This window comes from Tasmannia lanceolata, unplaced genomic scaffold, assembly GCF_043159265.1.
Source record: "Tasmannia lanceolata isolate RefF3 unplaced genomic scaffold, GAP_Taslan_0.1 ptg000011l, whole genome shotgun sequence".
Classification (NCBI taxonomy): Eukaryota; Viridiplantae; Streptophyta; class Magnoliopsida; order Canellales; family Winteraceae; genus Tasmannia; species Tasmannia lanceolata.
The window spans coordinates 23,375,496-23,438,724 of record NW_027518688.1 but is presented as its reverse complement, the minus strand read 5'-3'; the positions used below and the strand labels follow the sequence as shown (position 1 = coordinate 23,438,724).

General features: G+C 40.1%; 2 protein-coding genes and 2 non-coding genes across 4 annotated transcripts; 1 reads left to right on the top strand and 3 right to left on the bottom strand.

The window, feature by feature from the left end:
* Positions 1 to 7,644: 7,644 nt before the first annotated feature.
* On the bottom strand, positions 7,645 to 7,706 carry LOC143886979 (small nucleolar RNA snoR101). The gene has a single exon (XR_013253966.1). It is a non-coding gene; the product is annotated as a small nucleolar RNA snoR101 (small nucleolar RNA).
* A 31,872-nt stretch (positions 7,707 to 39,578) lies between these two features.
* On the bottom strand, positions 39,579 to 41,248 carry LOC143886060 (uncharacterized). Its single transcript, XM_077390045.1, has 2 exons — positions 40,267 to 41,248; positions 39,579 to 40,023 (listed from the first exon to the last, which is right to left on the bottom strand). The coding sequence occupies exons 1-2, from the start codon at positions 40,371 to 40,373 to the stop codon at positions 39,579 to 39,581; spliced, it is 552 nt and encodes a 183-aa protein (XP_077246160.1). The 5' UTR covers positions 40,374 to 41,248.
* Positions 41,249 to 43,917: 2,669 nt separating this feature from the next.
* LOC143886981 (small nucleolar RNA snoR101) lies at positions 43,918 to 43,978 on the bottom strand. Its single transcript, XR_013253968.1, has one exon. It is a non-coding gene; the product is annotated as a small nucleolar RNA snoR101 (small nucleolar RNA).
* Positions 43,979 to 55,118: 11,140 nt separating this feature from the next.
* On the top strand, positions 55,119 to 62,197 carry LOC143886696 (Ribosomal protein L25/Gln-tRNA synthetase, anti-codon-binding domain-containing protein). Its single transcript, XM_077390771.1, has 3 exons — positions 55,119 to 55,797; positions 61,136 to 61,265; positions 61,517 to 62,197. The coding sequence occupies exons 1-3, from the start codon at positions 55,330 to 55,332 to the stop codon at positions 61,738 to 61,740; spliced, it is 822 nt and encodes a 273-aa protein (XP_077246886.1). The 5' UTR covers positions 55,119 to 55,329; the 3' UTR covers positions 61,741 to 62,197.
* Positions 62,198 to 63,229: the final 1,032 nt, after the last annotated feature.

The window sequence follows — 63,229 nt, the reverse complement described above, 5'->3', positions numbered from 1 at the left end:
TACGGGCCATACCATACTAACCCTCCGATCTGAATGTTAGAAGGTCGATCCTCACCCTGGTTAGGATCAACCTATGGAAATGATTTTTAGGGTACAACCTATTTAAGCTGTGGCCCATCTAATGGACGATTTGGATAATCCTATGGTACGGGCCATACCATACTTTTAATAAAGTGAGGAGTGCCCTCATCAAAATACAGTAGTGCTGATAACATTTCCCTTAAAAAAATTGAAAGAGGCTCTTATCATAGAGTATTCCATATCATGTTGTAGTGGTCTGTATACACTGAATGACTGACTTTCATATCCCTAGTACATCTCTAAACAGTTTAGGTTTGTCTTACATGTGGGAGTGTTAAATTAATGTCCTTTCATTGTTTCCATCTTTGAAATTCAACCTTCTTATTGTTAGATTTGGTTGGAATGTTGTGTGGTTTTTCTCTTCCAACACTCCAACAAGTACGGCAAAACCCACATGGGTTAGTGTCGTCTTTCTTTGGGTATTATATGGTGGTGTCCATATCAATCACAAATACTCCATGTCACATCCCTATCTCGAGTGCCTGCGATCCCAAATATCATATGCTCCATGTGACATCCCTATCTCAAGTGCCTGTGATCCCAAATATCATATCCTCCATGTGACAATTGTTGACTTTTTATGTGAAAAAAGTCCTTTTGTAATTCAAACTTACAATGGGGTGTTTTTAGTCATTATATGTATGCTTTTGGGCTTCTCATTCAAATTACTTGGGCTTCCCTCCAAAAAGACTAAAGTCATGAGAAAACTTTAGTCCTAGATGTGAAGTGTGAGAGGATGATAGTGGCCATATATATACTTTCACTCTCTTACTCTTGTGAATGAGCAAGAGGTCATGGGGTTCCTACGTGCACGGATCGCCCGCTTGGGTTCGGTGGGCTTTTGGTCTTACCACACACGCGCGCCGCCCGGCAGCGTGGGTGGACCTAAGGCTTTTCTTTTTCTATTATTTATTTTTTTTCCTTTTAACGGTCAATAATTTATTTATTTTGTTTTAACTCCTTTTTACCGTTTGAGATTCCTTAATCGTGGTTTAGTGACCGTTTGAAAAACGTCTCTCACGCACTAAAAGAGTGCGACGTTTCACCTTAACATGTCGATTACCTTTCTATAAAATCGGTTTTAGAAAAAACAGAAAGATATCCTTGACGGATTCTTCTTCTGCTCTTTCTCTTTTCTAGTTTTCTGCTCAAGGCTTTTGGCAAATATAAGCGAGTTCTTAGGCATCCGGGTTGCGTGAGTGCACACCCCTGGAGCGAGAGTTGTTGTATCCTGGAGGTATACGCCGAGACGCCCATCTGCACCGTTGATTCGTCATAGTGGGGGCGAGATTTGCCTTAAGGACAGCGAAGATTCTTCGTGCCTCAACTCGATAAGTGATCTAACGATTTCTCTTTTTCTTTACAGATTATTATTGCAGAAAATAGTATTATTGATCTCTGTCTTCAAGTTGTGAGGTTAATTTGTTATAAGGTATTCTCGAATCCTAAATTACAGATTTGCACATCAATTTTTCTAACAACAGCCTCCTCTAGTGTATTTATGACGGCTCTTTTACACTAGAGGAGGCTGTGCCAAGTGAAAAAAGGGGGCGATTGAGTAGTGCTATTATCAAAATATGGTAGTGCTGATATTCATCCTATACATGTGTGTGTAAAATGATATTTCCTACCCCCTTTCTTTGTCTTTTCCTTTCCTGAAAGTGGCTGTTTTCATGAAAAGACAAGCAAAAGAGAGTAAAGATTTTGTTGTCTCTAAAGTGGACACACAAAATAGGGTGGAAATGCTAAAAAAAGGGGGGGTGAAAATGTCATTTCCTTATTAGATACATATCGTGGTGGGTTTTGATTTGCCAGTGAAACCAATTGGTAATAAGTAGGACATTTGAAAGGGCACAAAAAAGTTCAAAACCCATCACCATATTTCCTATTGAATCATAAAAATAAGATTGACAAAGATATAGTCATGAAACCATCTATAAAATATATGGTGGTGGGTTTTGAACTAATTTATTAAGAGCAATGATAGATACAAGGGAGCCCTTGCATAAACAGCCGCGGAAGGGCCCTTCATTGGATCCACCTCATTTTCAGTTACAATTTAAAATTGGTTGAAAAAGTAAAATCAGTTACATTTGATGATGTGGATCCAATCAAGAGCCCTTCTGTGGTTGTTTATGCAAAGGCTCCCTTGTATCTATCATTCCTCATTTATTAATAAAGTTGTGTTTTTGAGGGGTTTGATTGGGCCCCACTTCATTGATTAAGTATCTTCTTGCGCCGACCGGCGACGGTGGGGTCCATCAATCTTTGAATTCAGGGGTGACAACGGAGCCAAAAAATTCATGTTATAATACCTCCTACTCTAGTCCTCCATCTAGGAAGAAACCAAATGAGCATTCTCAAGGCCCATAGGAGTTAAGGAGCCCAATAAACCAAAGGTCGTAGCAGTGCCCTAATGCATAAGGATCATTAATGATAGCTTAATGGACAGATTGGTAGTTGAGGAAGATTCCCTTAATGTTATTAGATGGATGGACGGTAGCGGGAATTTTACGTGGAGATTTGCAGATTTCATCGACGAGATTCGGGATCGTTGTTCAGCTAATAGCGAGGCGGATCGTTTAACTAGGGAAGGGGTGAATCAGGCATCCTTGGAGATATTCGATTTTCTTTACCCATTATTAGATTGTTGTTTTTTATTGTATTATTTCTCTTGCATTGTCTTTTACCTCAAGATCTGCTCGGTCTTGTGGCTTGGTCCTTGCCATTTTTTTAAAAAAAATGCATGTTACAAAGTTCTTGATATATTAAGGAAAATGTTTGAAAATTTTGAGATTCGGACCCATATATTTAAGTGCATAGATTTTAATGGAATCGATATTTTTAGTACCTTTTCCTTCATTGACAACTTCATTTGTTAATGTGTCTTTCCCTAACAAGACAACAAAATGCCGCGCGCGCGGTGGGGGGGGGGGGGGGGGGGTTTATTTCCCATATTATAATTTGACCTAAGTAAATTTTTATAGTACATTGATCAAATAAATTGTTCACTATGATTTTTTTGCGATTATTCATTTTATTCTGAAGTTCTAATTATTTGCAAAAAAAATAAAAAAAATAAAAAATCATGTTATAATAACTACCGTTAAAATGCAATTTTTTTTTTAAAAAAAGAAGACCAATTTGGTAATTATTTACCTTTTTTTTTTATCAATTAGATTCTTTAAAAATAATTACCTGCTTTGCCTGTTCTAAGGGGCAGCAGGACTTTGAGTATACTTCAAAGCTTAGACTATAGAGTTTAAGCGGTTTAGGTAGGAGAAACGACCTTCCTCCTAGCTAATTGAGTGAAGAGAAAGCCTAACAGAGTCAATAGGAATGTAGGAGAGCTACTAAGAAGAAAGTCACTTTCATGGTTGATGGTAACATGCAATATATGGGTCCCACGCGGGAGCATGTATGATCGTAACCGTTAGATCTTGTAGATCATCATTAAGGCACCCACATTATCCATCGTCCCATCCTGAACGAACATGCCATGCACAAGATAAACAATTACAAAAATCAATGGTTTAGATTTTCTCCGCGATACCCTAAACAGAGTTTATTGGATTAGGGGCAGAGGATCGTACGATCGAGAATTGATGATTATTGGACTGTAAATGTAAACCAAATGAGGTCTAAATATGCATAGTCTGTTCAAGCGGATTCAATATAGGGTCCATGATTTAGTGGGCTATAAATCAACTTAATACATGTTCTTTATCGAGTGGGTCTCATTATTCAGCACATAGTGGGTCCATCAGTGCCCCTAGCTCTGCCATTTGCTGATTCTTTCACAGTGATGGCCATGTAGATCAATGGTCTCGATTATGTTCGATACAAATGCGCTTAAGAACCTGTCAACCTGTTAACAGGGGGCTGATGTACTTTACGTGTGAAGTATTCAACGGGCCTGATTGCCACGTACACTGGAGCTGGCTGTCCCATGTAAAGAAAAGGGGCGAATTTATCATTGCCCTTTATAAAAACTCATCTAGGTTCTATGCCCATTTATACACCAAAGGAAACAAAGCCCTAGGGTAGGGGTTCAACTATGATATTTTGGAACCATAGAATTCTCTTTTAATCCCTCTTAAGCTCTCATATAGTATTTTCTTTTAGTCTCCATCATGTATCTCCTATTAATCGGTCATCTAAATCTTCATTTAGCATGAGATAATGCTGTGAGCACTCAATTTTACAAGGATGCGTAGAATATATTAATTTATGCATACTAATAAGGGAAATGATATTTACGCCCCTTTCATAACCAGGGACACCCATTTGCCAGTGTACTTTGCAATCAAAGCCACTGGATTTTTTTGACATATAGTACATCATCTCCCTTTTTGCCATTGATACACTGACGTTGGGTGTCCCTGGTGATCAAAAGGGGCGTAAATATCACTTCCCTACTAATAATTGTGATTATATTTTGTTTAATCTATGAAATACTAGTATTGCCTATTATTGTATGTACTCAATTTTTTATGCTCTTCTGTTCATCTTATGTGTCTGCTTTCTTTGCTAGGAATGAGTTTTCATGTGTTATATCTTTCTCCCTAGGCACGATTTGGATTTAATCTCTAACTAATTTTGCTGAGTTCTTTCTCCATAGGTGCAATTTGGTTTTAAGCTCAAATTAATTTTTCTGGTTTTAATCTTTTAATCATTAAGAAAGAAAAATGCATGCAAGTAACTAATGAGAAAAGTCTTTTCTAAAAAAAAAATTCCACGGAATGTGCTGCGAGTCTGGTTTCATCATATTTGAAAGACCATTTTTAACCACTTGGGAAACAATGACCTACTCAAAGGATTAAGAGGCTTTTAAAATTCAGAATTGCTCACTAATGCTTGGGCTGCAATTTGCTGAAAAATTATTGAGTTTTTTGGAGGCACGCCGGAGTTGTCGAAGTATTCATTGAAGAAATGCATTTGATTAATAGGGGAAATGATTTCTGCACTCCAATGTTTTGATAAACAGGCACTCCATTTTTTATCGTGTAGTATTTAAAGGGCTGTCAGAGGAATATTACGGTTTTCAAAAAGCTCTTAAAGACCTTTAAATACTCAAAAAGCTCTTAAAGACCTTTAAATACTACACGACAAACAAGTGGAGTGCATGTTTATCAAAACAATGGAGTGTTGAAATCCTTTCCCAAATTGTGGTTTTGTTCATTTGTTAGGATATAGATTTTTTAGTGGTATAAAAGAACTTCTACATCAATTAAGCCTCTTAATTTTTCTAGCGTCTAAGTAATTTCTGATATCTATTTTTAAATCACTTGAAGTGTTTATGAATATCTGTTTTTTAACAAGACAACCGGATATATTGTGACCCAATTCTTGCCCATTCCGACATCGGTCCATAGTGACCCAATTCTTGCCCATTCCGGCATTGGTCCATTGCGACCCATTTCTTGCTCATTCTGTCATTGGTCCACAGTGACCCAATTCTTGCCCATTCCGGCTTTGGTCCATAGTGACCAATTTCAACTCGTCCATCAAGGCTTGAGTATCATCTAGTCCTATCAAGGCTATGATCTATTGGCTTTTAAGCCCTCTTCGTGACACATCAACAATTGGCATCTTCTTCGGCGACCATCATCAATGATCATTGGTAGCAACATCAGTCTTCATTAAAGAATCTTCGTCATCGGCTTCTGGAAGTGTGCATCAAATCAGTTGATTTTACATTTGTAATTTGGGGAATTCTATTGCATTGGGGAATTTTTGTTGTCAAACGTATATCAATTTTCAATCCATATACGTTTGAGGGGGCATGTTAGAATATGTGGGATCCGACAGTTAGATTGGGTTAAGATCTCACCGTTGGATCATCTTGGAGGTAGATTGGGTAAGTTGGCTAAATGAAGCAACTAGATAAATTAGGCAAGTAGATTAGAAGAGGCAAGCAAGAGATATTAGAAAGTAGATTTGATTTTATAAATTTGATTAGGATTATTTCCTTCCACAATTATCTTGATTTAACTTCTATGTTTATCATGTAAGTGTTCTTCATAAGCACACCTTGAGATTATTGAAAAGAATCCAAGAATTCAGATATTAGTAAAATCTTAAAATTTGGAAGCCCTCTTAGACAGACCACGGGAAAGGTAGGTAATCCACCATAGTTGTAAGGCTGGAAAGTGCTACCACCACCCACTGCGAAATAAGGATTTGATTCTATCATTCGCTGTCTCTTTGAGCCGGCCTCGTACAAGTCCGAACCCCCCCCCCCCCCCCCCCCCGCCCGGCTTCCCTACATTGCCCTTCAAGTTATTCAGCCCAAGAGAAAAAAACACCCCACACACTCAAACCTGTTAATAAACAGACCCAAACCCATCATTTCCTGGCCTAACTTTTTATCCTGCTAATTTTGAATCCTTTCTCATACTTGAGAAATCCACCCAGTAAAATACCAGGTAAACCCAGAAAAAAAAGGGTAAACTATCTAGAAATGCAAACAAAGATACAACAATGGTAAGAAAGCATCACCCAAAAACAAACTTCGAGAATTAAAAAAAGCAGGCTGAAATAAAGCTACCGACATAAAATCACGACTAATCATAGCAACTGAGGAAACGATATTCGAAAGGGACAGATATTAATGGATTGGTCAGTTGCAGTTGATTGTGAACTCAGTCTAGAGATTAACATATACTGTTAGGCACTTCAATGAGCAGACAAGTTAACAAAATTTTGAAAACATAGTGGTGGAAGGATTGTTAATGTCAACTGACAAAGGTCTGATGAGTATATAATAAACCTTACCAAACCATGAAAGTTCCAGCTCAACCAAGAAAGCAATATTATGTTTGGGGTGCGTGAACGTTTATCAGTCTTGCATTAGAATTGCATCAATCAACTCGCCTGAGTCGACTCCCTTTTACCTTGGCTGAGTTTTTGTCCGACCCCTTTTTTGTCATACCAAGTCAATTAAAAATTGAGAGTCGACTATGATTTGCTTTGGCCGTGATTTAGTATAAATCTATGTTTTGAAACATTTGCTTCATGTACCAAACATTTAATAATAGAAATGCATACGCCATGTCAATCTTCATTTAAAAGCCCCTAGTTCAATCACTTAGAAGTCTGCATGACCACAGGGCAAGGACCATTAAACTCGATTTCCTTATGAGGCATTCTCTAAATCAACAACCAGACACTGCGTCAATAACTTCACTTCCCTTCATATATCCACTCAAATACTCAATAATGAACACCTTGCTGAGTATGGAAGTGTCAACATTGTAGGCCCCACCTTTGGCTTCTTATTGCTCAATAAAATCAAGCTGATAGTGATTGGAAGGCCCAATTATGCCTCAAAAAATAAATGGATTTTAAAAATAAAATAGATGCAATAGCCCACATTCATGGCCAGAAGTACATGGTTACCATGGCCAGATAAGATCGACTTTAGCCTTTAGGTCATGGCTCATCTATGTAGGACCCACCATACATAGTTGGTCAAACAGAACAAGGTGGGTGCCACTTGTACAGTAAGGATCCACAGGGTTATTTTCATCTTTAAATTTGGAAAAAAAAAACAAGAAGTATGGCATCAGCAAGGAACTTGTCAACAGATACTTACCTTAAAGTTCAGAGATCAAGTGTAAGCCATCATATGCACAAACTTTGCAGAAAACCCAGAACCCATGAAGAAAAATACAACATAAATATAGAAAAATTAAGGAAACAAAATCCAAAAGAAAACTCACGAAGAAGAAAAGGAAGGGAAACAAAATCCAAATGAAGCCAAGAAAATCCAAACTCGAAAAAAAAAGGAAGAAGAAAATATAGAATGATAGAACCCAACAAAATTCCACATCCAAAAAATAAAGGAAAAAATTCCAATGTTTACCGAAAGAACACGAGAAAACCCAAAACGATGTGAAAAAAGGAATTCCAAAGAAACCCAAAACAATTAAATCCCAGCTCAAATTTTTTCATATTAATAAAAAAAATTATGGGATAAATGGAACAACGATCAAAACTCTTAGACGAACAAACCCACAAACCTTCCCCAAATTTTACCCAACAGAGAAAGATAAAGTTGTGTGAAACTTTTTTTCTAAGGGAAAAGCCTAGAAGCCATAGGGGACAGAGAGTACCAGATACCCCTTGTTAAACACTTTTCAAATAAGAAATGCACTTAGTCAAGGGCTGTAATACCCTTGGTGGATTTAGGGATGGAGCCTCTTAAGTAGCGAGAGGCATTGTATAGTCTCGGGAGCACTTAAAATTGGAAGTCTCCTATAATGTCAAAAAGTATGTGGTAATTAGAAGTGGTTTTAGCGGACATAAGATCATGGTTTTAAATTTCGGCCGAAATACCAAAATTTTGGATTTCGGGCGGGACCAAAAATTTAAACCGAAACAGAAATTTAAAAATTTCAGCCGAAAATATACGATTTTCACCAAAATTTCCACCTAAGTTTCGTTTTGGGCTGAGACCGAAACCGAAACCAAAATTTCAATCCTTGCATGAGATATCGCATGATGTTGATGAGCAGCTGCCCGTTGATCCGACAATCCTAGCCATTCAATCAATTGACTTTTGCCAACTGAATACCAAGTGCATCATAAGAACTGCAAATATAGGGTTATTTTTCTGTCTCAGTAGTGAAAGCCAGCTTGGTGAACCCTTTGTCCAAGGAAACATTTCATAACACTAGTCCTAAAACGATTTAATTTTCATGTCATTTAGTTAGTAGTAGTATCTGACTAGGAATGAATCCTCCTGAGTTATAGACTCTGATTAATGAAAAATACGCGAACCTAATAAAACTGGTTCGAACCATAGTTAGCAAAACTCCGTTTTAAACGGCTTTTTTTTAAATAAAAAAAACGTGTTTTATTGGTGTGCTGTTTACTACTCTGTTTAAAACTTCAACAACGAAAAAATCCGTTCTTTTGAGGCAACCGTTTTAAACATGCTTAAAATGCGTTTTAAACACGTTTTTGGCCAACTTTCCAATTTTACGCCCACCATATTTTGCAAATGACAAAATTTTAAATTCATTTTCTTTTGTTTCCGTTTTTTTACTACGTTTTTTTTTGAACCAATACTATATTAAACTCGAATTTTTGCTGTCTAGTTTTTCTGCCGAATCACGTTCTGCTCTATGGTTCGAACCAATATGGAAAGAACGGCGACTTGATTATTGAAGCATTGAACATCTACTCTTAGGAGGAATAGGGGGTCCAAATGACTAGCCACGAGATCCCTGATAGCTGAACTATTGGGGATGCCTTGCTTTGCACATGCAAGTAAACCGTGCGTGTACATGGTTTTAAATTTCCGTCGAAATTTCCATCGAAACCAATACGAAACAACTGAAATGTTTCCATTTCCATGCCCACCAAAATGCATTATCAAAATCAAAATGCATGTCCAAAGCAAAATCGTTTGTGCATTAGTGGTATAGTATATCAATGTATAACATAATTATATTTGTATGAATTTCATGTGAAATGTAGTGCATGTATAATGTACGAGTATTGATATAAATTACATTTGAAATGTGGTATATACTGAATTATCAAACATGTGCAACAACACAAGTCACTAGATTTATGTTGTTGTTAAACAATTGTAGGTGATCGTCATGCTTATTTAATGGTTTCTAAGTATGTATGTGTGCTTATTTTAGCATTTCCTTTAGTTTTATATTAAGATTTTATCATTTGCATATGTTTCCATTTGTTTCTATGAATTTACATAATTTTCACAGATATTTTCAACTGAAACTAAAAGATTTCCGTTTCTATGGCGACCGAAACTGACATTTAAAATATTGGATGTATATTCTTAGTACTCATGGCATCCTTGGGAGCCTTAACCCCAAGATTTTATTAATGCTATTCAAGGTTACTTTAATTTCAACAATAGTATCTGAGTGTCGATCCAACATTACATACATGTGTGTTGTTCCCGGACCCCTCGAGGTTGGACTCGGCTTTGCCCTGATGTAGAGTATTGACCCCATATACCACGGTTGAAAGTGGATAACAACTCCACGGACTTTGGAAAGATATTAAGGCACCTAAACGGAAATAAAACAATACAATACTAAGTAGATAACACATAAATGACCTAAGATAGATCCTACGACCTAAAGATACCCTAACAATCAAGATTTACTAATCTAGACTCTAACCAAGGTTTTAAATTTCAGTTTCAGTACCAATTTCGGACCCCACCAAAATCCGAAATTTCGGGCCGGAATTCGATAATAATTAAAAAATATTATTTAATTAATTTCGATATTTCGGCCGAAATTTTGTAATATTTCTTTCTTTCTTTTTTAAATATACATTTTCTCGAAATTTCGGCCGAAATTATCGAAATTCTGAAATTTCGGTTTCAGTCCCGACCGAAATCCGAAATTTCGGATTTCGCCCGAAATTTAAAACCATGACTCTAACCGGAATTAACCGAACACTTGGTGTGAGCTAGACGAGCTACCTGGACTCCTACACTTGATGTGAATCAAATCTAGCTCTAATACCAAATTGATGCACTTCATATGCTCTTGTACCAAATTTATGCAAGCCTAAGCACTGATACCAAATTGGTGCAAACCTAGCTCAAATACCAAGCATCAATTTGGTATCTGATGGGGTGTGAAAACACCAGCCTTTCACAGGCTGCCACCTGTCCCAGGGTAGGTGAGACCCAGCCTCTCATAGGCTGCCACCTGTCCCAGAGTAGGTGAGACCCAGCCTCTCACAGGCTGCCACCTGTCCCAGAGTAGGTGAGACCCAGCCTCTCACAGGCTGCCACCTGTCCCAGAGTAGGTGAGACTCAGCCTCTCACAGGCTGCCACCTGTTCAGAGTAGGTGAGATCCAGCCTCTCACAGGCCGCCACCTGTCCTGGACACCTGTCCAGGACACCTCAACAGATTTTCCTTATAAATAGGGGACTAAAGCTCAGACTAATGGGTAATGCGAAAATCCCTTCTCTCCCTAAACTCTTAGACATCTCCCCTTCACTCCTGCTCATACTGACTTGAGTGTCGAAGGGCCTGTCCGGAGTAAAACCCGGTCTGGTCTTCTGACCTCGCTTGCCTTGTGCAGGACTAAGCACTCACCACAGGACTCATACTCAACCTCCCTCGTCACTCGCTCTCAGTTCTTACGCCACTGCTGTACCTGTTACCGATTTTAGGTCTAACAGATTGGCGCCATCCGTGGGACGTGGAACTAAAAGCTGTTCTACATCTCACTTACAAAATGGCAGGGCGCAAGAGTGCGCGGTTAGCTTCTGCGCAGAACGACCAAGCCGCGCTACCTCGCAGGACCCGGAGCGGTCGAATCGCCTCGATGGTAGTGGCAGCTTCTGCCGACCAAAGCCTTTCTCGCTCGGAGCATCACAATCCCGTGCCCACCTCGGAGCAAGTCCAAGCCCTCTTCCAGCAGATGACGGCCCTTGTTGGTCAGTACCAACAACTACTTCAAGCACCCCCTCCACCTCCTCCAGAGGCCCCGCGATCTGCCCAAGGAGTCCACAGGGGAGAGTCATCACGTCATGGGGAGGGCAGAACTCATCACTCCGCTAGACAAGTTTATCGCCCCATAGTGAGGCACGCCCAGACAGAACCTCATCACCGCGAAAGATCGCGGTCTCGCTCCACGCAGAGGCGCCAGCCTCACGAAGATCGTTTGCCACCGGCAAAATCTCGGCCTCGTCGTAGGAGTCCGGAAAGTCAGTCCGGTTCTGCGGCAAGCCCATTTGTGGGAAGAATCAGGTCCCCAGACCGCAGAACGGATCCGCTGCTACAGAGAATGGAGGAGATGAACCACCGAATAGAGGAATTGGCGAAGGATCAGAGCCGGCCCGCCTCCAGAGCGTTCTCAAGCAGAACGCCGTTCACCAGTGATGTCCTGAGTGCTCCAGCACCCAGAGGATTTAAAATGCCTGCCGTCCCTCAGTACGACGGCACTACCGATCCCGTGGATCATTTGGAGACATTTAGAACAATGATGCTCCTCCACGGCGCCTCCGACGGCTTCATCTGCAGAGCCTTCCCAACGACGCTCACTGGCGCGGCAAGAGACTGGTACTCCAGGATCAAACCAAACTCCATCAACAATTTCGATGATTTTGGAGAGGATCTGGTCCGCCATTTCATGAGTAGCCGTAGGCCGAAGAAAACGACTGCATCCCTGATGGCCTTGCGACAGGATGATAATGAACCCCTGAAGGTGTTCGTCCGCCGCTTCAACAGGGAGGCACTACAGGTGCCCAATTTAGATCCCTCAGCAGCTATGAACGCACTCCTCACCGGTGCAAGATCTGATGATTTTCGTCGAGCGGTGGCTCGGCAAAATCCGCACTCACTGGCGGATCTCATGGCCGGGGCAGAAGAGTACATAACAGTGGAAGAAACACTGGCAGCTCTTAATTCAAACCGGAGGATAACCTCTGAAGAGAAGAATCTGCCTAAACAGCGTAGGGAGGATAAACCTCCCAGGAAAGAGAAGTCTCCACCCCCTCAGAGAAGAGAAGAGAACTTCACACCTCTCAATACCTCTAGAAAGCACATACTGGCGGCGATCAGTGAGGAGGAGTTTGTGAAGTGGCCGCCTAGAATGATCTCCAAGGGAAACAGAAGAGATCCTTCAAAGTACTGTCGGTTTCACAAGGACCACGGCCATGACACAGAGGATTGCTGGCAGCTCAAGGGAGAAATTGAGCAGCTGATCAGCCGGGGTTATTTGAAAAAATACATCCAGAATGACGGCCGCACCCAAGGGCGCAAAGGGAAGAGTCCCCAGGGCCGTAGCCCTCGAAGATCACCGCAGCCCCCTCCTCACGGCCATGACACAGAGGATTGCTGGCAGCTCAAGGGAGAAATTGAGCAGCTGATCAGCCGGGGTTATTTGAAAAAATACATCCAGAATGACGGCCGCACCCAAGGGCGCAAAGGGAAGAGTCCCCAGGGCCGTAGCCCTCGAAGATCACCGCAGCCCCCTCCTCAGGATAAGAATTCTCAGGTCACCGACGCGCAGCCTGAGGCACCCCGATCTCAACCAAGGGGGGTTATCAATACAATCATGGGCGGACCAGCCGCTGGGGGCACCTCCTCTGCTGCTCGAAAAGCATATGCACGGCAAGTTAACGCCGTTCACACAACCAGCAAAAAGTCAAGAATGGAGAATGAGATCTCCTTCTCAGACGCAGATCTGGACAGCCTTATTTTGCCCCACGACGATGCATTGGTGTTAACCATGCTCGTTGCTAACTGGGAGGTAAAGAAAATTCTTGTGGACAACGGGAGCTCAGCGGATATTCTATACTACCATGCCTTCGAAAAAATGATGATAGGCGACGACCGTCCAAGGCCGGCGAACTCAGATTTGTTCGGCTTCTCCGGAGAGGTCGTAAAAGTGGTAGGACAGATCGAGCTCCCTGTTCTTGTCGGAGATTCACCATGTCAAGCGTTCGCCATGGTTAACTTCCTGGTAGTGAAGGCCACCTCGGTCTATAATGCTATCTTGGGACGGCCTGGCCAGAATCTGATCCGAGCAGTCGCCTCAGCCTACCACCAAAAAATGAAATTCATAACCCCTAATGGCGTGGGGGAAGTTCGCGGAGATCAGCCTCAATCAAGGGAGTGCTATGCAATGGCACTGAAAGGAAAAAACGCAGTGGAATCACTGCCAATCGAACTGCTTGATGTAAGGGACGAACTCAGGGGTACTCAACCCGCTGAGGACCTACTCTCCATCCCACTGTGCCCGGAGGACGGTGAGAAAGTCGCTCTGATCGGTTCCTCCCTTAGTAGTAGCATTCAACATCAACTCACCGAGTTTCTCCAGGGCAATGCAGATGTCTTTGCATGGGTTCCTGCCGATATGCCCGGCATCGATCCAGAGATCAGCACTCATAGGCTTGGTGTCGATTCAACCTGCAGACCGGTGAAATAGAAAAGGAGACACTTTGCTTTTGAAAGGCGACAGGCAATAAAAGAAGAAGTGGAGAGGCTTCTGAAGGCTGACTTCATTCGCGAGATTCGATATCCGGACTGGCTAGCAAACGTAGTCCTAGTCAAGAAGACTAATGGAAAGTGGAGAACCTGCGTCGATTTTACTGATCTGAATAAGGCTTGTCCCAAGGACAGTTATCCGCTCCCGAAGATCGATCAGCTCATCGACGCCACAGCGGGTCATGAACTGTTGAGCTTCATGGACGCCTTCTCCGGATATAACCAGATCAGGATGTACGAATCGGATATACCAAAGACCTCATTCGTCACAGATCAAGGGACTTATTGCTACCGAGTCATGCCCTTCGGCCTCAAAAACGCCGGAGCTACTTACCAAAGGCTGGTGAACAGACTTTTTCAGAACCAGATCGGCCGAAATATGGAAGTGTATGTGGATGATATGCTGGTCAAAAGTCGAAGCGCACAGGACCACGTGTCTGATCTCAGAGAAACATTTCAGGTCCTCAAGAAGCACAACATGAAACTCAACCCCACCAAGTGCACCTTTGGTGTCAGTTCGGGGAAGTTCTTGGGATTCATGGTGAGTCAGCGAGGGATAGAAGCAAATCCCGAGAAGATCAGAGCTGTGATAGAGCTTACCGCCCCAAGAACCATCAGAGAAGTTCAGCGGCTCACGGGAATGATAGCGGCGCTGGGTCGCTTCATCTCCAAATCGGCGGAGAGATGCCTGCCTTTTTTCAGTGCGGTTAAGGGCCTCAAAACTGCGCCCTGGACGGAAGAATGCCAGATTGCCTTCGACGAGCTGAAAAGGTATCTGTCCTCCCCGCCATTATTAACAAAGCCGGAGCCAGGTGAGGAGTTATTTCTATATCTCTCCGTTAGCTCCACGGCACTGGCAGCTGTCCTCGTCCGCGAAGAGCACCGCCAGCAAAAACCAATCTATTATGTCAGCAAGGTTCTTCACGACGCAGAAACAAGGTACCAGCGGGTCGAGAAATTGGATTACGCGCTGGTAATGGCTGCAAGAAAATTAAGACCGTACTTTCAAGCTCATACTGTAAAGGTCTTGACTGACCAGCCGCTTCGGCAAGTACTCCATCGACCAGATATCTCCGGGCGACTTGTGAAATGGGCCGTAGAGCTGAGCGAGTTCGACATCCAGTACGCTCCAAGGCCAACCATCAAGGCCCAAGTACTGGCAGATTTCGTAGCAGAGTGCACCATCCCCCAGCAAGTCGCCGACCCTGAAGCGGTACTACTCCCAATTGCAGAGAAAGCGGTTCCTGACGAATGCATAGCAGAAACTCAGACAGAAATCTTGCAACCGCCGGCAGAGCAGGACTCCATGACCAGCACACCAACTTGGGAAGTATATGTCGACGGTTCTTCAAATAAAAACGGCTGTGGAGCAGGCCTCATCCTCACTGGGCATGAGGGGTTCACTGCGGATTATGCTCTGAGATTCGGATTCCGTGCGTCCAACAATGAGGCAGAATATGAAGCCCTCCTTGCCGGAATGAACCTAGCAATTCAGACCGGCGCCCGGAAATTAAAAGCATACTGCGACTCACAGCTGGTAGCAAATCAGATCCAAGGGGTCTACGAAGCACGAGATGAGCGTATGGTTAAGTATCTTGCTAAGGTTCATCAACTCTCCAGCCGGTTTGCCAGTTTCGAGGTCATCAGAATACCACGAACAGAAAATGCCAAAGCAGATGTACTGTCGAAGCTGGCTGCTTCTGGATACACCACTCTTGGAAGCATACATATGGAATTCCTACAAAGATCTAGCATCGAAAGAGAAGCCGTAGATATAATGCAGGTGGAGAACGAGCCGTGCTGGATGGATGAGATCATTCATTACTTACGGGACGCGAAACTTCCCGAAGATAAGAAGGAAGCCCGTAAGGTGATACAGAGAGCCGCCCGATTCTCCCTCAGCGGTGACATTTTGTATAAAAGGTCCTACACTCTCCCGTACCTGAAGTGTCTGGGACCAAGTAACGCCGCGTACGCATTGCAAGAGACTCATGAAGGAATCTGTGGAGAACATCTGGGGGGCAAAGCCCTGGCGATCAAGGTACTCCTCAGAGGATTGTATTGGCCCACCATACGACAAGACGCGCTGAATCTGGTTAAAAAGTGCGAGAGGTGCCAGAAATTCTCCCCCACCATCCACCAGCCTGCTGTGGCGATGGCCCCAATTATCAGTCCACTCCCTTTTGCAGTATGGGGGATGGACATTCTGGGTCCTTTTCCACCGGCTTCCGGAAAGCGCATATTCGTAGTAGTGGCAATCGACTACTTCACCAAGTGGGTGGAGGCAGAACCTCTAGCCCAGATCACTGAGCAGAATATACAGAATTTCTTCTGGAAGGCAGTGGTCTGCAGATTTGGGATTCCCCGTGCCTTAATCACAGATAACGGCAAACAGTTCGACTGCCGGAACTTTCGGAAGTTCTGCTCTGACCTAAAGATTGAACAGAGATTCACTTCGGTTGCTCACCCCCAGACCAATGGGCAAACGGAAGTAACCAATAGGATCTTGCTTCAAGGGATAAAGAAAAGGCTGGATGAAAAAGCTGGCCGATGGGCAGATGAGCTCTACCATGTTCTGTGGGCTTACCGCACCACTCCTCGCACGACGACTGGTGAATCACCATTCAACCTCTCTTTTGGAACCGAAGCCGTGATACCTGTTGATATAGGCACCCCATCTCCCAGAGTCATCAGTTTCCATGAGCAACTGAACAGCGACGGACTCCGCGCCAATCTCGACTTACTAGAAGAAATCCGGGAGGAATCTCGAATCCGGGTCGCCGCTTATAAGCAGAAGGTGTCGAATTATCACGACTCCAAAATCCGCCCCAGAGAATTCAGGACAGGGGATCTGGTCCTGAGAAAGGCAGCCGTCTCCCAGCCGACGAAAGTAGGGAAACTTTCCCCAACTTGGGAGGGACCCTATCAAGTGAAGGAAGTTATCCGGCCAGGAAGCTACAAGCTAGAGACACTGGAGGAGCACCTATTACCTCACGCATGGAACTCCAAAAACCTCAGGAAATATTATCAGTAGTCGAATTATCCGGCGTGAAAAGGTGATCTTGTAAATTTGTATATTTGTTGTTATGAATAAATAATCTTCTTGCAAATTCAGTGTCACTTTTATATCTGGAAACCCAGTTCTTAAACTTGGGTACTCACTGGAAACCCAGTTCACAAAACTTGGGTACTCACTGGAAACCCAGTTCACAAAACTTGGGTACTCATTGGAAACCCAGTTCTTAAACTTGGGTACTCACTGGAAACCCAGTTCTTAAACTTGGGTACGCACTGGAAACCCAGTTCACAAAACTTGGGTACTCATTGGAAACCCAGTTCTTAAACTTGGGTACTCACTGGAAACCCAGTTCTTAAACTTGGGTACGCACTGGAAACCCAGTTCTTAAACTTGGGTACTCACCGGAAACCCAGTTCTTAAAACTTGGGTACTCACTGGAAACCCAGTTCTTAAACTTGGGTACGCACTGGAAACCCAGTTCTTAAACTTGGGTACTCACTGGAAACCCAGTTCACAAAACTTGGGTACTTACTGGAAACCCAGTTCACAAAACTTGGGTACTCACTGGAAACCCAGTTCACAAAACTTGGGTACTTGTTAAAAGACCAGTTCGTCACAATTCGACCATCAACGGCCTCATTCACAGGTTATCAAAATAAAAAGACAAAGTCAAGCAAATCACTCAGTTGAGAAGTATCAGAGACAGACAAATGTGATTTCATTGATCAGAATATGTGGGGCCTCGAGGGCCATTACAAAATTCACTTTAAAAATGCTGGTAAAAGCTGTAGGGTCTCAAGGACCATTACAAAAAGAGGTCAAAACAAAAACAAAAACAAAAAAAAAAAAATCTAAGCATCTGGAAGAGAGGTGATGTCAGCAGGAGTATCAGCAGGAGTATCTGGCTCCTCATCAGTAATCTTCGGCCTGGCAGGGAGAGTCATGTTCTGCATCAATAGATTTGGATTGCAGGCCTGGAGCTCCTGGAGGCAGTCGTAGTATCCAAGACTATAAGCCTCGCTCGACAGGCTGAAAAGTTCAGCCTCCTTTGCCTCTGTGGCCTCTTTCACTGCCTTCTCCTGCCTGTCAGTAGCTCTTCCTCTTTGAGCCTCCATGGCTTCAGCAGCCTTGGCCAGTTTCCTCTTCTCTGCGGCCAGATCTTCTTTTAACAACCTCCTCTCCTCCTCTATTCGCCCGATGCTCGTTTGAAGCTCCTGCACCTCAGCGGCCAACTTTCCGTTCACCTCTTCAGATGCAGTAATGGCTTGGGAGAAGCTCTTACTCTTCTCCTTGAGGTCATTATAGTATAGCAAGATCTGAAGAAAGAACAGAAAGAAACAGGCATCAGTATGGTGAAAGGAAGAAATGGGCAGAAAGTTAGCAAATCGAAGCACTACTTCCTTACCTGGTAAGCTGAGGACAACACAGCCTCCTCTCCTGTAGCTGGCGGCTCGTAAAGGACCTGTTGCTTGTCCTTCTGCAGCAAACACTTGCTCATAAGCTCTGCTGCTACCCGGCTCTCGCCTAGGGCAGTGTCATCCTTCAGAACGGCCCAATTGGGTCGAAAGACGTGCTCACTAATCCCCGTAGGAGGACGAGCCCCAGAACCGGCTCCGGTAGAAGCACCACCGGACTTAGAAGAGCCACCGCCCTGAGCAAAGGGGCCTATTAGCTTCACCTTAGTCTTGGGCCTCTGGGATGGGGGAGGAGTGCCCTGTGACGGGGCCGAACTCCCCAGCACAGTCGCCTTTCTCTTCTGGCGCTCCTGCTGCGCCTGTTGAGCACCTTCTTGTGCCCGCGGTTGAGCTCCCTGCCTGATTTTCTCGACGGTTGATTGTTTCTTCATCTCTGCAAGACAAATGAGCAGCCAACGGTCAGAAGCAAGTATATAAAAAATAAACAGATTGCATAGACAAGTCTAGCTACATACGTTCTGGAGTCGCGGCACTCACGCCCAGCCCGACCAGAATCGCCTCTTCAGAAAACTCCTTACAACGGATGAGGCCCGATTGCTCGATCTCCTTCCGCATCAAGGCGAATGTTATCCTGTCCTCACCTTCGAGGAGCGGCTTTTGACTCAGTTTTGAGGTATCTGGAGTGTCCCACACTAGAGGGACGGACCAGGGCTCACTGGCCTCCTGATCCACAACATAGAAGAATCTATTCTTCCACGAGTGAATCGACGAAGGAATGCCAGTGATTATCTTCCGTTCAGGGCGCTGGCTAATGTAGATCCAGCCCCCTTCTTTATGCTTCTTCAGGTGTGCACAAGCACGGAACAGTGACAAAGTCACACTCCTCTCTAACCGACCGTGGACGAGGTATAAAAACCCAACTAATAATCTCCATGAGTTCGGAGCTACCTGGGCCGGGGCTAGTCCGTAGTATCGTAGCACCGCTGAGAAAAAGGGGTGCAACGGAAATCGGAGTCCTGCCCTCAGTGACTCCTCATAAATACAGAGATCCTGGCTCTCGTTGCAGGCTCTGTCTCCCTCTATAGCTGCCCTCAGTTCAAATCTCGGGGGCACACAGTATTTATCCCTGATATCTCCCAGCATAGACCTGGTGAGGTAGTTCTCCTCGACTAGAGCTCGCAAGTTGTATTTTGGATCGGCATCCATCCGCGCTCTAGCGATCACCTCCACCGCCCGGCCAGGAAGGAATGTTGTGGACGCTTCATTAACGTCGCTCTCAACACTCCCTCCTGCTTGCGGGAGACTGCCAGTCAAGGGTGGAGTGGCATTCAGATCTAAGAACACTTCATCCCTATCCCCTCCGTCGTCACTATCTACAAGGTCTATCCTATCAGACGGACTAGCCACTACAGGCTCCTGAGGCATCCTAAACTCCGAAATACTGCTAGTGGAGGACCCCGTACCGGACTCGGAATTGGAAGTACTACCAGACATAGTAAAAGGAAGGGCTGAGAGGAATACCGGTGAGTGGAGCTCTAAAAGATCTTGGAACGCGACTGCGAGCTACGAGCTGCGAACTGCGATCTGCAATCTGTGGACTGCGAGCTGCGAACTGAGAAGTGGAAACTCCCAGAGCAAGAAGAGAAAAAAAGATGAAAAGTAAAAAGTAAAAAGTGAAGGGGGTAAACCTCCTTATATAGTTTTTCAGAGGCGGTGGGGCAATAAATGCGATGCACGCATCTCGAGGCCATCCGGATTGCGCCACGTGTCCCCTATTTATGACGGACACATTCTCCCACCATCAATACGATCAAGCACGCGCGTAAACATTCACGTCCCAAGGATGGATCTCCGCACTCCACACTCCGCACTCCGCACTCCGCATTCAGTCCGGAAAAAACCGTACTGGATATAACGCGTTCTCACAAGACGACAAAAATCAGTCCGGTCCGCACCGAACTGGCCGCTAGAAGACAAAACTCAGTCCGGAAAAAACCGTACTGGATATAACGCGTTCTCACAAGACGACAAAAATCAGTCCGGTCCGCACCGAACTGGCCGCTAGAAGACAAAATTCAGTCCGGAAAAAACCGTACTGGATATAACGCGTTCTCACAAGACGACAAAAATCAGTCCGGTCCGCACCGAACTGGCCGCTAGAAGACAAAACTCAGTCCGGAAAAAACCGTACTGGATATAACGCGTTCTCACAAGACGACAAAAATCAGTCCGGTCCGCACCGAACTGGCCGCTAGAAGACAAAACTCAGTCCGGAAAAAACCGTACTGGATATAACGCGTTCTATGAAGCATCAGAACCCAGTCCGGTTGAAGCCGTACGCCGGACTCCCAACTCCGGACTCCGAACTGCGAACTCCGGACTGAATATAATGTATTCTGTAAAGCGCCAGGAGCCAGTCCGGTTGAAGCCGTACTCCGGACTGCGAACTCCGAACGCCGGACTGCGAACTGGATATACTGTATTCTGTAATGCGCCAGGAGGCAGTCCGGTTGAAGCCGTACTCCGGACTGCGAACTCTGAACTCCCAACTCCGGACGCCGGACTGCGAACTCCGGACTGGATATAATGTACTCTGTAATGCGCCAGGAGCCAGTCCGGTTGAAGCCGTACGCCGGACTGCGAACTCCGAACTCCGTACTCCGTACTGCGAACTCCGGACTCCGTGCTAAATTCTCCGATTCACCCCCGAACAACGTCTCCCCATCCAGAAAAACGAGTGATCACACTTTACCAAGTCCTTCAATGACTTGGAAAACTGGGGGGCAACTGATGGGGTGTGAAAACACCAGCCTTTCACAGGCTGCCACCTGTCCCAGGGTAGGTGAGACCCAGCCTCTCACAGGCTGCCACCTGTCCCAGAGTAGGTGAGACCCAGCCTCTCACAGGCTGCCACCTGTCCCAGAGTAGGTGAGACCCAGCCTCTCACAGGCTGCCACCTGTCCCAGAGTAGGTGAGACTCAGCCTCTCACAGGCTGCCACCTGTTCAGAGTAGGTGAGATCCAGCCTCTCACAGGCCGCCACCTGTCCTGGACACCTGTCCAGGACACCTCAACAGATTTTCCTTATAAATAGGGGACTAAAGCTCAGACTAATGGGTAATGCGAAAATCCCTTCTCTCCCTAAACTCTTAGACATCTCCCCTTCACTCCTGCTCATACTGACTTGAGTGTCGAAGGGCCTGTCCGGAGTAAAACCCGGTCTGGTCTTCTGACCTCGCTTGCCTTGTGCAGGACTAAGCACTCACCACAGGACTCATACTCAACCTCCCTCGTCACTCGCTCTCAGTTCTTACGCCACTGCTGTACCTGTTACCGATTTTAGGTCTAACAGTATCAGAGCTTAGGTTTGCATAAATTTGGTATTAAACTCTAGCAATTGCATTAAATCTCTTTTGTTAGTCTCCTCAATCCTAATTCATTGTTTGTCTTCTCTCAGCTCTTTTATCTAGTAATTGAACTTAGTCCAATCATTTATTATTATTATTTATTTTTGAATATTTGAAGTTAGTCCAATCATTTGTCTCCAATCTGCATGCTACCTGTTCTTTTTTTTTTAACACTAAAATCTAAGTCAATAAGAGAAAGCATTATTCTAACATAACCACAGGATTCTAGTATGCAAGAACATGATTATCTTTTCGGTCTCATGAAATTCTAACCCATTGTTCTGTTTCTTGACTTGTTACACTGATTCCTGATCTGAATTCTGCCCCCCTTTATTTATTTCATCATCCTGAAATATAGTTTTTTACGTTATGTATTTTATTATAAGTCGTTTCTAGTAACTCCAACCCAATTTCTTTTCTTTGTTTTCTGTTTGCACTTGAGTTTTATTTAATGACTTGAGAGATTCACACCTAAGAGACTTCTTCTATGAGTGTTGGGGTTTTTTTTTTTTGCATTTTCCTACATCAGGAACGATGACTAAAGACTCTAAACACCAAATAACCTAAACCCAACAGTCTAATGTGGGTGAACAAAGCAGAACCAAAACAGAGCAACTTAAAGTAAACCATAGAGTCATAAGGAACCATCTCAAACCCTAAATGCAGACTCTAAATATCTAGTTAATCTACCAAACGGTAAGAGTAAATGAATTTTCTTTGTAATCTTTGTAAAAAAGATTACAAAGAAAATTCTCGTATTATTCCACTAAACTACATTAACGTTTGTATCGATACCCAAACATCATAATAGAAAAGAGAAAACCCTAGAGAATTAGAGATAGCGGATGGGAACTGGAATCAAACATGGAAAAAACATTAAAGAAGAATCAAAGAGAGAGAGAGATATAAGAAGATTTTCACAGAGATTTGCTAGGGACCATGGCAGAAGGCATTTTCGCGGAGTTGCATGGGAAAATAGCCACCTCGGATGAATTGAATGAATAAGACAAAATATGTGGCTGTCTCCCATGCAGAATCCCATATTTTATTACTCTTATCTTAACCCTTGGATCAGTGTAAATTCTGTTTGGCAGCCCAATAAAATATATATGTGATTAATAAAGTTTGGGAGTCCCTAAGTTATATGACATGTCTTTTTAATTCAGCATTTAAGATTACTTATGTTATAAGAGGAACTGGCACTGTTTAAGTGGTTGGTGTTGATGATTAGGTTTTTCCAAACATTGGTGAAAGGTGGGTCTTTGTTTATAGTTCCATGATTTTTTTAGGGCAGTGATAAATCGACTCCCCATGTGTCTATCTCTCTCCTCTTTCTCTCTCTAACCAAGAGGAGAGAGAAAGACACATGGGGAGTCGATTTATCAATTTGGGGAGTCCATTTATCACTCCCCTTTTTTTATTGTCTCTAAGATTGCTGATGAAGAAGGCATGGAGTGGTTTTCAATAATAACACACCTCAATTCCCTTGTGTTTTCTTTGTTTGTTATTGAGAGATGCAGTGACTGAGGGAACTATATGTTATCGGCATGATCCAGACCGTTCATCAGGTAAGATGAGCCAGTATGAAGATCAACCCTTTGACATTCTCAAGTGTAGGTAATGCTTCTTGGCGAATAGATTCTTTGCAAACTTGACGAGGATAGTTGTAATCACCTTTTCATCCATTGTACGGTGACTAGGGATGTTTGAAGCCACATCCTTTGGTGGTTTGGCATGTTGTGGGTGTTGCCCTAATCCCTTCCCTCTTCACTCTGTTGGAGGACTGTAATTGCAAACATCTTGGTGAGAAAGGTACGATTTTATTGAGTATGATCGTAAGGCTGTATTTGCTTCATTTCAATGAACATCTGTTATTAGACGAGGGCAACTCGTCCAATGTTAGCGCTTGGGTCATCAGCTCTTCTTTGAACCCATAGCGGTTTACAAATTTCATCAACAAAATCAGGGTTCTCATTCATCACTGTCAACACTTCTTGGATTTTCGACATTCCCACTGCGGTGCAGATGAGTTGGCTGATTTGTTAGCTAAAAGGGGGTGTATAGTGGATCTGTATATGTGGGGTAATCTCTACCCCCTTTGTAAGTTGTAACTTCTTCTTTTTTTTGGCTATCTCAATAGTTAATTCTATATTTTTCAAAAAAGAAAAGATGGTCTGCACTGTATCAGCAACTCGACACATAACATACCTACTAACCAAAAGGAGCTTATTCTTCTTGAGCATACCACATATGTTTAAATTCTTCACCCACTTGCCCTTATAAGAGGCAACAGTGCAACCTAAACATACTAAAGCAAAGAATGAAGCTGTCTATGATGTAAGTGGAGAGAAAGAAGACTTAATCCTAAACTGACTTTGGAAATCAAAAGACCAATTAAATCATCCTATAATGTTCAAAATGGTGAAATACAAGCACTCTCTAGGATACTAAGGAGTGAAAGCAAACATAATCATCATTCTTAAAGTTCCATTTAGAGACCCATTCCCAGTCCACCCATACCTTGTCACTCTATTGTATAACCCAAAAAAGCTTCCCTCTCCATGGCTTACTAGCTCAGGTACGCTATAAAATGCATGGCATAACAAAGAAGTTGATGATTACAATCATCAAGAAACCCCTTTGCTCCCCTGCTTCCCCCACCCCCACTTCGTACTCCCTCTAAACCACACTCACGTACAGATATCAACACTAGATGAACACGCAGATTGCCATGTGCCTCAGCCTCTACCCATAGCACTAGCAAGGTACCTTTGCAACCCACCCACCCCCATCTATGCCATTTTTGTCCTAGAATTTACCATATCTAAAATCCCTGAAATGCATTTTTTTTTAATGGTAGCCACTTATATTCATAAAAGAAGGACCGAGATGGTCAGTACAAAGAGCAACAAAGGCAAAGCAAGATAAAGAAAAAAATTGCATATTGTTCATTGAAAAGCAATTGCATCTTGGAATTAAGTACAGTGCATTTAAAAAAAAAAAGAGGGTACAACTGAAGTATTTGGAATTACGCACGTAGAAAATGAGCTCGCCTCTATCAAAATTTTCTTCATTACTTGTCGCAATTGAGTTTGCACAATGTTCCTTGATCCTCTCTGAACATATAGGAACAAGAGCATATGAAATTATCAACGTGGGCATATTTCCACAATCATAATCAATCAAATTATAAAGTAAAGATCTTTTATGGTAAAACAAACAAAGCACACTTAGTTGCTAAAAGCATAAATGAGTGAGTGAGAGTTGGAGCAGCCACAAAATGAAAAATTATGTACGATATCTTACTACCCAAAGAATCAAGTTAAGATTCTAATGCAGGAGAAACATCCTAGATAGAAGATGCATACAAATATGGTGCAAAATATTATCTAAAACAGGTTTTTGAAAGACTTAAAATGAAGTAGGATCTAAGATTTGGAAACATTATAAAATTCTTATGCAAGAACTGAAGTCTTGCATAAATTCTACTGTTTTGGTTCTTCTTGACAGTGGGAATCTTGTTTTAAGAGATGGGTCAAATATCACACTTTGGCAGAGCTTTGATCATCCAACTGATACATGGTTGCCTGGGGGCTGGCTTGGGTTTAATAAAATTACAGGACAAAACCAACTTTTAACTTCGTGGAGAAGTTTAGAAGATCCTGCTCCTGGTCCTTTTTCTCTTGAGCTAGACCAAGATGGAACTGCTCAATATATTATACGGTGGAATCGATCTTATCAATACTGGACTAGTGGGGTTTGGAATCCACAATCGCAAATTTTTAGCTTAGTACCTGAAATGAGATCAAACTATATCTACAATTTCAGCTTTGATTCAAATCAAACTGGCAATTTCTTCACCTATACTGTTTATGATAATACCATTATTACAAGATTTGTGATGGACGTCTCGGGGCAAATCAAGCAATTGACATGGTTGGATATTGGCCAAGAATGGAACTTATTTTGGTCTCAACCAAGAGATCAATGTCAAGTCTATTCTCTTTGTGGGGCTTTTGGTAGCTGCAGTCAGAATGGGTTACCCATGTTGATGAAATGTTTCCAAATCTTAGATCCTACTTCATTTGCAAAATTGCCCTCACATGTTTTAGGTCTAATTTCTTTCTCATTTGGAAAATGATATCCGCACTCCTTTTTTTTCTTATTAGCATTCCCGTTTAAAAACATTGGTCAGGACTTAGGATTAGGGGTGGCAACGGTTCGGTTTGACCCCCAAACCGAACCAAAGCGAAATTTGAATTTTCGGTTCGGTTCGGTCAATTTCGCCATCCCTTACTAATAATCATTGGAAATCGGGGGCAACGGTTCGGTTCGGTTCGGTTCGAAATTTGAATCGGTTTGGTTCTACCGAAATGAAACCAAACCGGAATTTGAATTTTCGGTTCGGTTCGGCCAATTTCGCCACCCTTTACTCATAATCATTGGAAATTGGGGGCAACGGTTCGGTTCGGTTTGAAATTTGAATCGGTTTGGTTCTACCAAACCAAACTAAACCGAAACCAAATTTTTAGTTCGGTTTCGGTTGGATTGCCACCCCTACTTAGGATACACTGGGGTCATGTGACTCATGTGTTCAACCCGATTGATCTATTTAGCTCATAGGCAGCCACAAGATCACACTTGAGATATCTCACTCCATGACAAATTTATGATTCCTCTTCTTACACTACAAGGGGGTGGCTTGGGTAAGAAAAGGAGTTGAATACATCATTTCCCTTGTGTTATCATGCATTAGATGTTATTTTTTGGCTATAATATCTTTTCAGCAAACTCTATGGCTCTGTTCACTTGCCTTCTTGAGAAAGGAAAGGAGAAGAAAGTAAGTCAAATTTTCCCGTGATTGGACATGATTTGACATTTTCCGCCGTTCACTTGTTTTCTCGGGAAAGCGGAATTATACAGGTGGAATATATAAATAATGACATGGAAAACCAACTTTCTTGCACTTTCCCTCTAAATTTTCTCACCAAAAGGATGGGAAAATCACTTTTCTGAGAAAACCACTTTGCCTGCATACTTTCTTTTCCTTTCTCGGCCAAGTGAACAATGGAATTTTCTCACAAAAGGAATTTTCTCACAGTTTCTTTTCCAGTTTTTCACGTCAGATTCTCTTCCTTTCTTTTCTTTTCCTGCAGCTAGAAAACAAGTGAACAGAGCCTAAGGAGGTGTTTGGATGAAAGGAAAGGAAAGGAAATGAAAGAATTTTGGTAAACAATGTTTTCTTACAAATTTTAAATTTTTTATGGGGTTTTTCAGTATTTTCTTTTAAACACATGTTTTTTAGCCCAAAATGTTTTATTTTATGCCCCTAAGAGTTCAAGTTTTACAGTAAGATCATTTATCTCAGGCGAAAAATATCATATTTTAGAAGTGCAATATTTTAGAAGGGTTATTTTCGTCCAAAAAGGCTGGTGCAGTATTTTAGAGGATCTTTCGAAAATATTTCCACCCCTTTCTCATTATTTTTACCCGTTATGTTTCTCTTTTCCTGAAAATGAAGTGAAATACCAAAAAAAAAAAAAAAAAGGCTAAAATGAAGACTTTTTTTGAAAAGGACAAAAAAGTAGAGTGGGAATCCCGTAAAGTGGGTGGAAATATCATTTTACATTCATAACTTTTAATGACTAATGGGCCAACTATCCGGATAGTAATGGTTTTTTTGTTTTTTGTTTTTTTTTCTGAAATGGCGTGTGTTTTTTGTTTAGACGGGCTTGAAAGATTATAGGGATTTTTGCTGGTTAGTCCTTACATGGCAAAATAATTGCTTATTAGTCCCTAAGAAAAGCATATTATCTTATTAGTCTTGCTTTTAGAAAATATTTGCTAAAAGGTCCCCAAAACTCACTTACGTCAATTTTCTCCGTTAAAAATTCTAACATGACAAATTTATCCCCCAACCCATTTAATCTGTTTTAGCATTTTTTATTTCCCTTCGATTATTTTCAGAAAAAAACTAGGAAATAAGCAAAATATTATCTCTCTTCCAATATTCTCTTCGAAAATCCTTTAACAAAAAAATCATTTTAGGAATTAAATAAATTGAAAATCTCTCTAAAATATTAAATAGGGTCGGAATAAAGTAAGAAATTTTAGGAAAAAATTTCGTTTCTAACTTTTCCAGAATTAAATAAATTGAAAATATCTCTAAAATATTAAATAGGGTCGGAATAAAGTAAGAAATTTTAGGAATATTTTTCGTTTCTAACTTTTCCAAGAAATTCCTGTCTTGGTTGGATTGCAAGAAAATAACTCTTATGGAAAATTATTTCTATGTAATTTTTTTTTTCATTCAATGATTTAAGAGGGGAATTATGTCTGATTGAAGGTTGTTTTCGTCCAAAAAGGCTGGTGTAGTATTTTAGAGGACCTTTCGACAAATATTTCCACCCCTTTCTCATTATATTTACTAGGGCTGCAACTCGAGCCGGGTTTTACCCGACCCGCATCGACCCGACCTGAAAATAGCCTGGGTTGGGTTCAGGTTTTATGGGTTTCGGGTCGAGCCGAGTTGAGCATTCAAAGCCCGCATGAATCTCGGGTCGAGCCGGGTTTGAAGGGGTCCGACCCGACCCGAGTTACATAAGTTATAGTATGTACATTTTTTTCTATTGTTAGTTAAAAGTTAAAAGTGAAAACCCACGCACGCACTGTTATTGTATGTGAGTGTAATTTCTGCTTCTATGAGTTGAGTTGATTCAAGTGTTTGATTCAGCACTGTTTGATTGTAATTACAACATTGTTTGATTACAGCATTGTTTGATTCAAGTGTAATGTGAGTGTAATTACATCATTGTTTGATTCAAGTGTAATGTGAGTGTAATTTCTGCTTTTATGAGTTGAGTTGCCTTGTCAAACAAGAATTTTCCTTAAAAAATTGCGTCAACGTGAAAAAACCCGACCCGACCCGAGATTTATAATGGGTAGGGCTGGGTTTGGGAATCGTGGATTTTCCGAAAAAGAACCCGACCCGACCCGATCCGAGATATTTCTTGGGTAGGGTTGGGTTCTCCAAAACCCGACCCGCCCGACCCGAGCTGCAGCCCTAATATTTACCCGTTATGTTTCCCTTTTCTTGAAAATGAAGTAAAATACCAAAAAAAAAAAAAAGGTAAAATGCAGACTTCTTTTGAAAAGGACAAAAAAGTAGAGTGGGAATTACGTAAAGTGGGTGGAAATATCATTTTACATTCATAACTTTTAATGACTAATGGGCCGCCCATCCGGATAGTAATGTTTTTTTTTTTTTTTTTTTTTTGTTGAAATGGCGTGTGTTGTTTGTTTTTATCTGATTAGGCGGGCTTGAAAGATTATACAATGCTAGTGGGCCCAATGTTGGACAGATGATTATATCTTCCTGACGAAAGAAAGAAGGGTATTGATATTTGTACTTCCATTTTTTCATAATGACACAAACTTACCTTGTCTTTTATTTTTTAAACGCTTTCAAAACCTAATACAATTCTTCGAAAGCTGTCAGCAGCCGATTAAAAAGGAAAATATACAAGGCACGGTTTGTGTCATTATCAAAATATGGGGGTGCAATAATCAGTAGCCTAAAATAATTACTTTTACGATTTTTATGAAGGACATGATCCAACGGTTAGGATCATCAGATGGGAATCCCAGTAAGTTAATTTGGTGGTTGTATGGGTTGGACGGGTATTTTTGGCAGCTTTTGCATCAGTTGATGTGTTGTTCACCCACTAGATTTGACACAAAGGGTGGTCCATACCAAAATGGGGTGTAGAAAATAGAAGAGGCCAGTGATCTGAACCGTTGGATTATATTTTTATAATTTCTTTGATTTAATACACCCACCTTTTTTGGTCTTAAGTGAATTTTTGATGTCTCACATTAGCTTCATTTCAAAGAAACAATAGGATTGGTTTGGGCATTTAGTTCTAGAGTTTTTATATTGTGTTGGCAGGTACAGTGGCCCATGTTATTGGATGATCCAATCCGTTCATTTGTTGGGCCCCGACTTAAATAATTTGTACCCAAAAAATTATCTTGACCCTCCGATATGCAGAAATTTTAAATGAATGACAAGATAATAGAAAACTCTACAGATCGGATGGTAAGGGCTATCAGATGAAGGGCTTAGATCACATGTTGAAAAGGCATCTCGTCGGTTAGATCAAAGGAGTGAAAATCAACGGTTAAGCTGTTACTGGAAAAAAAAAATCTAGAAAGATGCCTTTAGATAAAGGGGTTATGTTTATTTAAGAACATGTGGCAATGGATTGTAATCATGTGGCAGATCAGATCAACAAAGGTTCTTTTTAATGATAATTAGAACAGCTACAGTCAAATTAAAAACATTTGTTAATGTTATAGATTAATCATACAGTAAACTCTGCTACTACTAGATTTCCCAGCTGAGTTATACATAAGAGAACAGCCACACAGGCTCACTTTTTCTGAAATTTTGTCTTTGAAATTCAACTAGGCAACCTAAGAGAGGGGAGCGTGCGCGGGGTGAATTAGGTATAATATCAGGCCACGTTTGGATACCCACAAGATTTAGATTTGGATTTAGATGATATTTTGAACTGGATCAGATCCTTAGATTTCCAAATCAGCTACAACAGTGCAAAAAATTCCGATTTTCAAATCTGTTTTGTGAGACATTATTTGGAAATTAATATTTGTGGCAACTTCCTTCACCGTCGTTGCTGCTCGACGTTGCTCCGGCAGCAACGAGACATCCCTCCCTCCCTTTCTATCTCTTTCTCTCTCTCTTAAAACATAGTCATGAAGGTGATTGATGTATTTTGTATCCAAAACTCAAATCCAAATCAAAATACAAATGCATGAGGTATCAAAATGGGAATTTTGTGGTTTAGAAAACTTGTTTTTTGCAAAACACTCTTTTTCAATCTTTTTTTAAAACCTATTCTAACCCTTGTTACTTTGATCATGTTAAGAGTAGAGTTAAGGATATTACCAAACACAATGAGCAATGAGAGAGAGAGAGAGAGAGAGAGAGAGAGAGAGAGTAAGAAGCACACCACAAAGAATACCAAGATTTATAGTGGTTCGGTCTTCTCAAAAGACCTACTCCACTCTTCCAAGTTTGTTGTCTTTGGGCTTCTCCACTATTCCGGACACCACACCACGGCCGGATCCAAGGCCTCCTTACAATCAACGAGTCTTCCCAAGAGTTACAAATGTATAGGCTTCTTAAGCAACTCTTAGCTCACGCAATACATAGATCCCTTTTGAATCTCTCTAGAGAATGAAAGTCATGGCACTTAGAGAGAAGTAAATGAATATTCTTTCAATTAAAGAGCAAAGCGAATGTAGGTGAGGTATTAAGGATGGACAATGGAGGCTTAAAAATGTAAGAGTTGTAAGAAGTGAGTTATTAGGGTTATAAATGTGTATTTATATGTGAGCACAAGAAAAACCCTAATTCTTAGCTTTCTAGGACGTCCGGAAAATATTGCCGTTTGAATTTCGAAAGTGCGCTCAGTTCCGTCACGGACTTCTGCCGGTTTTCTAGGCGTCCGTCGTCGGTTCGGCCATTTTTAATTTTCAGATCAAATCTCAGACGGACGTTCGCCTTTGGCTCGGCTATTTTTTATTATTTTTGAGTCCACTTACAGACGGACGTCCGCGGATATCCCGGACATCTGCGATCGCCTCAGTTGTTTTTTTAATAATCTGCCAGGTTACAGACGGACGTCCACCAAAATTCCGGACGTAAGTGATTTCCCTGGAAGCTTTAAATTACATTTTTGAGGGGAATTATAAACAGACTTTTAACCTATTTGGGGAGTGTTCTTCCTAGACATATTTAAGGATAATGAGGGGACTCTCTAAGTGCCAAAACCATTCAAGCTCATCAAGAGAGATCCTACAATCTAATTTGCCTTAAGTACTCTTCTATTTTTCTTCTCTTCTTGAATCTTCATGAATCTTCGGACTTCATTCCACGCTGTTGTGTGTGCATCAAAGCTCCGTGGATCTTACAACGTCCGAGTCACTTTGCATGGATGTGATGTATTATACCCTAATAACTTCATAGGCAAGCGACATTAGATATAAGTGATCAGTCAATGTGGGTTTGGTTCCAATCAAAACTTAGGTGATCGATAACCGTTTGTCTTACAGTCTTATTCATTTAATTCATCTGAGGTGTCTGTTCTCATGCAAAAGTCAGTCATGAAATGCTTTTCGGCAAAATTTCCTAGCAAATCCCTTCAGAAAAATGCTAAAAACATAGTAACTATAGGGATTTCTTCATAAAAATCACCTTTCGCATCCGGTGTGCCATTGGATGTGATCAGTTCCATTCATCGGATTGCCAATGAATGTTGATTCCTTTTTTGGTTGTCAAAATTGCAATGATATTCAACTTGACTTCCCAATATGTTTGAGACATCATTTTTGTTTTTTCTTTCCCATATGGTGCTGATGCGGCATTAATGCCCCCTACTTATCTTCCAACCAAATTTTACAAAAAAACGGTAAAATTTTGGTAGAATAATAGTAGAAAAAGTGATGATAAATTCGCGCCCCCCTGTAGGATGATACGCATCCCTTTAATGTAAATTGACATAAAAAGCATTAATGTCTAACGCTTTTTGGCGTCAATTCATGTTAAAGGGGTGCGCATCATCCTCCAGGGGGCACGAATTTATCCTCTCTCAAGTGGAAAAGGTTTTGTCTTTTATCTCTTTCTCTCTCTTCCATATCTCCTTCTTCTATCTATATATTGGTAACGGCACCCCTACTTTTTCTACTACTCTTTGACAGGACTATCGCGCAACCAAACACTACTTACCATTATTCCATATATTTCAATACCCCGCCTAGCTTGTCCTCTTTCCCCAGCTTACCTACCTAAAAAAGAAAAATAAAAAGACTATCGCGCAACCAAACACTACTTACCATTATTCCATTATTCTCCGAGTGGTAATTCTAAACATTTTCTATGCATGTCTCCTCCCTTTTGACTTCTTATTCCAGTACTCTATGAGCCACCCCCGCCGAGCCAAACATAGCCATGTTTGGCAATCATGAAAAAAAATATTCCATGTAATATTAGTGGGGTCAGTTGTTAGAGAGAGAGAGAGAGAGTCTGGAAAGCTGTTGAAAAACGGAGAGAAAGAAAACCCAAATTGAATATACGGTTCTTTCACTGTTTTTTAGAATTTTCTCATGCTCTATTGCTCTCCCCACTCGTGCTCTCTCAAGTCTAGCCCCGCCCCTCCTCCTCAACTCCTCGTTTGGCAGTTGGGCCCACAAATATTCCATGGAATAATTTTTCACGGTTGAGAAACATACTCTTAGACTTACATAGAACCAAAATAATAAACTCCTTCATGGAATTTAAAAGACATATTCCACGTACCCGTCTTGATACATTGAATGACTAACTAATTAACATAAAAACAACCCGGTCGCGTATTCCATGGTTTACGTATTCCGTGGTTTACGGGTCATATGCTGAATGACTGAATAGTATAAAACCAGGATTAGCCGTTAATATCATATTCCCTAGTATAAACTACTCTAATTAAAAAAAGGGAAATGTTATCATCCTATGGTACGGGCCATACCATACTAACCCTCCGATCTGAATGTTAGAAGGTCGATCCTCACCCTGGTTAGGATCAACCTATGGAAATGATTTTTAGGGTACAACCTATTTAAGCTGTGGCCCATCTAATGGACGATTTGGATCATCCTATGGTACGGGCCATACCATACTTTTAATAAAGTGAGGAGTGCCCTCATCAAAATACAGTAGTGCTGATAACATTTCCCTTAAAAAAATTGAAAGAGGCTCTTATCATAGAGTATTCCATATCATGTTGTAGTGGTCTGTATACACTGAATGACTGACTTTCATATCCCTAGTTCATCTCTTAACAGTTTAGGTTTGTCTTACATGTGGGAGTGTTAAATTAATGTCCTTTCATTGTTTCCATCTTTGAAATTCAACCTTCTTATTGTTAGATTTGGTTGGAATGTTGTGTGGTTTTTCTCTTCCAACACTCCAACAAGTACGGCAAAACCCACATGGGTTAGTGTCGTCTTTCTTTGGGTATTATATGGTGGTGTCCATATCAATCACAAATACTCCATGTCACATCCCTATCTCGAGTGCCTGCGATCCCAAATATCATATGCTCCATGTGACATCCCTATCTCAAGTGCCTGTGATCCCAAATATCATATCCTCCATGTGACAGTTGTTGACTTTTTATGTGAAAAAAGTCTTTTTGTAATTCAAACTTACAATGGGATGTTTTTAGTCATTATATGTATGCTTTTGGGCTTCTCATTCAAATTACTTGGGCTTCCCTCCAAAAAGACTAAAGTCATGAGAAAACTTTAGTCCTAGATGTGAAGTGTGAGAGGATGATAGTGGCCATATATATACTTTCACTCTCTTAGTCTTGTGAATGAGCAAGAGGTCATGGGGATCCTACGCGCACGGATCGCCCGCTTGGGTTCGGTGGGCTTTTGGTCTTACCACACACACGCGCCGCCCGGCAGCGTGGGTGGACCTAAGGCTTTTCTTTTTCTATTATTTATTTTTTTCCTTTTAACGGTCAATAATTTATTTATTTTGTTTTAACTCTTTTTTACCGTTTAAGATTCCTTAATCGTGGTTTAGTGACCGTTTGAAAAACGTCTCTCACGCACTAAAAGAGTGCGACGTTTCACCTTAACATGTCGATTACCTTTCTATAAAATCGGTTTTAGAAAAAACAGAAAGATATCCTTGACGGATTCTTCTTCTGCTCTTTCTCTTTTCTAGTTTTCTGCTCAAGGCTTTTGGCAAATATAAGCGAGTTCTTAGGCATCCGGGTTGCGTGAGTGCACACCCCTGGAGCGAGAGTTGTTGTATCCTGGAGGTATACGCCGAGACGCCCATCTGCACCGTTGATTCGTCATAGTGGGGGCGAGATTTGCCTTAAGGACAGCGAAGATTCTTCGTGCCTCAACTCGATAAGTGATCTAACGATTTCTCTTTTTCTTTACAGATTATTATTGCAGAAAATAGTATTATTGATCTCTGTCTTCAAGTTGTGAGGTTAATTTGTTATAAGGTATTCTCGAATCCTAAATTACAGATTTGCACATCAATTTTTCTAACAACAGCCTCCTCTAGTGTATTTATGACGGCTCTTTTACACTAGAGGGGGATGTGCCAAGTGAAAAAAGGGGGCGATTGAGTAGTGCTATTATCAAAATATGGTAGTGCTGATATTCATCCTATACATGTGTGTGTAAAATGATATTTCCTACCCCCTTTCTTTGTCTTTTCCTTTCCTGAAAGTGGCTGTTTTCATGAAAAGACAAGCAAAAGAGAGTAAAGATTTTGTTGTCTCTAAAGTGGACACACAAAATAGGGTGGAAATGCTAAAAAAAGGGGGGTGAAAATGTCATTTCCTTATTAGATACATATCGTGGTGGGTTTTGATTTGCCAGTGAAACCAATTGGTAATCAGTAGGACATTTGAAAGGGCACAAAAAAGTTCAAAACCCATCACCATATTTCCTATTGAATCATAAAAATAAGATTGACAAAGATATAGTCATGAAACCATCTATAAAATATATGGTGGTGGGTTTTGAACTAATTTATTAAGAGCAATGATAGATACAAGGGAGCCCTTGCATAAACAGCCGTGGAAGGGCCCTTCATTGGATCCACCTCATTTTCAGTTACAATTTAAAATTGGTTGAAAAAGTAAAATCAGTTACATTTGATGATGTGGATCCAATCAAGAGCCCTTCTGCGGCTGTTTATGCAAAGGCTCCCTTGTATCTATCATTCCTCATTTATTAATAAAGTTGTGTTTTTGAGGGGTTTGATTGGGCCCCACTTCATTGATTAAGTATCTTCTTGCGCCGACCGGCGACTGTGGGGTCCATCAATCTTTGAATTTAGGGGTGACAACAGAGCCAAAAAATTCATGTTATAATACCTCCTACTCTAGTCCTCCATCTAGGAAGAAACCAAATGAGCATTCTCAGGGCCCATAGGAGTTAAGGAGCCCAATAAACCAAAGGTCGTAGCAGTGTCCTAATGCATGAGGATCATTAATGATAGCTTAATGGACGGACTGGTAGTTGAGGAAGATTCCCTTAATGTTATCAGATGGATGGACGGTAGCAGGAATTTTACGTGGAGATTTGCAGATTTCATCGACGAGATTCGGGATCGTTGTTCAGCTAATAGCAAGGCGGATCGTTTAACTAGGGAAGGGGTGAATCAGACATCCTTGGAGATATTCGATTTTCTTTACCCATGATTGATTGTTGTTTTTTATTGTATTATTTCTCTTGCATTGTCTTTTACCTCAAGATCAGATCGGTCTTGTGGCTTGGTCCTTGCCATTTTTTTTAAAAAAATGCATGTTAGAAAGTTCTTGATATATTAAGGAAAATGTTTGAAAATTTTGAGATTCGGACCCATATATTTAAGTGCATAGATTTTAATGGAATCGATATTTTTAGTACCTTTTCCTTCATTGACAACTTCGCTTATTAATCTGTCTTTCCCTAACAAGACAACAAGATGCCGCGCGCGCGGTGGGGGGGTTTTATTTCCCATATTATAATTTGACCTAAGTAAAATTTTATAGTACATTGATCAAATAAATTGTTCACTATGATTTTTTTGCGATTATTCATTTTATTCTGAAGTTCTAATTATTTGCAAAAAAAATAAAAAAAATAAAAAATCATGTTATAATAACTACCGTTAAAATGCAATTTTTTTTTTAAAAAAAGAAGACCAATTTGGTAATTATTTACCTTTTTTTTTTATCAATTAGATTCTTTAAAAATAATTACCTGCTTTGCCTGTTCTAAGGGGCAGCAGGACTTTGAGTATACTTCAAAGCTTAGACTATAGAGTTTAAGCGGTTTAGGTAGGAGAAACGACCTTCCTCCTAGCTAATTGAGTGAAGAGAAAGCCTAACAGAGTCAATAGGAATGTAGGAGAACTACTAAGAAGAAAGTCACTTTCATGGTTGATGGTAACATGCAATAAATGGGTCCCACGCGGGAGCATGTATGATCGTAACCGTTAGATCTTGTAGATCATCATTAAGGCACCCACATTATCCTTCGTCCCATCCTGAACGAACATGCCATGCACAAGATAAACAATTACAAAAATCAATGGTTTAGATTTTCTCCGCGATACCCTAAACAGAGTTTATTGGATTAGGGGCAGAGGATCGTACGATCGAGAATTGATGATTATTGGACTCTAAATGTAAACCAAATGAGGTCTAAATATGCATAGTCTGTTCAAGCGAATTCAATATAGGGTCCATGATTTAGTGGGCTATAAATCAACTTAATACATGTTCTTTATCGAGTGGGTCTCATTATTCAGCACATAGTGGGTCCATCAGTGCCCCTAGCTCTGCCATTTGCTGATTCTTTCACAGTGATGGCCATGTAGATCAATGGTCTCGATTATGTTCGATACAAATGCGATTAAGAACCTGTCAACCTGTTAACAGGGGGCTGATGTACTTTAAGTGTGAAGTATTCAACGGGCCTGATTGCTACGTACACTGGAGCTGGCTGTCCCATGTAAAGAAAAGGGGCGAATTTATCATTGCCCTTTATAAAAACTCATCTAGGTTCTATGCCCATTTATACACCAAAGGAAACAAAGCCCTAGGGTAGGGGTTCAACTATGATATTTTGGAACCATAGAATTCTCTTTTAATCCCTCTTAAGCTCTCATATAGTATTTTCTTTTAGTCTCCATCATGTATCTCCTATTAATCGGTCATCTAAATCTTCATTTAGCATGAGATAATGCTGTGAGCACTCAATTTTACAAGGATGCGTAGAATATATTAATTTATACATACTAATAAGGGAAATGATATTTACGCCCCTTTCATCACCAGGGACACCCATTTGCCAGTGTACTTTGCAATCAAAGCCACTGGATTTTTTTGACATATAGTACATCATCTCCCTTTTTGCCATTGATTCACTGACGTTGGGTGTCCCTGGTGATCAAAAGGGGCGTAAATATCACTTCCCTACTAATAATTGTGATTATATTTTGTTTAATCTATGAAATACTAGTAATGCCTATTATTGTACGCACTCAATTTTTTAAGCTCTTCTGTTCATGTTATGTGTCTGCTTTCTTTGCTAGGAATGAGTTTTCATGTGTTATATCTTTCTCCCTAGGCACGATTTGGATTTAATCTCTAACTAATTTTGCTGAGTTCTTTCTCCATAGGCGCAATTTGGTTTTAAGCTCAAATTAATTTTTCTGGTTTTAATCTTTTAATCATTAAGAAAGAAAAATGCATGGAAGTAACTAATGAGAAAAGTCTTTTCTAAAAAAAAAATTCCACGGAATGTGCTGCGAGTCTGGTTTCATCATATTTGAAAGACCATTTTTAACCACTTGGGAAACAATGACCTACTCAAAGGATTAAGAGGCTTTTAAAATTCAGAATTGCTCACTAATGCTTGGGCTGCAATTTGCTGAAAAATTATTGAGTTTTTTGGAGGCACGCCGGAGTTGTCGAAGTATTCATTGAAGAAATGCATTTGATTAATAGGGGAAATGATTTCTGCACTCCAATGTTTTGATAAACAGGCACTCCATTTTTTATCGTGTAGTATTTAAAGGGCTGTCAGAGGAATATTACGGTTTTCAAAAAGCTCTTAAAGACGTTTAAATACTCAAAAAGCTCTTAAAGACCTTTAAATACTACACGACAAACAAGTGGAGTGCATGTTTATCAAAACAATGGAGTGTTGAAATCCTTTCCCAAATTGTGGTTTTGTTCATTTGTTAGGATATAGATTTTTTAGTGGTATAAAAGAACTTCTACATCAATTAAGCCTCTTAATTTTTCTAGCGTCTAAGTAATTTCTGATATCTATTTTTAAATCACTTGAAGTGTTTATGAATATCTGTTTTTTAACAAGACAACCGTATATATTGTGTACAGATACCTTTCCCAACATTCTGACCTGGGGAGCTACTCCCTACAGTCTCTTGGTTAGGTTAGACCAATTAGTTGATTAGTAAATAACTTTCTCATTTAAGTAGGAAGGTAGGTATGCAGTTAAATATTGGTTAGTTAATAATTTCAAGAGCCTAAACACAAGTCCATTGTACTTGAGATCATAGTTGCCGGAAACTCCTTGGGCGGGTGGAAAACCCGTTTCCCCTAAAATGCGTTTCTCGCGGTTAGAAAACTCGTTTCTCCTAAAATGAAGGAAACACGTTTCGGAAACGTTTCCAAAATATGATACAAAATTGAAGAAATATTTCTGAAACACATGGGAAACATATGGAAAATTTATGTAAATAATGTGTAAACGTGTAATAAACGTATGCAACATTTGTAGAAAACGCATATGAAACATGAAGGAAACATGTGTGGAACTTACGAAAATCATTTTGGAAAAAACACATAATTTCCTAAGACATTTCTCGTACGATTTTCTATTCTTTCTCGTTTCTCGTTTCCCCTGCATTTTTTTTCATGCGTTTCCCGTTTCCGTTTCACGTTTCGTTTCCTGTTTCTATTTCCCACCCTGGTAGCTATGCTTGAGATAGTCTGAAACTGGAATGTCCTACATAATTTTTCTCGGCATTGCTTCTGATTTGGGGAAGCTAGCTCATGTTTATAGACTGGACCCAAAAAACGCCCTCTGTAAGGATCAAAGGCATGATAGTTCTCAGCTCAAAAGCACGGACCTCGAACCTAAAATCATCTCCTTGGACTTTGGCCTTCTTCGCGTCCTCATCAGAAGCAAAATCCACAAAAGCTTCCCCAGAGACCCTCCCAACAGAGCAGTATGCAATGTGAATGTTGTCCTCGCTCAGCTTAAACTCTGCAAAGAACTCCATTATCTCAGACTTGGTCACAGAGGAAGGAAGACCACGGAGCGTGAGGATTTCTGTGTCATCCATTTGGTCTCTGTCTTTGTCTTTGTTGTGGGATTTCTTCGAGTGAATCAGAAGGGGACAGTAGCATTCACTGTCACTAGTTTCCTTCACCTCGGCAGCAATGGCCTCATAGTAATCCTGCTTTCTGCACCTAAAGACCTCCATGTACCTGTTAAAGTATAAAAGATTAAATAACGCCATCTATAATGGCTTAAGCTTTTGGAGTGATTGGTTGTTTCACATGGTATCAGATTCTGGGTTCAAGATTCAAAACTCCTTGACATGAAAAATGCGCATGTAAATGGCCAACCCAAAAGAGGGGGCACATGTGCCACGTGTAGGCCAACACTAAAAACAGGGGCCACACCTGAGGGGGAGTACTAAAGGATTAAATAATGTTGTTTCACATTACCTCCGTCCCATATTCTGCCTGTCTCTCTGGAGTGCAAACTCAGCCTGCATTGATGACGCAAACACAGCAACTGCCTCTTCGGAAAAACACCCATTCTTGTTGACCATAACGACGTCAATTACATTCAACCCGGCAAAGAAGTTGAAGATATCAAGTTCACTACAGTTGTGTTAGAATATGTGAGACCCAACAGTTAGATTGGGTTAAGATCTCACCGTTGGATCATCTCGGACGTAGATTGGATAAGTTGGCTAAATGAAGCAACGAGATAAATTAGGCAAGTAGATTAGAAGAGGCAAGCAAGAGAGATTAGAAAGTAGATTTGATTTTATAAATTTGTTTAGGATTATTTCCTTCCACAATTATCTTGATTTACCTTCTATGTTTATCATGTAAGTGTTCTTTATAAGCACACCTTGAGATTATTGTAAAGAAAACAAGAATTCAGAAATTAGTAAAATCTTAGAATTTATCATGGTATCAAAGCAAATCGGTCCATACTGATAACAACATCCGTTCGTACGTTCTCCGGCGGACGGCCTATCTAACCGTCCGCCCAGCTTGTTAGCTGTAGGAATTCATGCCCGGCCACCAAATACCTCTACTCTTGCTACAAATCCAACTTGTGTTCCTATCTGCCTCTCCTTTTCAACGAGATCTGATCTATCCTTGTCCTCACCATCCATCTCCAGCACTTCTCCCTAGTCTTGTTTTACATTGATTCAAGTTTTCAAGATCCGTCTCTACTCGTCCCCTTTCAATCCCCAAAACTGTACCTGCCAAGTGTGAAGCGGTTTGCACTCAGACCATTGGTTTTGCAACTTGCAGAAGGTTCAAGCTATTTTCATTGGAGCAGGGAGAATAGATCATTCCTTCATTGGTGTTGAGGTCGGTCACAAGGCCATCCTAAGGTTCTTGAGTTGCTTCTCCTTGGGTTTTTCGATATGTGTGAGTACAAAATATTATTAAAGGCAAAAGAGAAGACTTGCCAGGGCCTTGAGAAAAAGAAGATAAGAGGTAAAGAAGGTGAAAATGCCAACCCTACAGCACCTTCTCATTTGTCTTTACAAACCTCATAACCCCAATGTCGTTCTCTGCACCCATTCGGTCCCCTTTTTAAGATTTGCATCTTGGAATTTCCTATTGGCTTGAATCCCTTCATTTTACCAAGTGCACCCCTTGCTTCGTCTTATGTGAAATGCATAACCCATATTTGATATGTGCACACTTCTTTTGTTCAAGTTTCGTCTTGTTGTTGCCGTTATTACAGTTGTCGTTCATTGCTGCCCATCTTATTTTTCTTTTTTTCCAAATTCTCAAATCTTCATTTTTTTTATTTCAGTTGAGGTGCCTTTCTTAAGGTGTGTGCCTGAAATTGATCGCTCTACTCAGTTGAGGGGCTTCGATTCTGAGGTTCGTACTTGAGAGAGTCAAATTCCATGGGGATCGGTATTTGCCGACTCATGTGTCTAGCCCATTGAGGCCCATTCTCGCCCCTCAAGGCATCCTTTTGCCCATTCCGACATCGGTTCATAGTGACCCAATTCTTGCCCATTCCGGCATTGGTCCATTGCGATCCATTTCTTGCTCATTCTGTCATTGGTCCATAGTGACCCAATTCTTGCCCATTCCGGCTTTGGTCCATAGTGACCAATTTCAACTCGTCCATCAAGGCTTGAGTATCATCTAGTCCTATCAAGGCTATGATCTATTAGCTTTTAAGCCCTCTTCGTGACACATCAACAATCGGCATCTTCTTCGGCGACCATCATCAATGATCATTGGTAGCAACATCAGTCTTCATTAAAGAATCTTCGTCATCGGCTTCTGGAAGTGTGCATCAAATCGGTTGATTTTACATTTGTAATTTGGGGAATTCTATTGCATTGGGGAATTTTTGTTGTCAAACGTATATCAATTTTCAATCCATATACGTTTGAGGGGGCATGTTAGAATATGTGGGATCCGACAGTTAGATTGGGTTAAGATCTCACCGTTGGATCATCTTGGAGGTAGATTAGGTAAGTTGGCTAAATGAAGCAACTAGATAAATTAGGCATGTAGATTAGAAGAGGCAAGCAAGAGATATTAGAAATTAGATTTGATTTTATAAATTTGATTAGGATTATTTCCTTCCACAATTATCTTGATTTAACTTCTATGTTTATCATGTAAGTGTTCTTCATAAGCAGACCTTGAGATTATTGTAAAGAATCCAAGAATTCAGAAATTAGTAAAATCTTAGAATTTGGAAGCCCTCTTAGACAGGAAAGGTAGGTAATCCACCGTAGTTGTAAGGCTGGAAAGTGCTACCACCACCCACTGCGAAATACGGATTTGATTCTATCATTCGCTGTCTCTTTGAGCCGACCTCGTACAAGTCCGAAACCCCCCGCTCCCCAACATTGCCCTCAAGTTTTCAGCCCAAGAGAAAAAAACACCCCACACACTCAACCCTGTTAATAAACAGACCCAAACCCGTCATTTCCCGACCTAACTTTTTATCCTGCTTATTTTGAATCCTTTCTCATACTTGAGAAATCCACCCAATAAAATACCAGGTAAACCCAGGAAAAAAAAGGGTAAACTATTTAGAAATGCAAACAAAGACACAACAATGGTAAGAAAGCATCACCCAAAAACAAACTTCGAGAATTAAAAAAAGCAGGCTGAAATAAAGCTACCGACATAAAATCACGACTAATCATAGCAACTGAGGAAACGATATTCGAAAGGGACAGATATTAATGGATTGGTCAGTTGCAGTTGATTGTGAACTCAGTCTAGAGATTAACATATACTGTTAGGCACTTCAATGAGCAGACAAGTTAACAAAATTTTGAAAACATAGTGGTGGAAGGATTGTTAATGTCAACTGACAAAGGTCTGATGAGTATATAATAAACCTTACCAAACCATGAAAGTTCCAGCTCAACCAAGAAAGCAATATTATATTTGGGATGCGTGAACATTTATCAGTCTTGCATTAGAATTGCATCAATCAACTCGCCTGAGTCGACTCCCTTTTACCTTGGCTGAGTTTTTGTCCGACCCAATTTTTGTCATACCAAGTCAATAAAAAATTGAGAGTCGACTATGATTTGCTTTGGCTGTGATTTAGTATAAATCTATGTTTTGAAACATTTGCTTCATGTACCAAACATTTAATAATAGAAATGCACACACCATATCAATCTTCATTTAAAAGCCCCTACTTCAAGGACCATTAAACTCGATTTCCTTAAGAAGCATTCTCTAAATCAACAACCAGACACTGCGTCAATAACTTCACTTCCCTTCATATATCCACTCAAATACTCAATAATGAACACCTTGCTCAGTATGGAAGTCTCAACATTGTAGGCCCCACCTTTGGCTTCTTATTGCTCAGTAAAATCAAGCTGATTGGAAGGCCCAATTATGCCTTAAAAAATAAATGGATTTTAAAAATAAAATAGATGCAATAGCCCACATTCATGGCCAGAAGTACATGGTTACCATGGCCAGATAAGATCGACTTTAGGTCATGGCTCATCTATGTAGGACCCACCATACATAGTTGGTCAAACAGAACAAGGTGGGTGCCACTTGTACAGTAAGGATCCACAGGGTTATTTTCATCTTTAAATTTGGAAAAAAAAAAAGAAGTATGGCATCAGCAAGGAACTTGTCAACAGATACTTACCTTAAAGTTCAGAGATCAGTGTAAGCCATCATATGCACAAACTCTGCAGAAAACCCAGAACCCATGAAGAAAAATACAACATAAATATAGAAAAATTAAGGAAACAAAATCCAAAAGAAAACTCACGAAGAAGAAAAGGAACGGAAACAAAATCCAAATGAAGCCAAGAAAATTGATAGAACCCAACAAAATCCCACATCCAAAAAATAAAGGAAAAAATTCCAATGTTTACCGAAAGAACACGAGAAAACCCAAAACGATGTGAAGAAAGGAATTCCAAAGAAACCCAAAACAATCAAACCCCAACTCAAATTTTTTCATATTAATAAAAAAATTATGGGATAAATGGAACAACGATCAAAACTCTTAGACGAACAAACCCACAAACCTTCCCCAAATTTTACCCAACAGAGAAAGATAAAGGGAAAAGCCTAGAAGCCATAGGGGACAGAGAGTACCAGATACCCCTTGTTAAACACTTTTCAAATAAGAAATGCACTTAGTCAAGGGCTGTAATACCCTTGGTGGATTTAGGGATGGAGCCTCTTAAGTAGCGAGAGGCATTGTATAGTCTCGGGAGCACTTAAAATTGAAAGTCTCCTATAATGTCAAAAAGTATGTGGTAATTAGAAGTGGTTTTAGCGGACATAAGATCATGGTTTTAAATTTCGGCCGAAATACCAAAATTTTGGATTTCGGGCGGGACCAAAAATTTAAACCGAAACAGAAATTTAAAAATTTCAGCCGAAAATATACGATTTTCACCGAAATTTCCACCTAAGTTTCGTTTTGGGCTGAGACCGAAACCGAAACCAAAATTTCAATCCTTGCATGAGATATCGCATGATGTTGATGAGCAGCTGCCCGTTGATCCGACAATCCTAGCCATTCAATCAATTGACTTTTGCCAACTGAATACCAAGTGCATCATAAGAACTGCAAATATAGGGTTATTTTTCTGTCTCAGTAGTGAAAGCCAGCTTGGTGAACCCTTTGTCCAAGGAAACATTTCATAACACTAGTCCTAAAACGATTTAATTTTCATGTCATTTAGTTAGTAGTAGTATATGACTAGGAATGAATCCTCCTGAGTTATAGACTATGATTAATGAAAAATACGCGAACCTAATAAAACTGGTTCGAACCATAGTTAGCAAAACTCCGTTTTAAACGGCTTTTTTTTAATAAAAAAACGTGTTTTATTGGTGTGCTGTTTAATACTCTGTTTAAAACTTCAACAACGAAAAAATCCGTTCTTTTGAGGCAACCGTTTTAAACATGCTTAAAATGCGTTTTAAACACGTTTTTGGCCAACTTTCCAATTTTACGCCCACCATATTTTGCAAATGACAAAATTTTAAATTCATTTTCTTTTGTTTCCGTTTTTTTACTACGTTTTTTTTGAACCAATACTATATTAAACTCGAATTTTTGCTGTCTAGTTTTTCTGCCGAATCACGTTCTGCTCTATGGTTCGAACCAATATGGAAAGAACGGCGACTTGATTATTGAAGCATTGAACATCTACTCTTAGGAGGAATAGGGGGTCCAAATGACTAGCCACGAGATCCCTGATAGCTGAACTATTGGGGATGCCTTGCTTTGCACATGCAAGTAAACCGTGCGTGTACATGGTTTTAAATTTCCGTCGAAATTTCCATCGAAACCAATACGAAACGACTGAAATGTTTCCATTTCCATGCCCACCAAAATGCATTATCAAAATCAAAATGCATGTCCAAAGCAAAATCGTTTGTGCATTAGTGGTATACTATATCAATGTATAACATAATTATATTTGTATGAATTTCATGTGAAATGTAGTGCATGTATAATGTACGAGTATTGATATAAATTACATTTGAAATGTGGTATATACTGAATTATCAAACATGTGCAACAACACAAGTCACTAGATTTATGTTGTTGTTAAACAATTGTAGGTGATCATCATGCTTATTTAATGGTTTCTAAGTATGTATGTGTGCTTATTTTAGCATTTCGTTTAGTTTTATATTAAGATTTTATCATTTGCATATGTTTCCATTTGTTTCTATGAATTTACATAATTTTCACAGATATTTTCAACTGAAACTAAAAGATTTCCGTTTCTATGGCGACCGAAACTGACATTTAAAATATTGGATGTATATTCTTAGTACTCATGGCATCCTTGGGAGCCTTAACCCCAAGATTTTATTAATGCTATTCAAGGTTACTTTAATTTCAACAATAGTATCTGAGTGTCGATCCAACATTACATACATGTGTGTTGTTCCCAGACCCCTCGGGGTTGGACTCGGCTTTGCCCTGATGTAGAGTATTGACCCCATATACCACGGTTGAAAGTGGATAACAACTCCACGGACTTTGGAAAGATATTAAGGCACCTAAACGGAAATAAAACAATACAATACTAAGTAGATAACACATAAATGACCTAAGATAGATCCTACGACCTAAAGATACCCTAACAATCAAGATTTACTAATCTAGACTCTAACCAAGGTTTTAAATTTCAGTTTCAGTACCAATTTCGGACCCCACCAAAATCCGAAATTTCGGGCCGGAATTCGATAATAATTAAAAAATATTATTTAATTAATTTCGATATTTCGGCCGAAATTTTGTAATATTTCTTTCTTTCTTTTTTAAATATACATTTTCTCGAAATTTGGGCCGAAATTATCGAAATTCTGAAATTTCGGTTTCAGTCCCGACCGAAATCCGAAATTTCGGATTTCGCCCAAAATTTAAAACCATGACTCTAACCGGAATTAACCGAACACTTGGTGTGAGCTAGACGAGCTACCTGGACTCCTACACTTGATGTGAATCAAATCTAGCTCTAATACCAAATTGATGCACTTCATATGCTCTTGTACCAAATTTATGCAAGCCTAAGCACTGATACCAAATTGGTGCAAACCTAGCTCAAATACCAAGCATCAATTTGGTATCAGAGCTTAGGTTTGCATAAATTTGGTATTAAACTCTAGCAATTGCATTAAATCTCTTTTGTTAGTCTCCTCAATCCTAATTCATTGTTTGTCTTCTCTCAGCTCTTTTATCTAGTAATTGAACTTAGTCCAATCATTTTTTATTATTATTTATTTTTGAATATTTGAAGTTAGTCCAATCATTTGTCTCCAGTCTGCATGCTACCTGTTCTTTTTTTTAACACTAAAATCTAAGTCAATAAGAGAAAGCATTATTCTAACATAACCACAGGATTCTAGTATGCAAGAACATGATTATCTTTTCGGTCTCATGAAATTCTAACCCATTGTTCTGTTTCTTGACTTGTTACACCGATTCCTGATCTGAATTCTGCCCCCCTTTATTTATTTCATCATCCTGAAATATAGTTTTTTACATTATGTATTTTTATTATAAGTCGTTTCTAGTAACTCCAACCCAATTTCTTTTCTTTGTTTTCTGTTTGCACTTGAGTTTTATTTAATGACTTGAGAGATTCACACCTAAGAGACTTCTTCTATGGGTGTTGGGGTTTTTTTTTTGCATTTTCCTACATCAGGAACGATGACTAAAGACTCTAAACACCAAATAACCTAAACCCAACAGTCTAATGTGGGTGAACAAAGCAGAACCAAAAGAGAGCAACTTAAAGTAAACCATAGAGTCATAAGGAACCATCTCAAAGCCTAAACGCAGACTCTAAATATCTAGTTAATCTACCAAACGGTAAGAGTAAATGAATATTCTTTGTAATCTTTGTAAAAAAGATTACAAAGAAAATTCTCGTATTATTCCTCTAAACTACATTAACGTTTGTATCGATACCCAAACATCATAATAGAAAAGAGAAAACCCTAGAGAATTAGAGATAGCGGATGGGAACTGGAATCAAACATGGAAAAAACATTAAAGAAGAAGCAAAGAGAGAGAGATATAAGAAGATTTTCACAGAGATTTGCTAGGGACCATGGCAGAAGGCATTTTCGCGGAGTTGCATGGGAAAACAGCCACCTCGGATGAATTGAATGAATAAGACAAAATATGTGGCTGTCTCCCATGCAGAATCCCATATTTTATTACTCTTATCTTAACCCTTGGATCAGTGTAAATTCTGTTTGGCAGCCCAATAAAATATATATGTGATTAATAAAGTTTGGGAGTCCCTAAGTTATATGACATGTCTTTCTAATTCAGCATTTAAGATTACTTATGTTATAAGAGGAACTGGCACTGTTTAAGTGGTTGGTGTTGATGATTAGGTTTTTCCAAACATTGGTGAAAGGTGGGTCTTTGTTTATAGTTCCATGATTTTTTTAGGGCAGTGATAAATCGACTCCCATGTGTCTATCTCTCTCCTCTTTCTTTCTCTAACCAAGAGGAGAGAGAAAGACACATGGGGAGTCCATTTATCACTCCCCTTTTTTTATTGTCTCTAAGATTGCTGATGAAGAAGGCATGGAGTGGTTTTCAATAATAACACACCTCAATTCCCTTGTGTTTTCTTTGTTTGTTATTGAGAGATGCAGTGACTGAGGGAACTATATGTTATCGGCATGATCCAGACCGTTCATCAGGTAAGATGAGCCAGTATGAAGATCAACACTTTGACATTCTCAAGTGTAGGTAATGCTTCTTGGCGAATAGATTCTATGCAAACTTGACGAGGATAGTTGTAATCACCTTTTCATCCATTGTACAGTGACTAGGGATGTTTGAAGCCACATCCTTTGGTGGTTTGGCATGTTGTGGGTGTTGCCCTAATCCCTTCCCTCTTCACTCTGTTGGAGGACTGTAATTGCAAACATCTTGGTGAGAAAGGTACGATTTTATTGAGTATGATCGTAAGGCTGTATTTGCTTCATTTCAATGGACATCTGTTATTAGACGAGGGCAACTCGTCCAATGTTAGCGCTTGGGTCATCAGCTCTTCTTTGAGTCCATAGCGGTTTACAAATTTCATCAACAAAATCAGGGTTCTCATTCATCACTGTCAACACTTCTTGGATTTTCGACATTCCCACTGCGGTGCAGATGAGTTGGCTGATTTGTTAGCCAAAAGGGGGGTGTATAGTGGATCTGTATATGTGGGGTAATCTCTACCCCCTTTGTAAGTTGTAACTTCTTCTTTTTTTTGGCTATCTCAATAGTTAATTCTATATTTTTCAAAAAAGAAGAGATGGTCTGCACTGTATCAGCAACTCGACACATAACATACCTACTAACCAAAAGGAGCTTATTCTTCTTGAGCATACCACATATGTTTAAATTCTTCACCCACTTGCCCCTATAAGAGGCAACAGTGCAACCTAAACATACTAAAGCAAAGAATGAAGCTGTCTATGATGTAAGTGGAGAGAAAGAAGACTTAATCCTAAACTGACTTTGGAAATCAAAAGACCAAATCATCCTATAATGTTCAAAATGGTGAAATACAAGCACTCTCTAGGATACTAAGGAGTGAAAGCAAACATAATCATCATTCTTAAAGTTCCATTTAGAGACCCATTCCCAGTCCACCCATACCTTGTCACTCTATTGTATAACCCAAAAAAGCTTCCCTCTCCATGGCTTACTAGCTCAGGCACGCTATAAAATGCATGGCATAACAAAGAAGTTGATGATTACATTCATCAAGAAACGCCTTTGCTCCCCTGCTTCCCCCACCCCCACTTCGTACTCCCTCTAAACCACACTCACGTACAGATATCAACACTAGATGAACACGCAGATTGCCATGTGCCTCAGCCTCTACCCATAGCACTAGCAAGGTACCTTTGCAACCCACCCACCCCCATCTATGCCATTTTTGTCCTAGAATTTACCATATCTAAAATCCATGAAATGCATTTTTTTTTAATGGTAGCCACTTATATTCATAAAAGAAGGACCGAGATGGTAAGTACAAAGAGCAACAAAGGCAAAGAAAGATAAAGAAAAGAATTGCATATTGGTCATTGAAAAGCAATAGCATCTTGGAATTAAGTACAGTGCATTTCAAAAAAAAGAAGGGTACAACTGAAGTATTTGGAATTACGCATGTAGAAAATGAGCTCGCCTCTTTCAAAATTTTCTTCATTTCTTGTCGCAATTGAGTTTGCACAATGTTCCTTGATCCTCTCTGAACATATACGAACAAGAGCATATGAAATTATCAATGTGGGCATATTTCCACAATCATAATCAATCAAATTATGAAGTAAAGATCTTTTATGGTAAAACAAACAAAGCACACTTAGTTGCTAAAAGCATAAATGAGTGAGTGAGAGTTGGAGCAGCCACAAAAAGAAAAATTATGTACGATGTCTTACTACCCAAAGAATCTAGTTAAGATTCTAATGCAGGAGAAACATCCTAGATAGAAGATGCAGACAAATATGGTGCAAAATATTATCTAAAACATGTTTTTGAAAGACTTAAAATGAAGTAGGATCTAAGATTTGGAAACATTATAAAATTCTTATGCAAGAACATGTGGTCAGAATTATATCAGCATTTCCTATTTATAAGCAACCAATTGCCATTGCCTCAAAGATATACTAAGTCAATCAACACTCCATCGACTCAGGTTATGTTGTCTCACATATATAATAAGTCAATCAACGCTCCATGGACTCTCCCAAGTCAATGAAAAATTGACTGTGACATCTTTTTTTTTTTTTGAATGGTTCATTGTGTCCCGATCTGATTCCCTTTAAGCATGGTCAGGTTCTCGTCTAAGTCTGACTGTCTGAGTTTCAAAACACTGGTCTTATTAGCTATAGTGCCTGATACTTCAGTCAAAATTTATAGTGAGTGTTCCCCAAACTCACCAAATTTACTGCAATACTCCTATTCATTGTGTTTCAAAATGTTGGAACGGAATGGCGTACACTAGGAGATGCAGATCCCATTTGGAGAGTGGATCATTTTGAAACAGAAATGGCATACACTAGGAGATGCAGATCCCATGTGGAGAGTGAAGGAGAGCAAACGATACAGAGAGAGAGAGAGAGAGAGAGAGAGAGAGAGAGAGAGAGAGAGAGAGAGAGAGAGAGAGAGAGAGAGAGAGTTTGTATTCTACTCATACATTGCTAAATATAAGCATTTCAGACTTCAACTACCTATTCTGATTTACCAGGTTTTTGTTATATCTGGTGCTTGGATTCAATGTCCCATATCCATACTACAGTGTTTCATGTAACCATGAAACTAACTCCAACAACCAAAGGCTGTCAAGATGTCATGGGCTTGACTTGGTATTATGATTCTTTTTTTCCCAATAACATTGGAAAAAGAAGATTCATAATGTAACCAGCAATCAGATCGACCCCAAAGAAACTCTTTGAATCTTCACAGATCGTGGAGCGACTTCTAAGCCTCAAGGAAATCAAAGAAACTCCTTTAAGAGTTGATACCTCTTTGTAGTCAAGTACCTATTTCACCGTAGTCACCCAATCTACATATTTTTCACCTTCTAATTCCACTGAGAATTCTCAAGCTTCAGTTTTAATTCAAGCTTCCCATCAACTATTTTTCATCCAATTGTTTTCTTGAGGTGCTCGATACATGGGATGGCATTTTTGTCAAAGGAGTTGTCTGTGAGATGGGAATTGATACCTAGGATTTATCTTGTCTTCAACTTCTTCTAAATTTGTTTCTACATGTCTCGAAGTGCGTAGAACTTGAGCAAAAGCGGTGTTGAGGTGTGTGAACTGCTCCTTCAACTCTAGATCATGTTTGTTCTTTTGTTGTCGCATCATCTCCATAAACACTTCAAGATTGTTGTTTTCATTTGCATCTTCACTAGATTCAATATAAGATGCCTTTTTAGGAGGAGTCTTGCTTCTGATACCGAATTATGATGCAAACTTGGATGATATCTGCATCAATAGTCATCGGGCAGCTCTTGATATAAAAATAAGTAAATAGAGCAACTTACCAAAAGTTTGTGAGCAGACTGGAAGATTACATCATAATTTTTTTTTTTTAAAATGGTATAAAAATTTTGATCTAGAAAAGAGTGTTAAAACCAATTGATCAAAAGAAAAAATCTTCTGCAAAGATTGCCACAAATCTCCTAACATTACATGTTTCTGTTCCCCCCTTTCCATCATTAACAAAAACAAATTATGGGTCTCTACCAGTGACCCACACTCAAGACCAACTAGACTCCTCACCAGTCATAATGACTCTAACTGGACTTTCTAACAAAGTTCAAACAATATGGACTTCTAGCCAAACATAACTCTATAAAATGCAAAAACTCCTTTCTAAAACAAGACTCGTATTAAAGCAGTTCCCTTATTATCAAAGGGGAAAATGCAGTTTCATGGGCAGCTAGTAGAAGCATCAGGCCATGAAGATTAGCACCATATGTTAATGATATTTTGGATATATGTAGAGGTGTTCCTCACTTCTTTTCCATTTCTAGAAATGGTAATGACCTGGTAGACAAGTTAGCTTCTTTTCGTTTTTGACAATTGCAAATGCCAAGGGAAATAATCCATTGTTGTCATCGACCCCACACGCAATCAGTAAGACTCCATGATACTTCCCACGCAGATGAGTTTCATCAACCAAAACTAGAGGTTTGAGACTTGGATTGAAAGAACGTACACATGGGCCAAATGTCCAGAACATGCGAACGAATGTATCGTCCTCCCTTGGACGCAAAACTCTCGCTCGAAACACACGAACAAAGCTGCGGGATTTGTTCTCTACAGCTCAACCGAGAGCGCAGGCAATAAGCGGTAAGAGTCATCTACGTTCCCGCACTTAATTTTATTGATGATGTTCATCACATGGTACGCTTTTCCGATAGCTTATAGTCACACCCCAGCGCATCTTGATATATTCTATTATGACCCTTGTCGTCGTATCTTCGGGACGGGCGAATAAGCGTAGGCATTCCCCTGCGACCCAAGCAAATGTAGCATGAGGGTGATCATTGAGACTTATCATCGATGTACACGTATGGTCAGGTACAAAAGTCTTAACCACCCCATAACTCAAATGATTGCTGCCCGTTATACGCCATATGCAATCACGTACTTTACATCGAACGCCATACTTCCTGGGGGTGGAATTTACTCTCACGAACATAAATCTTTGCCGGATTGCATATTCTTGAATCACCTTCTTGAACTGCTTAATATTCGGAAAGATTGCCCCAACCTTTAACTGATCAAATTCAACATTATCGACATCTCCATCATGGGCCCCAACATACATGTCGTCCTCTCCCATTAGCCGACTAGATCGAGGAGAGCCCATTGCGATAGGTTCATCTTGAAAATCATCAGCATCATTCTGACCATCATGATTATGATTATCATCAACGCCGTAGACATCATCCTCGTCGTCTTCTTCCAGATCATAATCGTCGTCGTGATCATCATCATCATCTTTACCTTGTTCGATATCACATCCGCCTGGACCATCCCTCACAGAGAAATCATCTTCAAACTCATCATTCATGTCTGCTTCCAGAACTGCCTCATTTTGTCTGTCATCAAAATATTGCCCCGCATGGTCCGCAACAAACTCCACATAGTTCGAAACTTTCTCATTTTGTCTATCATCGAAATATTCCCCCGTATGGTCCGCAGCAAACTCCACATGGTTCGGAATTGTCCCATTTTGTCTATCATCAAAATATTCCCCCGGATGGTCAGCAGCAAGCTCTACATCGTTCATACACGGATCAACGGTAAATCCTTTGTTTAAGAGGTCTTGAAACATCCCTGAAGAAGTACAATACCATTGACTGTCATTACGTTAGGCTGAATCACCTCCTGTAACACTAACAAATTCATCTTCAAAGTCTTTTTCCAAATCCACTTCCAAGTACGGACGTTTCACATTTCAGCGTTCTCTATCCCTTTGAGGTGGAATCGAAACAGAAGGTATTGGTGGATGATGAGAGGGTTCAGAAATACACACATTGTTCGAAAGAAGTGTAGACGGGGGCATACAAACATTGTTCGGGGGAAGCATAGACTTATTCATTGAATTAATACCCTCAGGGCTTATGCTTTGGGTTATGTACAACATCATAAAATTGACCGCATCTTTGTCAAAAATCTTCATCAGAGACTGGAGGATATCATCATTACTAACATCAACTAAAGTGGTTATGTACGGATCAACAATGTATCGACATTTTATCGATAGTAACACCTCCCTACCTGTACTTCATATTGTTTTGCGGATAAGATCTTCAAAATCTAGGAAGCTAATCCGACGGCTCACCAAAATCAATGACTTCCCCCCTTCCACATATTCCCAAGAAACTTCATCCTTCAAATAACCATCATAGTGTAAAAGAAACTCAGGCATTTACGAATACCTGCAACGACACGAAATGAACATAATTTCAATCATATTTTAAGATCAAAAATTCAAGAAGGATTGCCAGTTATAAAGAGGAGTTATAAGGGACAAATAAGGCTTACCTATTGCAAACATGGCCTAAAACATTAACAATTTCAAGAAGTATCCCTTATGTCAAGTATAGAACAAATTATAAAGACTATACATTACAAATATCACAGTTTCAAGAAGGGTCCATTATTTCTAACCAAGGGGTTATAAAATACACAAAGATGTTATCTATTGGATACAAGATCTATCTGCTATATATCATTGAGATACCAACTATGAATTGTATACAAGGTAGTTTTGAAACACATATGTAAAAACATTACAACTTCGAGTAAATTTTGAACATGTAAGCAAGGGTTATTAGGTATAGATATGGATTATCTATTGGATACTAGGCTTATCTTCTCTTTACGAATCACATATCAAAAATTTAAATTCTATAAGAGATTATATGACTCACAGACACCACTTGGACATGTGCAAATTTGGTGACGCCAAACCAATATTTGCCTATTTTCCCGATGTCATTTGGAAATTTTTCCTATATAATTTTCCTATGTCTAAACATTTTTTTACTGAGGAAAAATAACGGAAAAAATACAAGTAGGGCACATATATTTGGATGGCCTAAACCATTTACTTGTGGGCCCCCACCATAGACGCGTAGTCGATATATTTAGTGTAAAATGGATGGGTAGTAAGTTTAAAATATGAAGGTACAGATTCTACAGAAAACCTTCACAAATCCAAGGGCTATGAAACCCCAGAGTTGCATCGATAGAGGCTCAGTTGTACAGTGAGTCAGTGACACAGAAGAGCTGAAGAGGAAATGAAAATGATCTTTCCATCTTGGCCCATCAAATCGACGGTTTGGAACTAAACGTAGGTCATTTTGTGGGATTGGGTATTCAAAACCCTCGTCAAGCCCTATGTTATGTCCCCAGACGAACTACGTTTCTATCGCAGTGTGAGTTGGAATAGCAGTTCCTTCCCCAACCGCCCATTCCCGTTTTGTAGAAGAAGGCAGGGAAACGCAAATGTGGAGGATACATCCCCATCATCGTCTCCCTCTAATCGGTACTAAAAAATCTCTTTTGGGACTTGGGTCCTTTTCTCAATCAACAAAAAACCTAGCAACAGCAGCAGCAGTAGCAGAGGTGGTCTCTGAAGAAAACCCAACAGGTTTTTTCTCTTATTTGGAGGGATTCCCCAAACCCGACCCCAAACATGCTGAAACGATAATGGCAATCCCTAGAGAAGTGTCCGGTAAGAGTATCTCTGCCAAATTGAGAAAAGACGGGCGAGTCCCGAGCATCCTGTTCGAGCAGGAAAAGGGAGAGGAGGGCGGGAATAAGATCCTAATCTCTGTAAAGAGGAATCAGATATGGAAGCTTGTCAATCATCTTGGCCGTTCCTTCTTCCTCTCCAGGCTATTTGATTTGGAAGTTCACCCCCATTTTGACTCACCCGATATCATTGAAAAAGTTCGCGTATTGCCGCGAAAGGTATATATCCCTTCTTTCTTTTCTTCCATAATCGTCTGTCTGTTTGTAAGATTGATATGTGCATATAATTATGGTGTTTATTGGGTACTTGTAATGTTTGTTATTATGTAGTTGTGGGAATGCATTTTAGGTTTGTGGGTGTTAGTTATTGCTTATGTGTCATGTTTGTGGGATTGTGGGTTAATAGGGTAGTGATGTCTCGAACGTTTATTTAAGGAGTTGTATCGGAATGAAAAGGTAGAGAATTTTACACTAAAGAAGGAAACTTTGTTTTTCAGGAGAGTGATGGTTCCTCTCGAATTGAACCGTTAGGAGGTTTAGTTGCCTTGAATCTACCTCTCTTCTCTTCTTCTATATCATTTATTTATTTTTTATCTGTGTAATGGCCAATTAGGCACGTAAAATAGATCAATCATTCTCTGTCATTGAGTCAATACTGTTTTATCTATACCTCGTTGGATAAGGGTTATTAATCATTCCTATGTGACGGAAATGTTTTGCTCTTTTACTTTTAGTGTTGTGTTTTTCATCTGAGTCATATTTTGAAGCTTAAACAGATTCTACTTAAACTGAAGTAACTCTATGATGTATATCAAGTGACGTGCAGAAGCAATGCCTAATATGTCAGGTGGCTGATTCTAGTACTGGTTTTGAAACTAGTGAGTAGGATGGGGTTCTTGGATTAAGGTGGTTAAAAGGTGATTAAGTGTGTTGACAATGTAGTTGGGATGGAAGGCTTTGGAGCGGCCTATGAAGGTTCTAGGATTGAGTAGCAAGAAGGGGTTGATTTTTGGTGATGAGAACACCTAAATAGTAGGGATGGTGGTTCGAATTTCAGGTGGTAGTTCAACAGGGTTAGGTCTGTTGAACGACAAGAATAAGGGGTTGTTGGGGTTCTGAATGGCAGATAAAAGAAGAAAGTTGGGCGTTTTTTGGCTGAAATACATGTTGTTTGGGACTATTCGGTTGGGATGTGAACATGTTATGGAAGGCTATTTTCTGGGTGGTTGATCTGTTGGTCTGTAGATATCATGGGTAAAGGAGGAAGAGAATTTGAGTGTGTTTTAGGGACTTACTTTATGTGAAAACCAGTAGTTTTGGGTGGAAAGTGGGCTGCAAGGTGATGTAAATATTTGTTAGGAAATATCACTAACGTAGCACATTTCACAAATTTTCAATGTAAAAACTTAGAATCCTCAAATACACAAGGAGCCAAAGCGGTGTTTGAAATTGGCAAGCAAATTGGGCTGCTAATTATAAGGTTCAATAACCACAAGTTCAAAATCCTTCTCACCACTTTTAACAAACATATACCACCTAAGCTATAAGCATTAGTTATTCACACTCATAACAGGTCAAGGTTCGGAGTTCTCTGAAACAACTATTATCTCATATAACAGCCACTGTAAGATACACGAGCATTTTTTTTGCCATGGCAACTTCTGCTATGGGAAGGTTATATAGTTCTCAGTACCTTTTTTTTTTTTTGAATGGTAACAAATTTCATTAAAGAAAAGGGGAAGATTGAGGTAGTCCGCCCAATAGTTCTCAGTTCCTTTAAATCAAAGAAAAGTTACTACTACTCCAATAAGATTCCTTCCAAACAGTAACAGTGAGAGGCTTCTGAAATACATACAATTCAATCGTGTACTAGGAATGTTAGCAGTTTGCCCTGTCAACAGTTTCCTATTTCAACCCTCATTTCAAGATGGAAAATGAAATTTCCTACGCATAAACTTCCTTCCTGTAGCTCAGGAAAAGATGCTCTGAAGCAATGAAATCCCGAGGATAACGTCCAAAGCGGGTGCCACGGGAACGGAACGAAAAACAATGAATATCAGAGATGTTCAAACCAAAAGGATTATAAATTTCCTAGATATAAAACCTTCCAAAAGATAAAAATTAAGAAGGAAAAAGATAAAGAGGGACGGTTAGCAGCCGAACCCCAAAGATCATATAGTTTCTCCTTTATGGACAAAAGAACCGCAAAAACAGCCCATTTATCAAAAAACTGAAAATGCCTTTTCATCTTTTCACCTTTTCACCCTTATGCATCTTCTGCTCGATCTTGATCCAAAAATTTACAGTTCAGATGATGTTCATTCTTATGTGGATTTTACTACATGGGCAGCACCAGTTCGAATGTTTTAATCATGTGTTTCTTCGTCTCAAATATGTTAAGTGCTTCAGGCACCAAAAAAAGGATGCAACTTCTGAAGTTTTTTTTCGCGAGAGGGCTGGTGCCAAGGAGACTCTGGTTCTAATTATTCTCAAGAAATTCTAGTTGAGGATTTATTGAAGGACGATTATATGTCACAATGGGATCGAGGGTCGCCTGATTCAAACATAGTTGTATAACTGTATGTGAAAATGACAAAGATATTTTTGAATTGCATCTAGCACATGATCATATTAGTTGGTTTCTCCTAATATGATAAAAAAGATACTTCCCAATCCAGGCAGGTCATTCCCATCACAGTCTGAAAGAGGAAGATACTCATAAATTACATCCAAGAGGGAATAGGTGATATTTCTTGTTCCCCTACCTAGCTGTTGTCATTAACTTTCTCAACTGCATTATTATTTGATTTTTTCTTGTTCAAGTATAAACTCAACATTGTCATATCAGTCCACTTCATCTACTTATAGCTCTGCTTTCAAGGGATTTCTTCACTGTACATGGAAGAGTGGGACTCCCTATTTTGTGTTCTATGTGGATGAGCAAGGCGAGGTGTATGCTAATGTGATAATTTGTCGAATCTTGGTAAAATGAAGATATCGAGTTGTCTGACTCTCAATTCTAACAGTTTAAAACTCATGGAGACTGAGTTTGTCTTGTTTGGTTCTAATGAATACCATGTTGAGGATATGCAAAGTTCCTTGCCTACTTTTAGGAAAAATAAGGGGCTGCCAAAGAGAGTGGTGGATATCTTTCGGCCAAACCACTCAGCTAAGCACAAATCTACCCTAAAATTTGGTATTGCTGGCTCAAAATTTGAGGGTTTTTCTCAGAAACCATGTTTAGATATGTTGGGTAAGCATGATGATTTTTGTTAAGAGAAATTCCTCTAGGATCATCTCTCAACCAATCTAGAGTTGTCTGTGATTTTTGTGAAAGATTATTACCATGGAAACAGTCAGAATGTAGCAGCTGTAGGTTGGGGCTTGAAATTTCTTGAAAAGGTTACAATTGATCGTCACGATACTTCTCTATTATCCTTCTCTTCTGAAAATTTGATTGTATTAATTAATTATGGATCGGATTTTTAAATTCAAAATGGAGCTGTAGCTCCATATTCTTACATTGGGAAGCATCCCTCTTACAATGGTTTTTTTAGCAAGCTATGCCAACATGGAGAACATTCCCTCGGTTTGCGGATAGCTGGCTCCAGTCTACAATGGCCCTTTGCAATGTCCCTTTAGTTGTGGCTGGATATTTGGGCACCCCTCAACTTTTGGAAGTTAGTGGTGGGATTCCTGCCGTAGCGGACCTAACTCTCAGTGGGTTTCCTCTTCAGGCTAGCGTCGAAAGTTAGAGAGTGGATATTCTCGAGGCATCGCATATGGAAGCCTGTGCTAAACTTCTTGGCTAGTTGGGAAGGATTTTTTTTAGGAGTCTCAGTTGAGAGTTCTGCCATAGAATAGTGGGGGCTCCATTGGAGGATAGGTCGATTGGAGACGGGAATGCCTTTCAATTTATCCGGGCTCTTGTAGCCCATGCCAGAGTCATCATATTCTGGGCTGGAACAATGAACCTATTTGATGTGGCTCATTTTGCACCAGAGAAAGCCATATATTAATAAGGATTTATTTGAGTTGCCCATCTACTTACTCTAGGTTCCGGGTAGGTCCGAGTGGGAAGTTATAGGCAACTTTCCATGCTTTGTATCGGGAGTACTTCACTTAATATCCCTTCTCGCCATCCGTGCCATTGAAGTCGAGGAGTTTGGAGACGGTTAACCATGGGCAAATTACCCTCATTTCTCTTGTTTTTTTCAGATTGGAGTCTAGTAGGGTCTGGGGTGCAACGTGGCCTCACTTGACTTGGAAGTTGAAAAATGTTCTATGGTATGTCTTCTTGTCGTGGGGGACTTGATCCCGTCGAGGTGTAATGAACCTGCTGCATCTTTGGAGGTTTTCTGATATTACTCGTCGTTCGACTCACATAATATGCACCTCCACGGGCTCCATTTGATGTGCCTGGGATCAATTGGTACCTTGTCTAGGCAATAAAAATGAATTGATTGAACTCAACACTCCTTGCAATGAATAAGGAATTTAGCAAATCTCGCATCAATGCACAGTTGACAAACAACTAATTAATTTGGTTTCCTTAGTGGTAACTTATGACATGCAGGGGCTTTTCGTGGCTCTTTTGATGCCTCCAATTGACACTCCAGCTGTGCAATTTGTTCAAAAAGCTTTGACACAAGGTTGTTCCTTCGATCAATGTTCTTCTTCTTCCAAAGACCCTGTTGCAGTGTGTAGGCATCCCAGGCTTTTGCTCGGATACCCAATTGATGCAGGGCGGATCTATGGAAGGGAGATTCTAGGTAACGTCAGATCTCAATGTTTCTTAAAAACTGCAAGTTTTGATAATCCGTGGGTCTAGGTCTGAGTGTAAGTCAAGATCGTCCATTGGATCTTAATGAAATTTGGATATATGTTGGAACAGCCTTAATGAAAGACAACACTGAAGTGTGAGGTCAATATGCGCATAAGGTTTCAGATCTGGTTATTTTCTAGATTTCTGTATTTTTTTATTTCAATCTCAGAAATAGATCCAATTCCAGATTAAGATCTAGATGGAACCTTGATTGACGTCCCAAAGAGTTTTCCTAGAATCTTCCTTCCATAGATCTCTCATGTATCATCTTTGGGCGAGAATTCAACCAAGGTAAAACTTAGTCCAACTCAGGTGACCGTGAATCGATGATTGATGCGAGAAATTTTTAAACTATGGGTGAATGTAAGGACAGAAAAAAGAGAAAAGAATGAATAGCCGTAAGAATCATTAAGGCAAGCCTCATAGAATATTTGAGGGAGAAGGTGTTCAAGTCATGACTCATGACTTGTCTCCTCTCCTTTATATCACTTAACACCAATTATTTGCAATCCATTCTTCATGTATTGGCCACACTGAGTAGCCTAGCCAAGCTTTTACTTTTATGTAGTGATTTTTTGAACATAAGTCCCAAAATTTATGTTGGACTTGACATCAATAACCATTTCATATTTTAGGAGCGTAGAAATGTTGACTCAATTTGCTTTCATTTCTTTTAGCTGCTAAAGAATTTTATGTTTATCATCTGAAATACATCTTACTGGAATCTGTTAGCTACATCTCCACTCGGGAACGGATGCAGTACTTAATGTTACGTTCATGAGAGCCCCTTCACATGCTTTACTGAAGGTGGATGTTCCCCTCGTATTCAGAGGAGAAGATGTATGCCCTGGATTGAGAAAAGGTACAAAAACATTCGTTTCCACAATTATGCTTTTCTGGCAACTAAATTTTCAAATCTATGGGAGTCATGGCTAGTTTTCATGTGAGTTTCAAGGCATGGCCAAATAATCTCATTTTTTTCCCTTCCTGCAAGCCTCCACTTTTTTGCCTACGAAATGGGTTTTCTCCAGAAAACATTGATGACTTGTTTTCTCTACTGTGTTACTATCTTTCATGTAGATAATTGAGTCTTAATATTATTATACTTCACAGGGGCTTATTTGAACACCATAAAAAGGACTATTAGATATCTTTGCCCTGCTGACATTGTGCCTCCCTACATTGATGTGGATTTGAGTGAGTTGGATGTGGGTCAGAAGGTTGTTATGAGAGACCTCAAGGTTCATCCTGCGCTACAGCTTCTTCGGTCACCGGAGGAACCTGTTTGTAAGATTATGGGATCGAGGGCCTCCCAAGAACCACAGAAATCTAAGTGAGGGTTTTGCTTCAGAATTTGGTAATATGTGGCCAATGTTTCTTGTTTCCTGTTCGTGATTAGTAGTTTTTCTCAAATAGATAAACTGTAATGCATCAGCAGTTCTCTATCATAATACTAACAATCCATTTTAGTCTTGAGCATTATGAAGGAATACCATGTGAGTGGCCACCCCGCCAGTTTGCTGGTGTTTAATTTCTTGATGGCCTGTTTTATAATTGTTTGTGTTATGCCATTCCTTTGCTAGATAAGTTGCAGTTATGTGTAATAGTGTCATGATGCCTCATCTTAGGAAGGTTAAACTCGTTGCAGTGATTTGTTGTTACAATTTTAAAGACTGTTATTTGCTGCGCGTTATCTATCATCTTCCACTGTAACTGAATAATTGAATTCAACTGTGGTGGGTCAAATTCCACCTTAATGGTTTAACTATGAAGACTTCTTTGTTTTTCTGGGTTGATTTGCATTGATAGGACCATGGAAATGATTTTTCACTTGTCTATTTTGGGGTTTCTGTCACAAATTCGTCTCCTCTCTGGAGTCTGGACGAGGGCTAGATGGGTTGTGGACGCTGATTCTGGGCAATGTGAAGATGCAGTGTGCTAATTGGGTTGGTCACATGCAACCAATGGTGGTATTGCAGGACATTGCTTCAATTGTGTTTGGCCTAGCATTGGCCACCTTCATGGTCACTAATGTTCGCTATGTGAACGGTAGAGTCACCATCCATCTCCTCTACATCTCGAAGCCTATGATGGTGTTGTAGCAATGACGATGGAAAAGGTTTCTTCAGAAGGCTGCTGCCTTTTTTAAATATATATGCAACCAGAAATATGATGGAGCCCACATAAATTAGATGTTCTAAGTCATTCATTTCTTGGGCCCCAACCTAAAATAGGCTATGCCCCAAAAATCTTCTCCACAGGATGCTCCTGACCCTCTGATTTGTGGAGTTTTTTATACCATGCCGTCCATTTTAAGGGATCTTGCATCTGCAAGTAAGGGTAAAAAAGATGGGTTAAAAAACAACATTGTTTCAATTAAACGTTACAAAAAACTGGATGTATGTATTTTTAAAAGAAAAGGTAAAACACTATCAATAACTAACATCAAGTTCAGAAATCTAAAATAATTGCGCATGATTAATTCATTTATAGGTGATCATATTTAAGTTATCCATATTATGAGGAATGATAGACTGAAGGACGCCCTTGCGAAAACCATTTACAAGGGCTCCCCCACTGGTCCTTATTCATAATGTATCCAAGTGAGGTGGTTCATTTCTTTTAGGGGCCGTTTGGATATACGGATTTTAGAATCCAGGTATTAGTTTGAAAATAGTGTAAAAGAGGATTCATGATCCAGCTGCTGGATGCTGTCCTGAGAGCATTTCTCGGATTTTAAGTAAGAAATCCAAGTTTTTAGAAATCTCTCCCGCATTATGAGATTTCAAAAACCTGGAAACATGGGACTATCGCATGCTCTCTTGC

Bases quoted from the DNA above. Each gene is read 5' to 3' on its own strand.
- LOC143886696 (XM_077390771.1), top strand. From the start codon at position 55,330: ATGTGGAGGATACATCCCCATCATCGTCTCCCTCTAATCGGTACTAAA. The intron at 55,798-61,135 runs GTATATATCCCT...GGAATCTGTTAG, and splicing joins TTCGCGTATTGCCGCGAAAG to CTACATCTCCACTCGGGAAC. The intron at 61,266-61,516 runs GTACAAAAACAT...TATACTTCACAG, and splicing joins ATGCCCTGGATTGAGAAAAG to GGGCTTATTTGAACACCATA.
- LOC143886060 (XM_077390045.1), bottom strand. From the start codon at position 40,373: ATGGTCAACAAGAATGGGTGTTTTTCCGAAGAGGCAGTTGCTGTGTTT. The intron at 40,024-40,266 runs GTAATGTGAAAC...ATACTTTAACAG, and splicing joins AGGCAGAATATGGGACGGAG to GTACATGGAGGTCTTTAGGT.